We start from the raw sequence: 72,089 nt of genomic DNA, 5'->3' as shown, positions 1-72,089 counted from the left end.
CGTGGACACAGCCAAATGTTTGAAGGAAAACAGAGGTTTTTTTTGCAAAGTGCCTACCTGTAGATTTTGGCCTCTAGCTCAGGCGCCACCTAGGGAAACCTATCAAACCTGTGCATTTCTGAAAACTAGAGACATAGGGGAATCCAAGATGGGGTGATGTGTGTGGCTCGGACCAGGTTCTGTTACCCAGAATCCTTTGCAAACCTCAAAATTTGGCTAAAAAAACACATGTTCCTCACATTTCTGTGGCAGAAAGTTCTGGAATCTGAGAGGAGCCTCAAATTTCCTTCCACCCAGCGTTCCCCCACGTCTCCCGATAAAAATGATACCTCACTTGTGTGGGTAGGTCTAGCCCCCGCGACAGGAAACGCCCCAAAGCGCAACGTGGACACAGCCAAATGTTTGAAGGAAAACAGAGGTGTTTTTTGCAAAGTGCCTACCTGTAGATTTTGGCCTCTAGCTCAGCCGCCACCTAGGGAAACCTACCAAACCTGTGCATTTCTGAAAACTAGAGACCTAGGGGAATCCAAGATGGGGTGACTTGTGTGGCTCAGACCAGGTTCTGTTACCCAGAATCCTTTGCAAACCTCAAAATTTGGCTAAAAAAACACATGTTCCTCACATTTCTGTGGCAGAAAGTTTTGGAATCTGAGAGGAGCCACAAATTTCCTTCCACCCAGCGTTCCCCCACGTCTCCCGATAAAAATGATACCTCACTTGTGTGGGTAGGCCTAGCGCCCGCGACAGGAAACGCCCCAAAGGGCAACGTGGACACAGCCAAATTTTTGAAGGAAAACAGAGGTGTTTTTTGCAAAGTGCCTACCTGTAGATTTTGGCCTGTAGCTCAGCCGCCACCTAGGGAAACCTACCAAACCTGTGCATTGCTGAAAACTAGAGACCTAGGGGAATCCAAGATGGGGTGACTTGTGTGTCTCGGACCAGGTTCTGTTACCCAGAATCCTTTGCAAACCTCAAAATTTGGCTAAAAAAACACATGTTCCTCACATTTCTGTGGCAGAAAGTTCTGGAATCTGAGAGGAGCCATGAATTTCCTTCCACCCAGCGTTCCCCCCCCCGTCTCCCGATAAAAATGATACCTCACTTGTGTGGGTAGGCCTAGCGCTCGCGACAGGAAACGCCCCAAAGCGCAACGTGGACAGAGCCAAATTTTTGAAGGAAAACAGAGGTGTTTTTTGCAAAGTGCCTACCTGTAGATTTTGGCCTGTAAATCAGCCGCCACCTAGGGAAACCTACCAATCCTGTGCATTTCACGAAAACTAGAGACCTAGGGGAATCCAAGATCGGGTGACTTGTGTGGCTCGGACCAGGTTCTGTTACCCAGAATCCTTTGCAAACCTCAAAATTTGGCTAAAAAAACACATGTTCCTCACATTTCTGTGGCAGAAAGTTCTGGAATCTGAGAGGGGCCACAAATGTCCTTCCACCCAGCGTTCCCCGACGTCTCCCGATAAAAATGATACCTCACTTGTGTGGCTAGGCCTAGCGCCCGCGACAGGAAACGCCCCAAAGCGCAACGTGGACACAGCCACATTTTTGAAGGAAAACAGAGGTGTTTTTTGCAAAGTGCCTACCTGTAGATTTTGGCCTCTAGCTCAGCCGCCACCTAGGGAAACCTACCAAACCTGTGCATTTCTGAAAACTAGAGACCTAGGGGAATCGAAGATGGGGTGACTTGTGTGGCTCGGACCAGGTTCTGTTACCCAGAATCCTTTGCAAACCTCAAAATTTGGCTAAACAAAACACATGTTCCTCACATTTCTGTGGCAGAAAGTTCTGGAATCTGAGAGGAGCCTCAAATTTCCTTCCACCCAGCGTTCCCCCACGTCTCCCGATAAAAATGATACCTCACTTGTGTGGGTAGGTCTAGCCCCAGCGACAGGAAACGCCCCAAAGCACAACGTGGACACAGCCAAATTTTTTAAGGAAAACAGAGGTGTTTTTTGCAAAGTGCCAACCTGTAGATTTTGGCCTCTAGCTCAGCCGCCACCTAGGGAAACCTACCAAACCTGTGCATTTCTGAAAACTAGAGACCTAGGGGAATCCAAGATGGGGTGACTTGTGTGGCTCGGACCAGGTTCTGTTACCCAGAATCCTTTGCAAACCTCAAAATTTGGCTAAAAAAACAAATGTTCCTCACATTTCTGTGGCAGAAAGTTCTGGAATCTGAGAGGAGCCTCAAATTTCCTTCCACCCAGCGTTCCCCCACGTCTCCCGATAAAAATGATACCTCACTTGTGTGGGTAGGTCTAGCCCCCGCGACAGGAAATGCCCCAAAGCGCAACGTGGACACAGCCAAATTTTTGAAGGAAAACAGAGGTGTTTTTTGCAAAGTGCCTACCTGTAGATTTTGGCCTCTAGCTCAGCCGCCACCTAGGGAAACCTACCAAACCTGTGCATTTCTGAAAACTAGAGACCTAGGGGAATCCAAGATGGGGTGACTTGTGTGGCTCGGACCAGGTTCTGTTACCCAGAATCCTTTGCAAACCTCAAAATTTGGCTAAAAAAACACATGTTCCTCACATTTCTGTGGCAGAAAGTTCATGAATCTGAGAGGAGCCACAAATTTCCTTCCACCCAGCGTTCCCCCACGTCTCCCGATAAAAATGATACCTCACTTGTGTGGGTAGGCCTAGCGCCCGCGACAGGAAACGCCCCAAAGCGCAACGTGGACACAGCCAAATTTTTGAAGGAAAACAGAGGTGTTTTTTGCAAAGTGCCTACCTGTAGATTTTGGCCTGTAGCTCAGCCGCCACCTAGGGAAACCTACCAAACCTGTGCATTTCTGAAAACTAGAGACCTAGGGGAATCCAAGATGGGGTGACTTGTGTGTCTCGGACCAGGTTCTGTTACCCAGAATCCTTTGCAAAGCTCAAAATTTGGCTAAAAAAACACATGTTCCTCACATTTCTGTGGCAGAAAGTTCTGGAATCTGAGAGGAGCCATAAATTTCCTTCCACCCAGCGTTCCCCCACGTCTCCCGATAAAAATGATACCTCACTTGTGTGGGTAGGCCTAGCGCTCGCGACAGGAAACGCCCCAAAGCGCAACGTGGACACAGCCAAATTTTTGAAGGAAAACAGAGGTGTTTTTTGCAAAGTGCCTACCTGTAGATTTTGGCCTCTAGCTCAGCCGCCACCTAGGGAAACCTACCAAACCTGTGCATTTCTGAAAACTAGAGACCTAGGGGAATCCAAGATGGGGTGACTTGTGTGGCTCGGACCAGGTTCTGTTACCCAGAATCCTTTGCAAACCTCAAAATTTGGCTAAACAAAACACATGTTCCTCACATTTCTGTGGCAGAAAGTTCTGGAATCTGAGAGGAGCCTCAAATTTCCTTCCACCCAGCGTTCCCCCACGTCTCCCGATAAAAATGATACCTCACTTGTGTGGGTAGGCCTAGCGCCCGCAACAGGAAACGCCCCAAAGCGCAACGTGGACACAGCCAAATTTTTGAAGGAAAACAGAGGTGTTTTTTGCAAAGTGCCTACCTGTAGATTTTGGCCTCTAGCTCAGCCGCCACCTAGGGAAACCTACCAAACCTGTGCATTTCTGAAAACTAGAGACATAGGGGAATCCAAGATGGGGTGACTTGTGTGGCTCGGACCAGGTTCTGTTACCCAGAATCCTTTGCAAACCTCAAAATTTGGCTAAAAAAACACATGTTCCTCACATTTCTGTGGCAGAAAGTTTTGGAATCTGAGAGGAGCCACAAATTTCCTTCCACCCAGCGTTCCCCCACGTCTCCCGATAAAAATGATACCTCACTTGTGTGGGTAGGCCTAGCGCCCGCGACAGGAAACGCCCCAAAGCGCAACGTGGACACAGCCAAATTTTTGAAGGAAAACAGAGGTGTTTTTTGCAAAGTGCCTACCTGTAGATTTTGGCCTGTAGCTCAGCCGCCACCTAGGGAAACCTACCAAACCTGTGCATTTCTGAAAACTAGAGACCTAGGGGAATCCAAGATGGGGTGACTTGTGTGTCTCGGACCAGGTTCTGTTACCCAGAATCCTTTGCAAAGCTCAAAATTTGGCTAAAAAAACACATGTTCCTCACATTTCTGTGGCAGAAAGTTCTGGAATCTGAGAGGAGCCATAAATTTCCTTCCACCCAGCGTTCCCCCACGTCTCCCGATAAAAATGATACCTCACTTGTGTGGGTAGGCCTAGCGCTCGCGACAGGAAACGCCCCAAAGCGCAACGTGGACACAGCCAAATTTTTGAAGGAAAACAGAGGTGTTTTTTGCAAAGTGCCTACCTGTAGATTTTGGCCTCTAGCTCAGCCGCCACCTAGGGAAACCTACCAAACCTGTGCATTTCTGAAAACTAGAGACCTAGGGGAATTCAAGATGGGGTGACTTGTGTGGCTCGGACCAGGTTCTGTTACCCAGAATCCTTTGCAAACCTCAAAATTTGGCTAAACAAAACACATGTTCCTCACATTTCTGTGGCAGAAAGTTCTGGAATCTGAGAGGAGCCTCAAATTTCCTTCCACCCAGCGTTCCCCCACGTCTCCCGATAAAAATGATACCTCACTTGTGTGGCTAGGCCTAGCGCCCGCGACAGGAAACGCCCCAAAGCGCAACGTGGACACAGCCACATTTTTGAAGGAAAACAGAGGTGTTTTTTGCAAAGTGCCTACCTGTAGATTTTGGCCTCTAGCTCAGCCGCCACCTAGGGAAACCTACCAAACCTGTGCATTTCTGAAAACTAGAGACCTAGGGGAATCCAAGATGGGGTGACTTGTGTGGCTCGGACCAGGTTCTGTTACCCAGAATCCTTTGCAAACCTCAAAATTTGGCTAAAAAAACAAATGTTCCTCACATTTCTGTGGCAGAAAGTTCTGGAATCTGAGAGGAGCCTCAAATTTCCTTCCACCCAGCGTTCCCCCACGTCTCCCGATAAAAATGATACCTCACTTGTGTGGGTAGGTCTAGCCCCCGCGACAGGAAACGCCCCAAAGCGCAACGTGGACACAGCCAAATTTTTGAAGGAAAACAGAGGTGTTTTTTGCAAAGTGCCTACCTGTAGATTTTGGCCTCTAGCTCAGCCGCCACCTAGGGAAACCTACCAAACCTGTGCATTTCTGAAAACTAGAGACCTAGGGGAATCCAAGATGGGGTGACTTGTGTGGCTCGGACCAGGTTCTGTTACCCAGAATCCTTTGCAAACCTCAAAATTTGGCTAAAAAAACACATGTTCCTCACATTTCTGTGGCAGAAAGTTCTGGAATCTGAGAGGAGCCACAAATTTCCTTCCACCCAGCGTTCCCCCACGTCTCCCGATAAAAATGATACCTCACTTGTGTGGGTAGGCCTAGCACCCGCAACAGGAAACGCCCCAAAGCGCAACGTGGACACAGCCAAATTTTTGAAGGAAAACAGAGATGTTTGTTGCAAAGTGCCTACCTGTAGATTTTGGCCTCTAGCTCAGCCGCCACCTAGGGAAACCTACCAAACCTGTGCATTTCTGAAAACTAGAGACATAGGGGAATCCAAGATGGGGTGATGTGTGTGGCTCGGACCAGGTTCTGTTACCCAGAATCCTTTGCAAACCTCAAAATTTGGCTAAAAAAACACATGTTCCTCACATTTCTGTGGCAGAAAGTTCTGGAATCTGAGAGGAGCCTCAAATTTCCTTCCACCCAGCGTTCCCCCACGTCTCCCGATAAAAATGATACCTCACTTGTGTGGGTAGGTCTAGCCCCCGCGACAGGAAACGCCCCAAAGCGCAACGTGGACACAGCCAAATGTTTGAAGGAAAACAGAGGTTTTTTTTGCAAAGTGCCTACCTGTAGATTTTGGCCTCTAGCTCAGGCGCCACCTAGGGAAACCTACCAAACCTGTGCATTTCTGAAAACTAGAGACCTAGGGGAATCCAAGATGGGGTGACTTGTGTGGCTCGGACCAGGTTCTGTTACCCAGAATCCTTTGCAAACCTCAAAATTTGGCTAAAAAAACACATGTTCCTCACATTTCTGTGGCAGAAAGTTCTGGAATCTGAGAGGAGCCACAAATTTCATTCCACCCAGCGTTCCCCCACGTCTCCCGATAAAAATGATACCTCACTTGTGTGGGTAGGTCTAGCCCCCGCGACAGGAAACGCCCCAAAGCGCAACGTGGACACAGCCAAATGTTTGAAGGAAAACAGAGGTGTTTTTTGCAAAGTGCCTACCTGTAGATTTTGGCCTCTAGCTCAGCCGCCACCTAGGGAAACCTACCAAACCTGTGCATTTCTGAAAACTAGAGACCTAGGGGAATCCAAGATGGGGTGACTTGTGTGGCTCAGACCAGGTTCTGTTACCCAGAATCCTTTGCAAACCTCAAAATTTGGCTCAAAAAACACATGTTCCTCACATTTCTGTGGCAGAAAGTTTTGGAATCTGAGAGGAGCCACAAATTTCCTTCCACCCAGCGTTCCCCCACGTCTCCCGATAAAAATGATACCTCACTTGTGTGGGTAGGCCTAGCGCCCGCGACAGGAAACGCCCCAAAGGGCAACGTGGACACAGCCAAATTTTTGAAGGAAAACAGAGGTGTTTTTTGCAAAGTGCCTACCTGTAGATTTTGGCCTGTAGCTCAGCCGCCACCTAGGGAAACCTACCAAACCTGTGCATTGCTGAAAACTAGAGACCTAGGGGAATCCAAGATGGGGTGACTTGTGTGTCTCGGACCAGGTTCTGTTACCCAGAATCCTTTGCAAACCTCAAAATTTGGCTAAAAAAACACATGTTCCTCACATTTCTGTGGCAGAAAGTTCTGGAATCTAAGAGGAGCCACAAATTTCCTTCCACCCAGCGTTCCCCCACGTCTCCCGATAAAAATGATACCTCACTTGTGTGGCTACGCCTAGCGCCTGCGACAGGAAACGCCCCAAAGAGCAACGTGGACACAGCCAAATTTTTGAAGGAAAACAGAGGTGTTTTTTGCAAAGTGCCTACCTGTAGATTTTGGCCTCTAGCTCAGCCGCCACCTAGGGAAACCTACCAAACCTGTGCATTTCTGAAAACTAGAGACATAGGGGAATCCAAGATGGGGTGACTTGTGTGGCTCGGACCAGGTTCTGTTACCCAGAATCCTTTGCAAACCTCAAAATTTGGCTAAAAAAACACATGTTCCTCACATTTCTGTGGCAGAAAGTTTTGGAATCTGAGAGGAGCCACAAATTTCCTTCCACCCAGCGTTCCCCCACGTCTCCCGATAAAAATGATACCTCACTTGTGTGGGTAGGCCTAGCGCCCGCGACAGGAAACGCCCCAAAGCGCAACGTGGACACAGCCAAATTTTTGAAGGAAAACAGAGGTGTTTTTTGCAAAGTGCCTACCTGTAGATTTTGGCCTGTAGCTCAGCCGCCACCTAGGGAAACCTACCAAACCTGTGCATTTCTGAAAACTAGAGACCTAGGGGAATCCAAGATGGGGTGACTTGTGTGTCTCGGACCAGGTTCTGTTACCCAGAATCCTTTGCAAAGCTCAAAATTTGGCTAAAAAAACACATGTTCCTCACATTTCTGTGGCAGAAAGTTCTGGAATCTGAGAGGAGCCATAAATTTCCTTCCACCCAGCGTTCCCCCACGTCTCCCGATAAAAATGATACCTCACTTGTGTGGGTAGGCCTAGCGCTCGCGACAGGAAACGCCCCAAAGCGCAACGTGGACACAGCCAAATTTTTGAAGGAAAACAGAGGTGTTTTTTGCAAAGTGCCTACCTGTAGATTTTGGCCTCTAGCTCAGCCGCCACCTAGGGAAACCTACCAAACCTGTGCATTTCTGAAAACTAGAGACCTAGGGGAATCCAAGATGGGGTGACTTGTGTGGCTCGGACCAGGTTCTGTTACCCAGAATCCTTTGCAAACCTCAAAATTTGGCTAAACAAAACACATGTTCCTCACATTTCTGTGGCAGAAAGTTCTGGAATCTGAGAGGAGCCTCAAATTTCCTTCCACCCAGCGTTCCCCCACGTCTCCCGATAAAAATGATACCTCACTTGTGTGGGTAGGCCTAGCGCCCGCAACAGGAAACGCCCCAAAGCGCAACGTGGACACAGCCAAATTTTTGAAGGAAAACAGAGGTGTTTTTTGCAAAGTGCCTACCTGTAGATTTTGGCCTCTAGCTCAGCCGCCACCTAGGGAAACCTACCAAACCTGTGCATTTCTGAAAACTAGAGACATAGGGGAATCCAAGATGGGGTGACTTGTGTGGCTCGGACCAGGTTCTGTTACCCAGAATCCTTTGCAAACCTCAAAATTTGGCTAAAAAAACACATGTTCCTCACATTTCTGTGGCAGAAAGTTTTGGAATCTGAGAGGAGCCACAAATTTCCTTCCACCCAGCGTTCCCCCACGTCTCCCGATAAAAATGATACCTCACTTGTGTGGGTAGGCCTAGCGCCCGCGACAGGAAACGCCCCAAAGCGCAACGTGGACACAGCCAAATTTTTGAAGGAAAACAGAGGTGTTTTTTGCAAAGTGCCTACCTGTAGATTTTGGCCTGTAGCTCAGCCGCCACCTAGGGAAACCTACCAAACCTGTGCATTTCTGAAAACTAGAGACCTAGGGGAATCCAAGATGGGGTGACTTGTGTGTCTCGGACCAGGTTCTGTTACCCAGAATCCTTTGCAAAGCTCAAAATTTGGCTAAAAAAACACATGTTCCTCACATTTCTGTGGCAGAAAGTTCTGGAATCTGAGAGGAGCCATAAATTTCCTTCCACCCAGCGTTCCCCCACGTCTCCCGATAAAAATGATACCTCACTTGTGTGGGTAGGCCTAGCGCTCGCGACAGGAAACGCCCCAAAGCGCAACGTGGACACAGCCAAATTTTTGAAGGAAAACAGAGGTGTTTTTTGCAAAGTGCCTACCTGTAGATTTTGGCCTCTAGCTCAGCCGCCACCTAGGGAAACCTACCAAACCTGTGCATTTCTGAAAACTAGAGACCTAGGGGAATTCAAGATGGGGTGACTTGTGTGGCTCGGACCAGGTTCTGTTACCCAGAATCCTTTGCAAACCTCAAAATTTGGCTAAACAAAACACATGTTCCTCACATTTCTGTGGCAGAAAGTTCTGGAATCTGAGAGGAGCCTCAAATTTCCTTCCACCCAGCGTTCCCCCACGTCTCCCGATAAAAATGATACCTCACTTGTGTGGCTAGGCCTAGCGCCCGCGACAGGAAACGCCCCAAAGCGCAACGTGGACACAGCCACATTTTTGAAGGAAAACAGAGGTGTTTTTTGCAAAGTGCCTACCTGTAGATTTTGGCCTCTAGCTCAGCCGCCACCTAGGGAAACCTACCAAACCTGTGCATTTCTGAAAACTAGAGACCTAGGGGAATCCAAGATGGGGTGACTTGTGTGGCTCGGACCAGGTTCTGTTACCCAGAATCCTTTGCAAACCTCAAAATTTGGCTAAAAAAACAAATGTTCCTCACATTTCTGTGGCAGAAAGTTCTGGAATCTGAGAGGAGCCTCAAATTTCCTTCCACCCAGCGTTCCCCCACGTCTCCCGATAAAAATGATACCTCACTTGTGTGGGTAGGTCTAGCCCCCGCGACAGGAAACGCCCCAAAGCGCAACGTGGACACAGCCAAATTTTTGAAGGAAAACAGAGGTGTTTTTTGCAAAGTGCCTACCTGTAGATTTTGGCCTCTAGCTCAGCCGCCACCTAGGGAAACCTACCAAACCTGTGCATTTCTGAAAACTAGAGACCTAGGGGAATCCAAGATGGGGTGACTTGTGTGGCTCGGACCAGGTTCTGTTACCCAGAATCCTTTGCAAACCTCAAAATTTGGCTAAAAAAACACATGTTCCTCACATTTCTGTGGCAGAAAGTTCTGGAATCTGAGAGGAGCCACAAATTTCCTTCCACCCAGCGTTCCCCCACGTCTCCCGATAAAAATGATACCTCACTTGTGTGGGTAGGCCTAGCACCCGCAACAGGAAACGCCCCAAAGCGCAACGTGGACACAGCCAAATTTTTGAAGGAAAACAGAGATGTTTGTTGCAAAGTGCCTACCTGTAGATTTTGGCCTCTAGCTCAGCCGCCACCTAGGGAAACCTACCAAACCTGTGCATTTCTGAAAACTAGAGACATAGGGGAATCCAAGATGGGGTGATGTGTGTGGCTCGGACCAGGTTCTGTTACCCAGAATCCTTTGCAAACCTCAAAATTTGGCTAAAAAAACACATGTTCCTCACATTTCTGTGGCAGAAAGTTCTGGAATCTGAGAGGAGCCTCAAATTTCCTTCCACCCAGCGTTCCCCCACGTCTCCCGATAAAAATGATACCTCACTTGTGTGGGTAGGTCTAGCCCCCGCGACAGGAAACGCCCCAAAGCGCAACGTGGACACAGCCAAATGTTTGAAGGAAAACAGAGGTTTTTTTTGCAAAGTGCCTACCTGTAGATTTTGGCCTCTAGCTCAGGCGCCACCTAGGGAAAACTACCAAACCTGTGCATTTCTGAAAACTAGAGACCTAGGGGAATCCAAGATGGGGTGACTTGTGTGGCTCGGACCAGGTTCTGTTACCCAGAATCCTTTGCAAACCTCAAAATTTGGCTAAAAAAACACATGTTCCTCACATTTCTGTGGCAGAAAGTTCTGGAATCTGAGAGGAGCCACAAATTTCATTCCACCCAGCGTTCCCCCACGTCTCCCGATAAAAATGATACCTCACTTGTGTGGGTAGGTCTAGCCCCCGCGACAGGAAACGCCCCAAAGCGCAACGTGGACACAGCCAAATGTTTGAAGGAAAACAGAGGTGTTTTTTGCAAAGTGCCTACCTGTAGATTTTGGCCTCTAGCTCAGCCGCCACCTAGGGAAACCTACCAAACCTGTGCATTTCTGAAAACTAGAGACCTAGGGGAATCCAAGATGGGGTGACTTGTGTGGCTCAGACCAGGTTCTGTTACCCAGAATCCTTTGCAAACCTCAAAATTTGGCTCAAAAAACACATGTTCCTCACATTTCTGTGGCAGAAAGTTTTGGAATCTGAGAGGAGCCACAAATTTCCTTCCACCCAGCGTTCCCCCACGTCTCCCGATAAAAATGATACCTCACTTGTGTGGGTAGGCCTAGCGCCCGCGACAGGAAACGCCCCAAAGGGCAACGTGGACACAGCCAAATTTTTGAAGGAAAACAGAGGTGTTTTTTGCAAAGTGCCTACCTGTAGATTTTGGCCTGTAGCTCAGCCGCCACCTAGGGAAACCTACCAAACCTGTGCATTGCTGAAAACTAGAGACCTAGGGGAATCCAAGATGGGGTGACTTGTGTGTCTCGGACCAGGTTCTGTTACCCAGAATCCTTTGCAAACCTCAAAATTTGGCTAAAAAAACACATGTTCCTCACATTTCTGTGGCAGAAAGTTCTGGAATCTAAGAGGAGCCACAAATTTCCTTCCACCCAGCGTTCCCCTACGTCTCCCGATAAAAATGATACCTCACTTGTGTGGCTACGCCTAGCGCCTGCGACAGGAAACGCCCCAAAGAGCAACGTGGACACAGCCAAATTTTTGAAGGAAAACAGAGGTGTTTTTTGCAAAGTGCCTACCTGTAGATTTTGGCCTCTAGCTCAGCCGCCACCTAGGGAAACCTACCAAACCTGTGCATTTCTGAAAACTAGAGACATAGGGGAATCCAAGATGGGGTGACTTGTGTGGCTCGGACCAGGTTCTGTTACCCAGAATCCTTTGCAAACCTCAAAATTTGGCTAAAAAAACACATGTTCCTCACATTTCTGTGGCAGAAAGTTTTGGAATCTGAGAGGAGCCACAAATTTCCTTCCACCCAGCGTTCCCCCACGTCTCCCGATAAAAATGATACCTCACTTGTGTGGGTAGGCCTAGCGCCCGCGACAGGAAACGCCCCAAAGCGCAACGTGGACACAGCCAAATTTTTGAAGGAAAACAGAGGTGTTTTTTGCAAAGTGCCTACCTGTAGATTTTGGCCTGTAGCTCAGCCGCCACCTAGGGAAACCTACCAAACCTGTGCATTTCTGAAAACTAGAGACCTAGGGGAATCCAAGATGGGGTGACTTGTGTGTCTCGGACCAGGTTCTGTTACCCAGAATCCTTTGCAAAGCTCAAAATTTGGCTAAAAAAACACATGTTCCTCACATTTCTGTGGCAGAAAGTTCTGGAATCTGAGAGGAGCCATAAATTTCCTTCCACCCAGCGTTCCCCCACGTCTCCCGATAAAAATGATACCTCACTTGTGTGGGTAGGCCTAGCGCTCGCGACAGGAAACGCCCCAAAGCGCAACGTGGACACAGCCAAATTTTTGAAGGAAAACAGAGGTGTTTTTTGCAAAGTGCCTACCTGTAGATTTTGGCCTCTAGCTCAGCCGCCACCTAGGGAAACCTACCAAACCTGTGCATTTCTGAAAACTAGAGACCTAGGGGAATCCAAGATGGGGTGACTTGTGTGGCTCGGACCAGGTTCTGTTACCCAGAATCCTTTGCAAACCTCAAAATTTGGCTAAACAAAACACATGTTCCTCACATTTCTGTGGCAGAAAGTTCTGGAATCTGAGAGGAGCCTCAAATTTCCTTCCACCCAGCGTTCCCCCACGTCTCCCGATAAAAATGATACCTCACTTGTGTGGCTAGGCCTAGCGCCCGCGACAGGAAACGCCCCAAAGCGCAACGTGGACACAGCCACATTTTTGAAGGAAAACAGAGGTGTTTTTTGCAAAGTGCCTACCTGTAGATTTTGGCCTCTAGCTCAGCCGCCACCTAGGGAAACCTACCAAACCTGTGCATTTCTGAAAACTAGAGACCTAGGGGAATCCAAGATGGGGTGACTTGTGTGGCTCGGACCAGGTTCTGTTACCCAGAATCCTTTGCAAACCTCAAAATTTGGCTAAAAAAACAAATGTTCCTCACATTTCTGTGGCAGAAAGTTCTGGAATCTGAGAGGAGCCTCAAATTTCCTTCCACCCAGCGTTCCCCCACGTCTCCCGATAAAAATGATACCTCACTTGTGTGGGTAGGTCTAGCCCCCGCGACAGGAAACGCCCCAAAGCGCAACGTGGACACAGCCAAATTTTTGAAGGAAAACAGAGGTGTTTTTTGCAAAGTGCCTACCTGTAGATTTTGGCCTCTAGCTCAGCCGCCACCTAGGGAAACCTACCAAACCTGTGCATTTCTGAAAACTAGAGACCTAGGGGAATCCAAGATGGGGTGACTTGTGTGGCTCGGACCAGGTTCTGTTACCCAGAATCCTTTGCAAACCTCAAAATTTGGCTAAAAAAACACATGTTCCTCACATTTCTGTGGCAGAAAGTTCTGGAATCTGAGAGGAGCCACAAATTTCCTTCCACCCAGCGTTCCCCCACGTCTCCCGATAAAAATGATACCTCACTTGTGTGGGTAGGCCTAGCGCCCGCAACAGGAAACGCCCCAAAGCGCAACGTGGACACAGCCAAATTTTTGAAGGAAAACAGAGATGTTTTTTGCAAAGTGCCTACCTGTAGATTTTGGCCTCTAGCTCAGCCGCCACCTAGGGAAACCTACCAAACCTGTGCATTTCTGAAAACTAGAGACATAGGGGAATCCAAGATGGGGTGATGTGTGTGGCTCGGACCAGGTTCTGTTACCCAGAATCCTTTGCAAACCTCAAAATTTGGCTAAAAAAACACATGTTCCTCACATTTCTGTGGCAGAAAGTTCTGGAATCTGAGAGGAGCCTCAAATTTCCTTCCACCCAGCGTTCCCCCACGTCTCCCGATAAAAATGATACCTCACTTGTGTGGGTAGGTCTAGCCCCCGCGACAGGAAACGCCCCAAAGCGCAACGTGGACACAGCCAAATGTTTGAAGGAAAACAGAGGTTTTTTTTGCAAAGTGCCTACCTGTAGATTTTGGCCTCTAGCTCAGGCGCCACCTAGGGAAACCTACCAAACCTGTGCATTTCTGAAAACTAGAGACCTAGGGGAATCCAAGATGGGGTGACTTGTGTGGCTCGGACCAGGTTCTGTTACCCAGAATCCTTTGCAAACCTCAAAATTTGGCTAAAAAAACACATGTTCCTCACATTTCTGTGGCAGAAAGTTCTGGAATCTGAGAGGAGCCACAAATTTCATTCCACCCAGCGTTCCCTCACGTCTCCCGATAAAAATGATACCTCACTTGTGTGGGTAGGTCTAGCCCCCGCGACAGGAAACGCCCCAAAGCGCAACGTGGACACAGCCAAATGTTTGAAGGAAAACAGAGGTGTTTTTTGCAAAGTGCCTACCTGTAGATTTTGGCCTCTAGCTCAGCCGCCACCTAGGGAAACCTACCAAACCTGTGCATTTCTGAAAACTAGAGACCTAGGGGAATCCAAGATGGGGTGACTTGTGTGGCTCAGACCAGGTTCTGTTACCCAGAATCCTTTGCAAACCTCAAAATTTGGCTAAAAAAACACATGTTCCTCACATTTCTGTGGCAGAAAGTTTTGGAATCTGAGAGGAGCCACAAATTTCCTTCCACCCAGCGTTCCCCCACGTCTCCCGATAAAAATGATACCTCACTTGTGTGGGTAGGCCTAGCGCCCGCGACAGGAAACGCCCCAAAGGGCAACGTGGACACAGCCAAATTTTTGAAGGAAAACAGAGGTGTTTTTTGCAAAGTGCCTACCTGTAGATTTTGGCCTGTAGCTCAGCCGCCACCTAGGGAAACCTACCAAACCTGTGCATTGCTGAAAACTAGAGACCTAGGGGAATCCAAGATGGGGTGACTTGTGTGTCTCGGACCAGGTTCTGTTACCCAGAATCCTTTGCAAACCTCAAAATTTGGCTAAAAAAACACATGTTCCTCACATTTCTGTGGCAGAAAGTTCTGGAATCTGAGAGGAGCCATGAATTTCCTTCCACCCAGCGTTCCCCCCCGTCTCCCGATAAAAATGATACCTCACTTGTGTGGGTAGGCCTAGCGCTCGCGACAGGAAACGCCCCAAAGCGCAACGTGGACAGAGCCAAATTTTTGAAGGAAAACAGAGGTGTTTTTTGCAAAGTGCCTACCTGTAGATTTTGGCCTGTAAATCAGCCGCCACCTAGGGAAACCTACCAATCCTGTGCATTTCACGAAAACTAGAGACCTAGGGGAATCCAAGATCGGGTGACTTGTGTGGCTCGGACCAGGTTCTGTTACCCAGAATCCTTTGCAAACCTCAAAATTTGGCTAAAAAAACACATGTTCCTCACATTTCTGTGGCAGAAAGTTCTGGAATCTGAGAGGGGCCACAAATGTCCTTCCACCCAGCGTTCCCCGACGTCTCCCGATAAAAATGATACCTCACTTGTGTGGCTAGGCCTAGCGCCCGCGACAGGAAACGCCCCAAAGCGCAACGTGGACACAGCCACATTTTTGAAGGAAAACAGAGGTGTTTTTTGCAAAGTGCCTACCTGTAGATTTTGGCCTCTAGCTCAGCCGCCACCTAGGGAAACCTACCAAACCTGTGCATTTCTGAAAACTAGAGACCTAGGGGAATCCAAGATGGGGTGACTTGTGTGGCTCGGACCAGGTTCTGTTACCCAGAATCCTTTGCAAACCTCAAAATTTGGCTAAACAAAACACATGTTCCTCACATTTCTGTGGCAGAAAGTTCTGGAATCTGAGAGGAGCCTCAAATTTCCTTCCACCCAGCGTTCCCCCACGTCTCCCGATAAAAATGATACCTCACTTGTGTGGGTAGGCCTAGCGCTCGCGACAGGAAACGCCCCAAAGCGCAACGTGGACACAGCCAAATTTTTGAAGGAAAACAGAGGTGTTTTTTGCAAAGTGCCTACCTGTAGATTTTGGCCTGTAGCTCAGCCGCCACCTAGGGAAACCTACCAAACCTGTGCATTGCTGAAAACTAGAGACCTAGGGGAATCCAAGATGGGGTGACTTGTGTGTCTCGGACCAGGTTCTGTTACCCAGAATCCTTTGCAAACCTCAAAATTTGGCTAAAAAAACACATGTTCCTCACATTTCTGTGGCAGAAAGTTCTGGAATCTGAGAGGAGCCATGAATTTCCTTCCACCCAGCGTTCCCCCCCCGTCTCCCGATAAAAATGAAACCTCACTTGTGTGGGTAGGCCTAGCGCTCGCGACAGGAAACGCCCCAAAGCGCAACGTGGACAGAGCCAAATTTTTGAAGGAAAACAGAGGTGTTTTTTGCAAAGTGCCTACCTGTAGATTTTGGCCTGTAGCTCAGGCGCCACCTAGGGAAACCTACCAAACCTGTGCATTTCTGAAAACTAGAGACCTAGGGGAATCCAAGATGGGGTGACTTGTGTGGCTCAGACCAGGTTCTGTTACCCAGAATCCTTTGCAAATCTCAAAATTTGGCTAAAAAAACACATGTTCCTCACATTTCTGTGGCAGAAAGTTATGGAATCTGAGAGGAGCCTCAAATTTCCTTCCACCCAGCGTTCCCCCACGTCTCCCGATAAAAATGATACCTCACTTGTGTGGGTAGGTCTAGCCCCCGCGACAGGAAACGCCCCAAAGCGCAACGTGGACACAGCCAAATGTTTGAAGGAAAACAGAGGTTTTTTTTGCAAAGTGCCTACCTGTAGATTTTGGCCTCTAGCTCAGGCGCCACCTAGGGAAACCTACCAAACCTGTGCATTTCTGAAAACTAGAGACCTAGGGGAATCCAAGATGGGGTGACTTGTGTGGCTCGGACCAGGTTCTGTTACCCAGAATCCTTTGCAAACCTCAAAATTTGGCTAAAAAAACACATGTTCCTCACATTTCTGTGGCAGAAAGTTCTGGAATCTGAGAGGAGCCACAAATTTCATTCCACCCAGCGTTCCCCCACGTCTCCCGATAAAAATGATACCTCACTTGTGTGGGTAGGCCTAGCGCCCGCAACAGGAAACGCCCCAAAGCGCAACGTGGACACAGCCAAATTTTTGAAGGAAAACAGAGGTGTTTTTTGCAAAGTGCCTACCTGTAGATTTTGGCCTGTAGCTCAGCCGCCACCTAGGGAAACCTACCAAACCTGTGCATTGCTGAAAACTAGAGACCTAGGGGAATCCAAGATGGGGTGACTTGTGTGTCTCGGACCAGGTTCTGTTACCCAGAATCCTTTGCAAACCTCAAAATTTGGCTAAAAAAACACATGTTCCTCACATTTCTGTGGCAGAAAGTTCTGGAATCTGAGAGGAGCCATGAATTTCCTTCCACCCAGCGTTCCCCCCCCGTCTCCCGATAAAAATGAAACCTCACTTGTGTGGGTAGGCCTAGCGCTCGCGACAGGAAACGCCCCAAAGCGCAACGTGGACAGAGCCAAATTTTTGAAGGAAAACAGAGGTGTTTTTTGCAAAGTGCCTACCTGTAGATTTTGGCCTGTAGCTCAGGCGCCACCTAGGGAAACCTACCAAACCTGTGCATTTCTGAAAACTAGAGACCTAGGGGAATCCAAGATGGGGTGACTTGTGTGGCTCAGACCAGGTTCTGTTACCCAGAATCCTTTGCAAATCTCAAAATTTGGCTAAAAAAACACATGTTCCTCACATTTCTGTGGCAGAAAGTTATGGAATCTGAGAGGAGCCTCAAATTTCCTTCCACCCAGCGTTCCCCCACGTCTCCCGATAAAAATGATACCTCACTTGTGTGGGTAGGTCTAGCCCCCGCGACAGGAAACGCCCCAAAGCGCAACGTGGACACAGCCAAATGTTTGAAGGAAAACAGAGGTTTTTTTTGCAAAGTGCCTACCTGTAGATTTTGGCCTCTAGCTCAGGCGCCACCTAGGGAAACCTACCAAACCTGTGCATTTCTGAAAACTAGAGACCTAGGGGAATCCAAGATGGGGTGACTTGTGTGGCTCGGACCAGGTTCTGTTACCCAGAATCCTTTGCAAACCTCAAAATTTGGCTAAAAAAACACATGTTCCTCACATTTCTGTGGCAGAAAGTTCTGGAATCTGAGAGGAGCCACAAATTTCATTCCACCCAGCGTTCCCCCACGTCTCCCAATAAAAATGATACCTCACTTGTGTGGGTAGGCCTAGCGACCGCGACAGGAAACGCCCCAAAGCGCAACGTGGACACAGCCAAATTTTTGAAGGAAAACAGAGGTGTTTTTTGCAAAGTGCCTACCTGTAGATTTTGGCCTCTAGCTCAGCCGCCACCTAGGGAAACCTACCAAACCTGTGCATTTCTGAAAACTAGAGACCTAGGGGAATCCAAGATGGGGTGACTTGTGTGGCTCAGACCAGGTTCTGTTACCCAGAATCCTTTGCAAACCTCAAAATTTGGCTAAAAAAACACATGTTCCTCACATTTCTGTGGCAGAAAGTTTTGGAATCTGAGAGGAGCCACAAATTTCCTTCCACCCAGCGTTCCCCCACGTCTCCCGATAAAAATGATACCTCACTTGTGTGGGTAGGCCTAGCGCCCGCGACAGGAAACGCCCCAAAGGGCAACGTGGACACAGCCAAATTTTTGAAGGAAAACAGAGGTGTTTTTTGCAAAGTGCCTACCTGTAGATTTTGGCCTGTAGCTCAGCCGCCACCTAGGGAAACCTACCAAACCTGTGCATTGCTGAAAACTAGAGACCTAGGGGAATCCAAGATGGGGTGACTTGTGTGTCTCGGACCAGGTTCTGTTACCCAGAATCCTTTGCAAACCTCAAAATTTGGCTAAAAAAACACATGTTCCTCACATTTCTGTGGCAGAAAGTTCTGGAATCTGAGAGGAGCCATGAATTTCCTTCCACCCAGCGTTCCCCCCCCGTCTCCCGATAAAAATGATACCTCACTTGTGTGGGTAGGCCTAGCGCTCGCGACAGGAAACGCCCCAAAGCGCAACGTGGACAGAGCCAAATTTTTGAAGGAAAACAGAGGTGTTTTTTGCAAAGTGCCTACCTGTAGATTTTGGCCTGTAAATCAGCCGCCACCTAGGGAAACCTACCAATCCTGTGCATTTCATGAAAACTAGAGACCTAGGGGAATCCAAGATCGGGTGACTTGTGTGGCTCGGACCAGGTTCTGTTACCCAGAATCCTTTGCAAACCTCAAAATTTGGCTAAAAAAACACATGTTCCTCACATTTCTGTGGCAGAAAGTTCTGGAATCTGAGAGGGGCCACAAATGTCCTTCCACCCAGCGTTCCCCGACGTCTCCCGATAAAAATGATACCTCAGTTGTGTGGCTAGGCCTAGCGCCCGCGACAGGAAACGCCCCAAAGCGCAACGTGGACACAGCCACATTTTTGAAGGAAAACAGAGGTGTTTTTTGCAAAGTGCCTACCTGTAGATTTTGGCCTCTAGCTCAGCCGCCACCTAGGGAAACCTACCAAACCTGTGCATTTCTGAAAACTAGAGACCTAGGGGAATCCAAGATGGGGTGACTTGTGTGGCTCGGACCAGGTTCTGTTACCCAGAATCCTTTGCAAACCTCAAAATTTGGCTAAACAAAACACATGTTCCTCACATTTCTGTGGCAGAAAGTTCTGGAATCTGAGAGGAGCCTCAAATTTCCTTCCACCCAGCGTTCCCCCACGTCTCCCGATAAAAATGATACCTCACTTGTGTGGGTAGGTCTAGCCCCCGCGACAGGAAACGCCCCAAAGCGCAACGTGGACACAGCCAAATTTTTTAAGGAAAACAGAGGTGTTTTTTGCAAAGTGCCTACCTGTAGATTTTGGCCTCTAGCTCAGCCGCCACCTAGGGAAACCTACCAAACCTGTGCATTTCTGAAAACTAGAGACCTAGGGGAATCCAAGATGGGGTGACTTGTGTGGCTCGGACCAGGTTCTGTTACCCAGAATCCTTTGCAAACCTCAAAATTTGGCTAAAAAAACACATGTTCCTCACATTTCTGTGGCAGAAAGTTCTGGAATCTGAGAGGAGCCACAAATTTCCTTCCACCCAGCGTTCCCCCACGTCTCCCGATAAAAATGATACCTCACTTGTGTGGGTAGGCCTAGCGCCCGCAACAGGAAACGCCCCAAAGCGCAACGTGGACACAACCAAATTTTTGAAGGAAAACAGAGGTGTTTTTTGCAAAGTGCCTACCTGTAGATTTTGGCCTCTAGCTCAGCCGCCACCTAGGGAAACCTACCAAACCTGTGCATTTCTGAAAACTAGAGACATAGGGGAATCCAAGATGGGGTGACTTGTGTGGCTCGGACCAGGTTCTGTTACCCAGAATCCTTTGCAAACCTCAAAATTTGGCTAAAAAAACACATGTTCCTCACATTTCTGTGGCAGAAAGTTTTGGAATCTGAGAGGAGCCACAAATTTCCTTCCACCCAGCGTTCCCCCACGTCTCCCGATAAAAATGATACCTCACTTGTGTGGGTAGGCCTAGCGCCCGCGACAGGAAACGCCCCAAAGCGCAACGTGGACACAGCCAAATTTTTGAAGGAAAACAGAGGTGTTTTTTGCAAAGTGCCTACCTGTAGATTTTGGCCTGTAGCTCAGCCGCCACCTAGGGAAACCTACCAAACCTGTGCATTTCTGAAAACTAGAGACCTAGGGGAATCCAAGATGGGGTGACTTGTGTGTCTCGGACCAGGTTCTGTTACCCAGAATCCTTTGCAAAGCTCAAAATTTGGCTAAAAAAACACATGTTCCTCACATTTCTGTGGCAGAAAGTTCTGGAATCTGAGAGGAGCCTCAAATTTCCTTCCACCCAGCGTTCCCCCACGTCTCCCGATAAAAATGATACCTCACTTGTGTGGGTAGGTCTAGCCCCCGCGACAGGAAACGCCCCAAAGCGCAACGTGGACACAGCCAAATTTTTGAAGGAAAACAGAGGTGTTTTTTGCAAAGTGCCTACCTGTAGATTTTGGCCTCTAGCTCAGCCGCCACCTAGGGAAACCTACCAAACCTGTGCATTTCTGAAAACTAGAGACCTAGGGGAATCCAAGATGGGGTGACTTGTGTGGCTCGGACCAGGTTCTGTTACCCAGAATCCTTTGCAAACCTCAAAATTTGGCTAAAAAAACACATGTTCCTCACATTTCTGTGGCAGAAAGTTCTGGAATCTGAGAGGAGCCACAAATTTCCTTCCACCCAGCGTTCCCCCACGTCTCCCGATAAAAATGATACCTCACTTGTGTGGGTAGGCCTAGCGCCCGCAACAGGAAACGCCCCAAAGCGCAACGTGGACACAGCCAAATTTTTGAAGGAAAACAGAGGTGTTTTTTGCAAAGTGCCTACCTGTAGATTTTGGCCTCTAGCTCAGCCGCCACCTAGGGAAACCTACCAAACCTGTGCATTTCTGAAAACTAGAGACCTAGGGGAATCCAAGATGGGGTGACTTGTGTGGCTCGGACCAGGTTCTGTTACCCAGAATCCTTTGCAAACCTCAAAATTTGGCTAAAAAAACAAATGTTCCTCACATTTCTGTGGCAGAAAGTTCTGGAATCTGAGAGGAGCCTCAAATTTCCTTCCACCCAGCGTTCCCCCACGTCTCCCGATAAAAATGATACCTCACTTGTGTGGGTAGGTCTAGCCCCCGCGACAGGAAACGCCCCAAAGCGCAACGTGGACACAGCCAAATTTTTGAAGGAAAACAGAGGTGTTTTTTGCAAAGTGCCTACCTGTAGATTTTGGCCTCTAGCTCAGCCGCCACCTAGGGAAACCTACCAAACCTGTGCATTTCTGAAAACTAGAGACCTAGGGGAATCCAAGATGGGGTGACTTGTGTGGCTCGGACCAGGTTCTGTTACCCAGAATCCTTTGCAAACCTCAAAATTTGGCTAAAAAAACACATGTTCCTCACATTTCTGTGGCAGAAAGTTCTGGAATCTGAGAGGAGCCACAAATTTCCTTCCACCCAGCGTTCCCCCACGTCTCCCGATAAAAATGATACCTCACTTGTGTGGGTAGGCCTAGCGCCCGCAACAGGAAACGCCCCAAAGCGCAACGTGGACACAGCCAAATTTTTGAAGGAAAACAGAGGTGTTTTTTGCAAAGTGCCTACCTGTAGATTTTGGCCTCTAGCTCAGCCGCCACCTAGGGAAACCTACCAAACCTGTGCATTTCTGAAAACTAGAGACATAGGGGAATCCAAGATGGGGTGATGTGTGTGGCTCGGACCAGGTTCTGTTACCCAGAATCCTTTGCAAATCTAAAAATTTGGCTAAAAAAACACATGTTCCTCACATTTCTGTGGCAGAAAGTTCTGGAATCTGAGAGGAGCCTCAAATTTCCTTCCACCCAGCGTTCCCCCACGTCTCCCAATAAAAATGATACCTCACTTGTGTGGGTAGGTCTAGCCCCCGCGACAGGAAACGCCCCAAAGCGCAACGTGGACACAGCCAAATGTTTGAAGGAAAACAGAGGTTTTTTTTGCAAAGTGCCTACCTGTAGATTTTGGCCTCTAGCTCAGGCGCCACCTAGGGAAACCTACCAAACCTGTGCATTTCTGAAAACTAGAGACCTAGGGGAATCCAAGATGGGGTGACTTGTGTGGCTCGGACCAGGTTCTGTTACCCAGAATCCTTTGCAAACCTCAAAATTTGGCTAAAAAAACACATGTTCCTCACATTTCTGTGGCAGAAAGTTTTGGAATCTGAGAGGAGCCACAAATTTCCTTCCACCCAGCGTTCCCCCACGTCTCCCGATAAAAATGATACCTCACTTGTGTGGGTAGGCCTAGCGCCCGCGACAGGAAACGCCCCAAAGGGCAACATGGACACAGCCAAATTTTTTAAGGAAAACAGAGGTGTTTTTTGCAAAGTGCCTACCTGTAGATTTTGGCCTGTAGCTCAGCCGCCACCTAGGGAAACCTACCAAACCTGTGCATTGCTGAAAACTAGAGACCTAGGGGAATCCAAGATGGGGTGACTTGTGTGTCTCGGACCAGGTTCTGTTACCCAGAATCCTTTGCAAACCTCAAAATTTGGCTAAAAAAACACATGTTCCTCACATTTCTGTGGCAGAAAGTTCTGGAATCTGAGAGGAGCCATGAATTTCCTTCCACCCAGCGTTCCCCCCCCGTCTCCCGATAAAAATGATACCTCACTTGTGTGGGTAGGCCTAGCGCTCGCGACAGGAAACGCCCCAAAGCGCAACGTGGACAGAGCCAAATTTTTGAAGGAAAACAGAGGTGTTTTTTGCAAAGTGCCTACCTGTAGATTTTGGCCTGTAAATCAGCCGCCACCTAGGGAAACCTACCAATCCTGTGCATTTCACGAAAACTAGAGACCTAGGGGAATCCAAGATCGGGTGACTTGTGTGGCTCGGACCAGGTTCTGTTACCCAGAATCCTTTGCAAACCTCAAAATTAGGCTAAAAAAACACATGTTCCTCACATTTCTGTGGCAGAAAGTTCTGGAATCTGAGAGGGGCCACAAATGTCCTTCCACCCAGCGTTCCCCGACGTCTCCCGATAAAAATGATACCTCACTTGTGTGGCTAGGCCTAGCGCCCGCGACAGGAAACGCCCCAAAGCGCAACGTGGACACAGCCACATTTTTGAAGGAAAACAGAGGTGTTTTTTGCAAAGTGCCTACCTGTAGATTTTGGCCTCTAGCTCAGCCGCCACCTAGGGAAACCTACCAAACCTGTGCATTTCGGAAAACTAGAGACCTAGGGGAATCCAAGATGGGGTGACTTGTGTGGCTCGGACCAGGTTCTGTTACCCAGAATCCTTTGCAAACCTCAAAATTTGGCTAAACAAAACACATGTTCCTCACATTTCTGTGGCAGAAAGTTCTGGAATCTGAGAGGAGCCTCAAATTTCCTTCCACCCAGCGTTCACCCACGTCTCCCGATAAAAATGATACCTCACTTGTGTGGGTAGGTCTAGCCCCCGCGACAGGAAACGCCCCAAAGCACAACGTGGACACAGCCAAATTTTTTAAGGAAAACAGAGGTGTTTTTTGCAAAGTGCCAACCTGTAGATTTTGGCCTCTAGCTCAGCCGCCACCTAGGGAAACCTACCAAACCTGTGCATTTCTGAAAACTAGAGACCTAGGGGAATCCAAGATGGGGTGACTTGTGTGGCTCGGACCAGGTTCTGTTACCCAGAATCCTTTGCAAACCTCAAAATTTGGCTAAAAAAACAAATGTTCCTCACATTTCTGTGGCAGAAAGTTCTGGAATCTGAGAGGAGCCTCAAATTTCCTTCCACCCAGCGTTCCCCCACGTCTCCCGATAAAAATGATACCTCACTTGTGTGGGTAGGTCTAGCCCCCGCGTCAGGAAACGCCCCAAAGCGCAACGTGGACACAGCCAAATTTTTGAAGGAAAACAGAGGTGTTTTTTGCAAAGTGCCTACCTGTAGATTTTGGCCTCTAGCTCAGCCGCCACCTAGGGAAACCTACCAAACCTGTGCATTTCTGAAAACTAGAGACCTAGGGGAATCCAAGATGGGGTGACTTGTGTGGCTCGGACCAGGTTCTGTTACCCAGAATCCTTTGCAAACCTCAAAATTTGGCTAAAAAAACACATGTTCCTCACATTTCTGTGGCAGAAAGTTCTGGAATCTGAGAGGAGCCACAAATTTCCTTCCACCCAGCGTTCCCCCACGTCTCCCGATAAAAATGATACCTCACTTGTGTGGGTAGGCCTAGCGCCCGCAACAGGAAACGCCCCAAAGCGCAACGTGGACACAGCCAAATTTTTGAAGGAAAACAGAGGTGTTTTTTGCAAAGTGCCTACCTGTAGATTTTGGCCTCTAGCTCAGCCGCCACCTAGGGAAACCTACCAAACCTGTGCATTTCTGAAAACTAGAGACATAGGGGAATCCAAGATGGGGTGATGTGTGTGGCTCGGACCAGGTTCTGTTACCCAGAATCCTTTGCAAACCTCAAAATTTGGCTAAAAAAACACATGTTCCTCACATTTCTGTGGCAGAAAGTTCTGGAATCTGAGAGGAGCCTCAAATTTCCTTCCACCCAGCGTTCCCCCACGTCTCCCGATAAAAATGATACCTCACTTGTGTGGGTAGGTCTAGCCCCCGCGACAGGAAACGCCCCAAAGCGCAACGTGGACACAGCCAAATGTTTGAAGGAAAACAGAGGTTTTTTTTGCAAAGTGCCTACCTGTAGATTTTGGCCTCTAGCTCAGGCGCCACCTAGGGAAACCTACCAAACCTGTGCATTTCTGAAAACTAGAGACCTAGGGGAATCCAAGATGGGGTGACTTGTGTGGCTCGGACCAGGTTCTGTTACCCAGAATCCTTTGCAAACCTCAAAATTTGGCTAAAAAAACACATGTTCCTCACATTTCTGTGGCAGAAAGTTCTGGAATCTGAGAGGAGCCACAAATTTCATTCCACCCAGCGTTCCCCCACGTCTCCCAATAAAAGTGATACCTCACTTGTGTGGGTAGGCCTAGCGACCGCGACAGGAAACGCCCCAAAGCGCAACGTGGACACAGCCAAATTTTTGAAGGAAAACAGAGGTGTTTTTTGCAAAGTGCCTACCTGTAGATTTTGGCCTCTAGCTCAGCCGCCACCTAGGGAAACCTACCAAACCTGTGCATTTCTGAAAACTAGAGACCTAGGGGAATCCAAGATGGGGTGACTTGTGTGGCTCAGACCAGGTTCTGTTACCCAGAATCCTTTGCAAACCTCAAAATTTGGCTAAAAAAACACATGTTCCTCACATTTCTGTGGCAGAAAGTTTTGGAATCTGAGAGGAGCCACAAATTTCCTTCCACCCAGCGTTCCCCCACGTCTCCCGATAAAAATGATACCTCACTTGTGTGGGTAGGCCTAGCGCCCGCGACAGGAAACGCCCCAAAGGGCAACGTGGACACAGCCAAATTTTTGAAGGAAAACAGAGGTGTTTTTTGCAAAGTGCCTACCTGTAGATTTTGGCCTGTAGCTCAGCCGCCACCTAGGGAAACCTACCAAACCTGTGCATTGCTGAAAACTAGAGACCTAGGGGAATCCAAGATGGGGTGACTTGTGTGTCTCGGACCAGGTTCTGTTACCCAGAATCCTTTGCAAACCTCAAAATTTGGCTAAAAAAACACATGTTCCTCACATTTCTGTGGCAGAAAGTTCTGGAATCTGAGAGGAGCCATGAATTTCCTTCCACCCAGCGTTCCCCCCCCGTCTCCCGATAAAAATGATACCTCACTTGTGTGGGTAGGCCTAGCGCTCGCGACAGGAAACGCCCCAAAGCGCAACGTGGACAGAGCCAAATTTTTGAAGGAAAACAGAGGTGTTTTTTGCAAAGTGCCTACCTGTAGATTTTGGCCTGTAAATCAGCCGCCACCTAGGGAAACCTACCAATCCTGTGCATTTCACGAAAACTAGAGACCTAGGGGAATCCAAGATCGGGTGACTTGTGTGGCTCGGACCAGGTTCTGTTACCCAGAATCCTTTGCAAACCTCAAAATTTGGCTAAAAAAACACATGTTCCTCACATTTCTGTGGCAGAAAGTTCTGGAATCTGAGAGGGGCCACAAATGTCCTTCCACCCAGCGTTCCCCGACGTCTCCCGATAAAAATGATACCTCACTTGTGTGGCTAGGCCTAGCGCCCGCGACAGGAAACGCCCCAAAGCGCAACGTGGACACAGCCACATTTTTGAAGGAAAACAGAGGTGTTTTTTGCAAAGTGCCTACCTGTAGATTTTGGCCTCTAGCTCAGCCGCCACCTAGGGAAACCTACCAAACCTGTGCATTTCTGAAAACTAGAGACCTAGGGGAATCCAAGATGGGGTGACTTGTGTGGCTCGGACCAGGTTCTGTTACCCAGAATCCTTTGCAAACCTCAAAATTTGGCTAAACAAAACACATGTTCCTCACATTTCTGTGGCAGAAAGTTCTGGAATCTGAGAGGAGCCTCAAATTTCCTTCCACCCAGCGTTCCCCCACGTCTCCCGATAATAATGATACCTCACTTGTGTGGGTAGGTCTAGCCCCCGCGACAGGAAACGCCCCAAAGCACAACGTGGACACAGCCAAATTTTTTAAGGAAAACAGAGGTGTTTTTTGCAAAGTGCCAACCTGTAGATTTTGGCCTCTAGCTCAGCCGCCACCTAGGGAAACCTACCAAACCTGTGCATTTCTGAAAACTAGAGACCTAGGGGAATCCAAGATGGGGTGACTTGTGTGGCTCGGACCAGGTTCTGTTACCCAGAATCCTTTGCAAACCTCAAAATTTGGCTAAAAAAACACATGTTCCTCACATTTCTGTGGCAGAAAGTTCATGAATCTGAGAGGAGCCACAAATTTCCTTCCACCCAGCGTTCCCCCACGTCTCCCGATAAAAATGATACCTCACTTGTGTGGGTAGGCCTAGCGCCCGCGACAGGAAACGCCCCAAAGCGCAACGTGGACACAGCCAAATTTTTGAAGGAAAACAGAGGTGTTTTTTGCAAAGTGCCTACCTGTAGATTTTGGCCTGTAGCTCAGCCGCCACCTAGGGAAACCTACCAAACCTGTGCATTTCTGAAAACTAGAGACCTAGGGGAATCCAAGATGGGTTGACTTGTGTGGCTCGGACCAGGTTCTGTTACCCAGAATCCTTTGCAAACCTCAAAATTTGGCTAAAAAAACACATGCTCCTCACATTTCTATGGCAGAAAGTTCTGGAATCTGAGAGGAGCCACAAATTTCCCTCCACCCAGCGTTCCCCCACGTCTCCCGCTAAAAATGATACCTCACTTGTGTGGGTAGGCCTAGCGCCCGCGACAGGAAACGCCCCAAAGCGCAACGTGGACACAGCCAAATTTTTGAAGGAAAACAGAGGTGTTTTTTGCAAAGTGCCTACCTGTAGATTTTGACTGTAGCTCAGCCGCCACCTAGGGAAACCTACCAAACCTGTGCATTTCTGAAAACTAGAGACCTAGGGGAATCCAAGATGGGGTGACTTGTGTGGCTCGGACCAGGTTCTGTTACCCAGAATCCTTTGCAAACCTCAAAATTTGGCTAAAAAAACACATGTTCCTCACATTTCTGTGGCAGAAAGTTCTGGAATCTGAGAGGAGCCACAAATTTCCTTCCACCCAGCGTTCCCCCACGTCTCCCGATAAAAATGATACCTCACTTGTGTGGGTAGGTCTAGCCCCCGCGACAGGAAACGCCCCAAAGCGTAACGTGGACAAAGCCACATTTTTGAAGGAAAACAGAGATGTTTTTTGCAAAGTGCCTACCTGTAGATTTTGGCCTGTAGCTCAGCCGCCACCTAGGGAAACCTACCAAACCTGTGCATTTCTGAAAACTAGAGACCTAGGGGAATCCAAGATGGGGTGACTTGTGTGGCTCGGACCAGGTTCTGTTACCCAGAATCCTTTGCAAACCTCAAAATTTGGCTAAAAAAACACATGTTCCTCACATTTCTGTGGCAGAAAGTTCTGGAATCTGAGAGGAGCCACAAATTTCCTTCCACCCAGCGTTCCCCCACGTCTCCCGATAAAAATGATACCTCACTTGTGTGGGTAGGCCTAGCGCCCGCGACAGGAAACGCCCCAAAGCGCAACGTGGACACAGCCAACTTTTTGAAGGAAAACAGAGGTGTTTTTTGCAAAGTGCCTACCTGTAGATTTTGGCCTGTAGCTCAGCCGCCACCTAGGGAAACCTACCAAACCTGTGCATTTCTGAAAACTAGAGACCTAGGGGAATCCAAGATGGGTTGACTTGTGTGGCTCGGACCAGGTTCTGTTACCCAGAATCCTTTGCAAACCTCAAAATTTGGCTAAAAAAACACATGCTCCTCACATTTCTGTGGCAGAAATTTCTGGAATCTGAGAGGAGCCACAAATTTCCCTCCACCCAGCGTTCCCCCACGTCTCCCGCTAAAAATGATACCTCACTTGTGTGGGTAGGCCTAGCGCCCGCGACAGGAAACGCCCCAAAGCGCAACGTGGACACAGCCAACTTTTTGAAGGAAAACAGAGGTGTTTTTTGCAAAGTGCCTACCTGTAGATTTTGACTGTAGCTCAGCCGCCACCTAGGGAAACCTACCAAACCTGTGCATTTCTGAAAACTAGAGACCTAGGGGAATCCAAGATGGGGTGACTTGTGTGGCTCGGACCAGGTTCTGTTACCCAGAATCCTTTGCAAACCTCAAAATTTGGCTAAAAAAACACATGTTCCTCACATTTCCGTGGCAGAAAGTTCTGGAATCTGAGAGGAGCCACAAATTTCCTTCCACCCAGCGTTCCCCCACGTCTCCCGATAAAAATGATACCTCACTTGTGTGGGTAGGTCTAGCCCCCGCGACAGGAAACGCCCCAAAGCGTAACGTGGACAAAGCCACATTTTTGAAGGAAAACAGAGATGTTTTTTGCAAAGTGCCTACCTGTAGATTTTGGCCTGTAGCTCAGCCGCCACCTAGGGAAACCTACCAAACCTTTGCATTTCTGAAAACTAGAGACCTAGGGTAATCCATGATGGGGTGACTTGTGTGGCTCGGACCAGGTTCTGTTACCCAGAATCCTTTGCAAACCTCAAAATTTGGCTAAAAAATCACATGTTCCTCACATTTCTGTGGCAGAAAGTTCTGGAATCTGAGAGGAGCCACAAATTTCCTTCCACCCAGCGTTCCCCCACGTCTCCCGATAAAAATGATACCTCACTTGTGTGGCTACGCCTAGCGCCTGCGACAGGAAACGCCCCAAAGCGCAACGTGGACACAGCCAAATTTTTGAAGGAAAACAGAGGTGTTTTTTGCAAAGTGCCTACCTGTAGATTTTGGCCTCTAGCTCAGCCGCCACCTAGGGAAACCTACCAAACCTGTGCATTTCTGAAAACTAGAGACCTAGGGGAATCCAAGATGGGGTGACTTGTGTGGCTCGGACCAGGTTCTGTTACCCAGAATCCTTTGCAAACCTCAAAATTTGGCTAAACAAAACACATGTTCCTCACATTTCTGTGGCAGAAAGTTCTGGAATCTGAGAGGAGCCTCAAATTTCCTTCCACCCAGCGTTCCCCCACGTCTCCCGATAAAAATGATACCTCACTTGTGTGGGTAGGTCTAGCCCCCGCGACAGGAAACGCCCCAATGCGCAACGTGGACACAGCCAAATTTTTGAAGGAAAACAGAGGTGTTTTTTGCAAAGTGCCTACCTGTAGATTTTGGCCTCTAGCTCAGCCGCCACCTAGGGAAACCTACCAAACCTGTGCATTTCTGAAAACTAGAGACCTAGAGGAATCCAAGATGGGGTGACTTGTGTGGCTCGGACCAGGTTCTGTTACCCAGAATCCTTTGCAAACCTGAAAATTTGGCTAAACAAAACACATGTTCCTCACATTTCTGTGGCAGAAAGTTCTGGAATCTGAGAGGAGCCTCAAAATTCCTTCCACCCAGCGTTCCCCCACGTCTCCCGATAAAAATGATACCTCACTTGTGTGGGTAGGTCTAGCCCCCGCGACAGGAAACGCCCCAAAGCGCAACGTGGACACAGCCAAATTTTTGAAGGAAAACAGAGGTGTTTTTTGCAAAGTGCCAACCTGTAGATTTTGGCCTCTAGCTCAGCCGCCACCTAGGGAAACCTACCAAACCTGTGCATTTCTGAAAACTAGAGACCTAGGGGAATCCAAGATGGGGTGACTTGTGTGGCTCGGACCAGGTTCTGTTACCCAGAATCCTTTGCAAACCTCAAAATTTGGCTAAAAAAACACATGTTCCTCACATTTCTGTGGCAGAAAGTTCTGGAATCTGAGAGGAGACACAAATTTCCTTCCACCCAGCGTTCCCCGACGTCTCCCGATAAAAATGATACCTCACTTGTGTGGCTAGGCCTAGCGCCCGCGACAGGAAACGCCCCAAAGCGCAACGTGGACACAGCCAAATTTTTGAAGGAAAACAGAGGTGTTTTTTGCAAAGTGCCTACCTGTAGATTTTGGCCTCTAGCTCAGCCGCCACCTAGGGACACCTACCAAACCTGTGCATTTCTGAAAACTAGAGATCTAGGGGAATCCAAGATGGGGTGACTTGTGTGGCTCGGACACGGTTCTGTTACCCAGAATCCTTTGCAAACCTCAAAATTTGGCTAAACAAAACACATGTTCCTCACATTTGTGTGGCAGAAAGTTCTGGAATCTGAGAGGAGCCACAAATGTCCTTCCACCCAGCGTTCCCCGACGTCTCCCGATAAAAATGATACCTCACTTGTGTGGCTAGGCCTAGCGCCCGCGACAGGAAACGCCCCAAAGCGCAACGTGGACACAGCCAAATTTTTGAAGGAAAACAGAGGTGTTTTTTGCAAAGTGCCAACCTGTAGATTTTGGCCTCTAGCTCAGCCGCCACCTAGGGAAACCTACCAAACCTGTGCATTTCTGAAGACTAGAGACCTAGGGGAATCCAAGATGGGGTGACTTGTGTGGCTCGGACCAGGTTCTGTTACCCAGAATCCTTTGCAAACCTCAAAATTTGGCTAAAAAAACACATGTTCCTCATATTTCTGTGGCAGAAAGTTCTGGAATCTGAGAGGAGCCACAAATTCTCTTCCACCCAGCGTTCCCCCACGTCTCCCGATAAAAATGATACCTCACTTGTGTGGGTAGGCCTAGCGCCCGCGACAGGAAACGCCCCAAAGCGCAACGTGGACACAGCCAAATTTTTGAAGGAAAACAGAGGTGTTTTTTGCAAAGTGCCTACCTGTAGATTTTGGCCTCTAGCTCAGCCGCCACCTAGGGAAACCTACCAAACCTGTGCATTTCTGAAAACTAGAGACCTAGGGGAATCCAAGATGGGGTGACTTCTGTGGCTCAGACCAGGTTCTGTTATCCAGAATCCTTTGCAAACCTCAAAATTTGGCTAAAAAAACACATGTTCCTCACATTTCTGTGGCAGAAAGTTTTGGAATCTGAGAGGAGCCACAAATTTCCTTCCACCCAGCGTTCCCCCACGTCTCCCGATAAAAATGATACCTCACTTGTGTGGGTAGGCCTAGCGCCCGCGACAGGAAACGCCCCAAAGCGCAACGTGGACACAGCCAAATTTTTGAAGGAAAACAGAGGTGTTTTTTGCAAAGTGCCTACCTGTAGACTTTGGCCTGTAGCTCAGCCGCCACCTAGGGAAACCTACCAAACCTGTGCATTTCTGAAAACTAGAGACCTAGGGGAATCCAAGATGGGGTGACTTGTGTGTCTCGGACCAGGTTCTGTTTCCCAGAATCCTTTGCAAACCTCAAAATTTGGCTAAAAAAACACATGTTCCTCACATTTCTGTGGCAGAAAGTTCTGGAATCTGAGAGGAGCCATAAATTTCCTTCCACCCAGCGTTCCCCCACGTCTCCCGATAAAAATGATACCTCACTTGTGTGGGTAGGTCTAGCCCCCGCGACAGGAAACGCCCCAAAGCGCAACGTGGACACAGCCAAATGTTTGAAGGAAAACAGAGGTGTTTTTTGCAAAGTGCCTACCTGTAGATTTTGGCCTCTAGCTCAGGCGCCACCTAGGGAAACCTACCAAACCTGTGCATTTCTGAAAACTAGAGACCTAGGGGAATCCAAGATGGGGTGACTTGTGTGGCTCGGACCAGGTTCTGTTACCCAGAATCCTTTGCAAACCTCAAAATTTGGCTAAAAAAACACATGTTCCTCACATTTCTGTGGCAGAAAGTTCTGGAATCTGAGAGGAGCCACAAATTTCATTCCACCCAGCGTTCCCCCACGTCTCCCAATAAAAATGATACCTCACTTGTGTGGGTAGGCCTAGCGACCGCGACAGGAAAAGCCCCAAAGCGCAACGTGGACACAGCCAAATTTTTGAAGGAAAACAGAGGTGTTTTTTGCAAAGTGCCTACCTGTAGATTTTGGCCTCTAGCTCAGCCGTCACCTAGGGAAACCTACCAAACCTGTGCATTTCTGAAAACTAGAGACCTAGGGGAATCCAAGATGGGGTGACTTGTGTGGCTCAGACCAGGTTCTGTTACCCAGAATCCTTTGCAAACCTCAAAATTTGGCTAAAAAAACACATGTTCCTCACATTTCTGTGGCAGAAAGTTTGGGAATCTGAGAGGAGCCACAAATTTCCTTCCACCCAGCGTTCCCCCACGTCTCCCGATAAAAATGATACCTCACTTGTGTGGGTAGGCCTAGCGCCCGCGACAGGAAACGCCCCAAAGGGCAACGTGGACACAGCCAAATTTTTGAAGGAAAACAGAGGTGTTTTTAGCAAAGTGCCTACCTGTAGATTTTGGCCTGTAGCTCAGCCGCCACCTAGGGAAACCTACCAAACCTGTGCATTTCTGAAAACTAGAGACCTAGGGGAATCCAAGATGGGGTGACTTGTGTGTCTCGGACCAGGTTCTGTTACCCAGAATCCTTTGCAAACCTCAAAATTTGGCTAAAAAAACACATGTTCCTCACATTTCTGTGGCAGAAAGTTCTGGAATCTGAGAGGAGCCATGAATTTCCTTCCACCCAGCGTTCCCCCCCCGTCTCCCGATAAAAATGATACCTCACTTGTGTGGGTAGGCCTAGTGCTCGCGACAGGAAACGCCCCAAAGCGCAACGTGGACAGAGCCAAATTTTTGAAGGAAAACAGAGGTGTTTTTTGCAAAGTGCCTACCTGTAGATTTTGGCCTGTAAATCAGCCGCCACCTAGGGAAACCTACCAATCCTGTGCATTTCACGAAAACTAGAGACCTAGGGGAATCCAAGATCGGGTGACTTGTGTGGCTCGGACCAGGTTCTGTTACCCAGAATCCTTTGCAAACCTCAAAATTTGGCTAAAAAAACACATGTTCCTCACATTTCTGTGGCAGAAAGTTCTGGAATCTGAGAGGGGCCACAAATGTCCTTCCACCCAGCGTTCCCCGACGTCTCCCGATAAAAATGATACCTCACTTGTGTGGCTAGGCCTAGCGCCCGCGACAGGAAACGCCCCAAAGCGCAACGTGGACACAGCCACATTTTTGAAGGAAAACAGAGGTGTTTTTTGCAAAGTGCCTACCTGTAGATTTTGGCCTCTAGCTCAGCCGCCACCTAGGGAAACCTACCAAACCTGTGCATTTCTGAAAACTAGAGACCTAGGGGAATCCAAGATGGGGTGACTTGTGTGGCTCGGACCAGGTTCTGTTACCCAGAATCCTTTGCAAACCTCAAAATTTGGCTAAACAAAACACATGTTCCTCACATTTCTGTGGCAGAAAGTTCTGGAATCTGAGAGGAGCCTCAAATTTCCTTCCACCCAGCGTTCCCCCACGTCTCCCGATAAAAATGATACCTCACTTGTGTGGGTAGGTCTAGCCCCCGCGACAGGAAACGCCCCAAAGCACAACGTGGACACAGCCAAATTTTTTAAGGAAAACAGAGGTGTTTTTTGCAAAGTGCCAACCTGTAGATTTTGGCCTCTAGCTCAGCCGCCACCTAGGGAAACCTACCAAACCTGTGCATTTCTGAAAACTAGAGACATAGGGGAATCCAAGATGGGGTGACTTGTGTGGCTCGGACCAGGTTCTGTTACCCAGAATCCTTTGCAAACCTCAAAATTTGGCTAAAAAAACACATGTTCCTCACATTTCTGTGGCAGAAAGTTCATGAACCTGAGAGGAGCCACAAATTTCCTTCCACCCAGCGTTCCCCCACGTCTCCCGATAAAAATGATACCTCACTTGTGTGGGTAGGCCTAGCGCCCGCGACAGGAAACGCCCCAAAGCGCAACGTGGACACAGCCAAATTTTTGAAGGAAACAGAGGTGTTTTTTGCAAAGTGCCTACCTGTAGATTTTGGCCTGTAGCTCAGCCGCCACCTAGGGAAACCTACCAAACCTGTGCATTTCTGAAAACTAGAGACCTAGGGGAATCCAAGATGGGTTGACTTGTGTGGCTCGGACCAGGTTCTGTTACCCAGAATCCTTTGCAAACCTCAAAATTTGGCTAAAAAAACACATGCTCCTCACATTTCTGTGGCAGAAAGTTCTGGAATCTGAGAGGAGCCACAAATTTCCCTCCACCCAGCGTTCCCCCACGTCTCCCGCTAAAAATGATACCTCACTTGTGTGGGTAGGCCTAGCGCCCGCGACAGGAAACGCCCCAAAGCGCAACGTGGACACAGCCAAATTTTTGAAGGAAAACAGAGGTGTTTTTTGCAAAGTGCCTACCTGTAGATTTTGACTGTAGCTCAGCCGCCACCTAGGGAAACCTACCAAACCTGTGCATTTCTGAAAACTAGAGACCTAGGGGAATCCAAGATGGGGTGACTTGTGTGGCTCGGACCAGGTTCTGTTACCCAGAATCCTTTGCAAACCTCAAAATTTGGCTAAAAAAACACATGTTCCTCACATTTCTGTGGCAGAAAGTTCTAGAATCTGAGAGGAGCCACAAATTTCCTTCCACCCAGCGTTCCCCCATGTCTCCCGATAAAAATGATACCTCACTTGTGTGGGTAGGTCTAGCCCCCACGACAGGAAACGCCCCAAAGCGTAACGTGGACAAAGCCACATTTTTGAAGGAAAACAGAGATGTTTTTTGCAAAGTGCCTACCTGTAGATTTTGGCCTGTAGCTCAGCCGCCACCTAGGGAAACCTACCAAACCTGTGCATTTCTGAAAACTAGAGACCTAGGGGAATCCAAGATGGGTTGACTTGTGTGGCTCGGACCAGGTTCTGTTACCCAGAATCCTTTGCAAACCTCAAAATTTGGCTAAAAAAACACATGCTCCTCACATTTCTGTGGCAGAAAGTTCTGGAATCTGAGAGGAGCCACAAATTTCCCTCCACCCAGCGTTCCCCCACGTCTCCCGCTAAAAATTATACCTCACTTGTGTGGGTAGGCCTAGCGCCCGCGACAGGAAACGCCCCAAAGCGCAACGTGGACACAGCCAAATTTTTGAAGGAAAACAGAGGTGTTTTTTGCAAAGTGCCTACCTGTAGATTTTGACTGTAGCTCAGCCGCCACCTAGGGAAACCTACCAAACCTGTGCATTTCTGAAAACTAGAGACCTAGGGGAATCCAAGATGGGGTGACTTGTGTGGCTCGGACCAGGTTCTGTTACCCAGAATCCTTTGCAAACCTCAAAATTTGGCTAAAAAAACACATGTTCCTCACATTTCCGTGGCAGAAAGTTCTGGAATCTGAGAGGAGCCACAAATTTCCTTCCACCCTGCATTCCCCCACGTCTCCCGATAAAAATGATACCTCACTTATGTGGGTAGGTCTAGCCCCCGCGACAGGAAACGCCCCAAAGCGTAACGTGGACAAAGCCACATTTTTGAAGGAAAACAGAGATGTTTTTTGCAAAGTGCCTACCTGTAGATTTTGGCCTGTAGCTCAGCCGCCACCTAGGGAAACCTACCAAACCTGTGCATTTCTGAAAACTAGATACCTAGGGGAATCCAAGATGGGGTGACTTGTGTGGCTCGGACCAGGTTCTGTTACCCAGAATCCTTTGCAAACCTCAAAATTTGGCTAAAAAAACACATGTTCCTCACATTTCTGTGGCAGAAAGTTCTGGAATCTGAGAGGAGCCACAAATTTCCTTCCACCCAGCGTTCCCCCACGTCTCCCGATAAAAATGATACCTCACTTGTGTGGCTACGCCTAGCGCCTGCGACAGGAAACGCCCCAAAGCGCAACGTGGACACAGCCAAATTTTTGAAGGAAAACAGAGGTGTTTTTTGCAAAGTGCCTACCTGTAGATTTTGGCCTCTAGCTCAGCCGCCACCTAGGGAAACCTACCAAACCTGTGCATTTCTGAAAACTAGAGACCTAGAGGAATCCAAGATGGGGTGACTTGTGTGGCTCGGACCAGGTTCTGTTACCCAGAATCCTTTGCAAACCTGAAAATTTGGCTAAACAAAACACATGTTCCTCACATTTCTGTGGCAGAAAGTTCTGGAATCTGAGAGGAGCCTCAAATTTCCTTCCACCCAGCGTTCCCCCACGTCTCCCGATAAAAATGATACCTCACTTGTGTGGGTAGGTCTAGCCCCCGCGACAGGAAACGCCCCAAAGCGCAACGTGGACACAGCCAAATTTTTTAAGGAAAACAGAGGTGTTTTTTGCAAAGTGCCAACCTGTAGATTTTGGCCTCTAGCTCAGCCGCCACCTAGGGAAACCTACCAAACCTGTGCATTTCTGAAAACTAGAGACCTAGGGGAATCCAAGATGGGGTGACTTGTGTGGCTCGGACCAGGTTCTGTTACCCAGAATCCTTTGCAAACCTCAAAATTTGGCTAAAAAAACACATGTTCCTCACATTTCTGTGGCAGAAAGTTCTGGAATCTGAGAGGAGACAGAAATTTCCTTCCACCCAGCGTTCCCCGACGTCTCCCGATAAAAATGATACCTCACTTGTGTGGCTAGGCCTAGCGCCCGCGACAGGAAACGCCCCAAAGCGCAACGTGGACACAGCCAAATTTTTGAAGGAAAACAGAGGTGTTTTTTGCAAAGTGCCTACCTGTAGATTTTGGCCTCTAGCTCAGCCGCCACCTAGGGACACCTACCAAACCTGTGCATTTCTGAAAACTAGAGACATAGGGGAATCCAAGATGGGGTGACTTGTGTGGCTCGGACACGGTTCTGTTACCCAGAATCCTTTGCAAACCTCAAAATTTGGCTAAACAAAACACATGTTCCTCACATTTGTGTGGCAGAAAGTTCTGGAATCTGAGAGGAGCCACAAATGTCCTTCCACCCAGCGTTCCCCCACGTCTCCCGATAAAAATGATACCTCACTTGTGTGGGTAGGTCTAGCCCCCGCGACAGGAAACGCCCCAAAGCGTAACGTGGACAAAGCCACATTTTTGAAGGAAAACAGAGATGTTTTTTGCAAACTGCCTACCTGTAGATTTTGGCCTGTAGCTCAGCCGCCACCTAGGGAAACCTACCAAACCTGTGCATTTCTGAAAACTAGAGACCTAGGGGAATCCAAGATGGGGTGACTTGTGTGGCTCGGACCAGGTTCTGTTACCCAGAATCCTTTGCAAACCTCAAAATTTGGCTAAAAAAACACATGTTCCTCACATTTCTGTGGCAGAAAGTTCTGGAATCTGAGAGGAGCCACAAATTTCCTTCCACCCAGCGTTCCCCCACGTCTCCCGATAAAAATGATACCTCACTTGTGTGGCTACGCCTAGCGCCTGCGACAGGAAACGCCCCAAAGCGCAACGTGGACACAGCCAAATTTTTGAAGGAAAACAGAGGTGTTTTTTGCAAAGTGCCTACCTGTAGATTTTGGCCTCTAGCTCAGCCGCCACCTAGGGAAACCTACCAAACCTGTGCATTTCTGAAAACTAGAGACCTAGGGGAATCCAAGATGGGGTGACTTGTGTGGCTCGGACCAGGTTCTGTTACCCAGAATCCTTTGCAAACCTCAAAATTTGGCTAAACAAAACACATGTTCCTCACATTTCTGTGGCAGAAAGTTCTGGAATCTGAGAGGAGCCTCAAATTTCCTTCCACACAGCGTTCCCCCACGTCTCCCGATAAAAATGATACCTCACTTGTGTGGGTAGGTCTAGCCCCCGCGACAGGAAACGCCCCAATGCGCAACGTGGACACAGCCAAATTTTTGAAGGAAAACAGAGGTGTTTTTTGCAAAGTGCCTACCTGTAGATTTTGGCCTCTAGCTCAGCCGCCACCTAGGGAAACCTACCAAACCTGTGCATTTCTGAAAACTAGAGACCTAGAGGAATCCAAGATGGGGTGACTTGTGTGGCTCGGACCAGGTTCTGTTACCCAGAATCCTTTGCAAACCTGAAAATTTGGCTAAACAAAACACATGTTCCTCACATTTCTGTGGCAGAAAGTTCTGGAATCTGAGAGGAGCCTCAAATTTCCTTCCACCCAGCGTTCCCCCACGTCTCCCGATAAAAATGATACCTCACTTGTGTGGGTAGGTCTAGCCCCCGCGACAGGAAACGCCCCAAAGCGCAACGTGGACACAGCCAAATTTTTGAAGGAAAACAGAGGTGTTTTTTGCAAAGTGCCAACCTGTAGATTTTGGCCTCTAGCTCAGCCGCCACCTAGGGAAACCTACCAAACCTGTGCATTTCTGAAAACTAGAGACCTAGGGGAATCCAAGATGGGGTGACTTGTGTGGCTCGGACCAGGTTCTGTTACCCAGAATCCTTTGCAAACCTCAAAATTTGGCTAAAAAAACACATGTTCCTCACATTTCTGTGGCAGAAAGTTCTGGAATCTGAGAGGAGACAGAAATTTCCTTCCACCCAGCGTTCCCCGACGTCTCCCGATAAAAATGATACCTCACTTGTGTGGCTAGGCCTAGCGCCCGCGACAGGAAACGCCCCAAAGCGCAACGTGGACACAGCCAAATTTTTGAAGGAAAACAGAGGTGTTTTTTGCAAAGTGCCTACCTGTAGATTTTGGCCTCTAGCTCAGCCGCCACCTAGGGACACCTACCAAACCTGTGCATTTCTGAAAACTAGAGATCTAGGGGAATCCAAGATGGGGTGACTTGTGTGGCTCGGACACGGTTCTGTTACCCAGAATCCTTTGCAAACCTCAAAATTTGGCTAAACAAAACACATGTTCCTCACATTTGTGTGGCAGAAAGTTCTGGAATCTGAGAGGAGCCACAAATGTCCTTCCACCCAGCGTTCCCCGACGTCTCCCGATAAAAATGACACCTCACTTGTGTGGCTAGGCCTAGCGCCCGCGACAGGAAACGCCCCAAAGCGCAACGTGGACACAGCCAAATTTTTGAAGGAAAACAGAGGTGTTTTTTGCAAAGTGCCAACCTGTAGATTTTGGCCTCTAGCTCAGCCGCCACCTAGGGAAACCTACCAAACCTGTGCATTTCTGAAGACTAGAGACCTAGGGGAATCCAAGATGGGGTGACTTGTGTGGCTCGGACCAGGTTCTGTTACCCAGAATCCTTTGCAAACCTCAAAATTTGGCTAAAAAAACACATGTTCCTCACATTTCTGTGGCAGAAAGTTCTGGAATCTGAGAGGAGCCACAAATTCTCTTCCACCCAGCGTTCCCCCACGTCTCCCGATAAAAATGATACCTCACTTGTGTGGGTAGGCCTAGCGCCCGCGACAGGAAACGCCCCAAAGCGCAAAGTGGACACAGACAAATTTTTGAAGGAAAACAGAGGTGTTTTTTGCAAAGTGCCTACCTGTACATTTTGGCCTCTAGCTCAGCCGCCACCTAGGGAAACCTACCAAACCTGTGCATTTCTGAAAACTAGAGACCTAGGGGAATCCAAGATGGGGTGACTTGTGTGGCTCAGACCAGGTTCTGTTATCCAGAATCCTTTGCAAACCTCAAAATTTGGCTAAAAAAACACATGTTCCTCACATTTCTGTGGCAGAAAGTTTTGGAATCTGAGAGGAGCCACAAATTTCCTTCCACCCAGCGTTCCCCCACGTCTCCCGATAAAAATGATACCTCACTTGTGTGGGTAGGCCTAGCGCCCGCGACAGGAAACGCCCCAAAGCGCAACGTGGACACAGCCAAATTTTTGAAGGAAAACAGAGGTGTTTTTTGCAAAGTGCCTACCTGTAGATTTTGGCCTGTAGCTCAGCCGCCACCTAGGGAAACCTACCAAACCTGTGCATTTCTGAAAACTAGAGACCTAGGGGAATCCAAGATGGGGTGACTTGTGTGTCTCGGACCAGGTTCTGTTACCCAGAATCCTTTGCAAACCTCAAAATTTGGCTAAAAAAACACATGTTCCTCACATTTCTGTGGCAGAAAGTTCTGGAATCTGAGAGGAGCCATAAATTTCCTTCCACCCAGCGTTCCCCCACGTCTCCCGATAAAAATGATACCTCACTTGTGTGGGTAGGCCTAGCGCTCGCGACAGGAAACGCCCCAAAGCGCAACGTGGACACAGCCAAATTTTTGAAGGAAAACAGAGGTGTTTTTTGCAAAGTGCCTACCTGTAGATTTTGGCCTCTAGCTCAGCCGCCACCTATGGAAACCTACCAAACCTGTGCATTTCTGAAAACTAGAGACCTAGGGGAATCCAAGATGGGGTGACTTGTGTGGCTCGGACCAGGTTCTGTTACCCAGAATCCTTTGCAAACCTCAAAATTTGGCTAAACAAAACACATGTTCCTCACATTTCTGTGGCAGAAAGTTCTGGAATCTGAGAGGAGCCTCAAATTTCCTTCCACCCAGCGTTCCCCCACGTCTCCCGATAAAAATAATACCTCACTTGTGTGGGTAGGTCTAGCCCCCGCGACAGGAAACGCCCCAAAGCACAACGTGGACACAGCCAAATTTTTTAAGGAAAACAGAGGTGTTTTTTGCAAAGTGCCAACCTGTAGATTTTGGCCTCTAGCTCAGCCGCCACCTAGGGAAACCTACCAAACCTGTGCATTTCTGAAAACTAGAGACCTAGGGGAATCCAAGATGGGGTGACTTGTGTGGCTCGGACCAGGTTCTGTTACCCAGAATCCTTTGCAAACCTCAAAATTTGGCTAAAAAAACACATGTTCCTCACATTTCTGTGGCAGAAAGTTCATGAATCTGAGAGGAGCCACAAATTTCCTTCCACCCAGCGTTCCCCCACGTCTCCCGATAAAAATGATACCTCACTTGTGTGGGTAGGCCTAGCGCCCGCGACAGGAAACGCCCCAAAGCGCAACGTGGACACAGCCAAATTTTTGAAGGAAAACAGAGGTGTTTTTTGCAAAGTGCCAACCTGTAGATTTTGGCCTCTAGCTCAGCCGCCACCTAGGGAAACCTACCAAACCTGTGCATTTCTGAAGACTAGAGACCTAGGGGAATCCAAGATGGGGTGACTTGTGTGGCTCGGACCAGGTTCTGTTACCCAGAATCCTTTGCAAACCTCAAAATTTGGCTAAAAAAACACATGTTCCTCACATTTCTGTGGCAGAAAGTTCTGGAATCTGAGAGGAGCCACAAATTCTCTTCCACCCAGCGTTCCCCCACGTCTCCCGATAAAAATGATACCTCACTTGTGTGGGTAGGCCTAGCGCCCGCGACAGGAAACGCCCCAAAGCGCAACGTGGACACAGACAAATTTTTGAAGGAAAACAGAGGTGTTTTTTGCAAAGTGCCTACCTGTACATTTTGGCCTCTAGCTCAGCCGCCACCTAGGGAAACCTACCAAACCTGTGCATTTCTGAAAACTAGAGACCTAGGGGAATCCAAGATGGGGTGACTTGTGTGGCTCAGACCAGGTTCTGTTATCCAGAATCCTTTGCAAACCTCAAAATTTGGCTAAAAAAACACATGTTCCTCACATTTCTGTGGCAGAAAGTTTTGGAATCTGAGAGGAGCCACAAATTTCCTTCCACCCAGCGTTCCCCCACGTCTCCCGATAAAAATGATACCTCACTTGTGTGGGTAGGCCTAGCGCCCGCGACAGGAAACGCCCCAAAGCGCAACGTGGACACAGCCAAATTTTTGAAGGAAAACAGAGGTGTTTTTTGCAAAGTGCCTACCTGTAGATTTTGGCCTGTAGCTCAGCCGCCACCTAGGGAAACCTACCAAACCTGTGCATTTCTGAAAACTAGAGACCTAGGGGAATCCAAGATGGGGTGACTTGTGTGTCTCGGACCAGGTTCTGTTACCCAGAATCCTTTGCAAACCTCAAAATTTGGCTAAAAAAACACATGTTCCTCACATTTCTGTGGCAGAAAGTTCTGGAATCTGAGAGGAGCCATAAATTTCCTTCCACCCAGCGTTCCCCCACGTCTCCCGATAAAAATGATACCTCACTTGTGTGGGTAGGCCTAGCGCTCGCGACAGGAAACGCCCCAAAGCGCAACGTGGACACAGCCAAATTTTTGAAGGAAAACAGAGGTGTTTTTTGCAAAGTGCCTACCTGTAGATTTTGGCCTCTAGCTCAGCCGCCACCTAGGGAAACCTACCAAACCTGTGCATTTCTGAAAACTAGAGACCTAGGGGAATCCAAGATGGGGTGACTTGTGTGGCTCGGACCAGGTTCTGTTACCCAGAATCCTTTGCAAACCTCAAAATTTGGCTAAACAAAACACATGTTCCTCACATTTCTGTGGCAGAAAGTTCTGGAATCTGAGAGGAGCCTCAAATTTCCTTCCACCCAGCGTTCCCCCACGTCTCCCGATAAAAATGATACCTCACTTGTGTGGGTAGGTCTAGCCCCCGCGACAGGAAACGCCCCAAAGCACAACGTGGACACAGCCAAATTTTTTAAGGAAAACAGAGGTGTTTTTTGCAAAGTGCCAACCTGTAGATTTTGGCCTCTAGCTCAGCCGCCACCTAGGGAAACCTACCAAACCTGTGCATTTCTGAAAACTAGAGACCTAGGGGAATCCAAGATGGGGTGACTTGTGTGGCTCGGACCAGGTTCTGTTACCCAGAATCCTTTGCAAACCTCAAAATTTGGCTAAAAAAACACATGTTCCTCACATTTCTGTGGCAGAAAGTTCTGGAATCTGAGAGGAGACAGAAATTTCCTTCCACCCAGCGTTCCCCGACGTCTCCCGATAAAAATGATACCTCACTTGTGTGGCTAGGCCTAGCGCCCGCGACAGGAAACGCCCCAAAGCGCAACGTGGACACAGCCAAATTTTTGAAGGAAAACAGAGGTGTTTTTTGCAAAGTGCCTACCTGTAGATTTTGGCCTCTAGCTCAGCCGCCACCTAGGGAAACCTACCAAACCTGTGCATTTCTGAAAACTAGAGACCTAGGGGAATCCAAGATGGGGTGACTTGTGTGGCTCGGACCAGGTTCTGTTACCCAGAATCCTTTGCAAACCTCAAAATTTGGCTAAACAAAACACATGTTCCTCACATTTCTGTGGCATAAAGTTCTGGAATCTGAGAGGAGCCTCAAATTTCCTTCCACCCAGCGTTCCCCCACGTCTCCCGATAAAAATGATACCTCACTTGTGTGGGTAGGTCTAGCCCCCGCGACAGGAAACGCCCCAATGCGCAACGTGGACACAGCCAAATTTTTGAAGGAAAACAGAGGTGTTTTTTGCAAAGTGCCTACCTGTAGATTTTGGCCTCTAGCTCAGCCGCCACCTAGGGAAACCTACCAAACCTGTGCATTTCTGAAAACTAGAGACCTAGAGGAATCCAAGATGGGGTGACTTGTGTGGCTCGGACCAGGTTCTGTTACCCAGAATCCTTTGCAAACCTGAAAATTTGGCTAAACAAAACACATGTTCCTCACATTTCTGTGGCAGAAAGTTCTGGAATCTGAGAGGAGCCTCAAATTTCCTTCCACCCAGCGTTCCCCCACGTCTCCCGATAAAAATGATACCTCACTTGTGTGGGTAGGTCTAGCCCCCGCGACAGGAAACGCCCCAAAGCGCAACGTGGACACAGCCAAATTTTTTAAGGAAAACAGAGGTGTTTTTTGCAAAGTGCCAACCTGTAGATTTTGGCCTCTAGCTCAGCCGCCACCTAGGGAAACCTACCAAACCTGTGCATTTCTGAAAACTAGAGACCTAGGGGAATCCAAGATGGGGTGACTTGTGTGGCTCGGACCAGGTTCTGTTACCCAGAATCCTTTGCAAACCTCAAAATTTGGCTAAAAAAACACATGTTCCTCACATTTCTGTGGCAGAAAGTTCTGGAATCTGAGAGGAGACAGAAATTTCCTTCCACCCAGCGTTCCCCGACGTCTCCCGATAAAAATGATACCTCACTTGTGTGGCTAGGCCTAGCGCCCGCGACAGGAAACGCCCCAAAGCGCAACGTGGACACAGCCAAATTTTTGAAGGAAAACAGAGGTGTTTTTTGCAAAGTGCCTACCTGTAGATTTTGGCCTCTAGCTCAGCCGCCACCTAGGGACACCTACCAAACCTGTGCATTTCTGAAAACTAGAGACATAGGGGAATCCAAGATGGGGTGACTTGTGTGGCTCGGACACGGTTCTGTTACCCAGAATCCTTTGCAAACCTCAAAATTTGGCTAAACAAAACACATGTTCCTCACATTTGTGTGGCAGAAAGTTCTGGAATCTGAGAGGAGCCACAAATGTCCTTCCACCCAGCGTTCCCCCACGTCTCCCGATAAAAATGATACCTCACTTGTGTGGGTAGGTCTAGCCCCCGCGACAGGAAACGCCCCAAAGCGTAACGTGGACAAAGCCACATTTTTGAAGGAAAACAGAGATGTTTTTTGCAAACTGCCTACCTGTAGATTTTGGCCTGTAGCTCAGCCGCCACCTAGGGAAACCTACCAAACCTGTGCATTTCTGAAAACTAGAGACCTAGGGGAATCCAAGATGGGGTGACTTGTGTGGCTCGGACCAGGTTCTGTTACCCAGAATCCTTTGCAAACCTCAAAATTTGGCTAAAAAAACACATGTTCCTCACATTTCTGTGGCAGAAAGTTCTGGAATCTGAGAGGAGCCACAAATTTCCTTCCACCCAGCGTTCCCCCACGTCTCCCGATAAAAATGATACCTCACTTGTGTGGCTACGCCTAGCGCCTGCGACAGGAAACGCCCCAAAGCGCAACGTGGACACAGCCAAATTTTTGAAGGAAAACAGAGGTGTTTTTTGCAAAGTGCCTACCTGTAGATTTTGGCCTCTAGCTCAGCCGCCACCTAGGGAAACCTACCAAACCTGTGCATTTCTGAAAACTAGAGACCTAGGGGAATCCAAGATGGGGTGACTTGTGTGGCTCGGACCAGGTTCTGTTACCCAGAATCCTTTGCAAACCTCAAAATTTGGCTAAACAAAACACATGTTCCTCACATTTCTGTGGCAGAAAGTTCTGGAATCTGAGAGGAGCCTCAAATTTCCTTCCACCCAGCGTTCCCCCACGTCTCCCGATAAAAATGATACCTCACTTGTGTGGGTAGGTCTAGCCCCCGCGACAGGAAACGCCCCAATGCGCAACGTGGACACAGCCAAATTTTTGAAGGAAAACAGAGGTGTTTTTTGCAAAGTGCCTACCTGTAGATTTTGGCCTCTAGCTCAGCCGCCACCTAGGGAAACCTACCAAACCTGTGCATTTCTGAAAACTAGAGACCTAGAGGAATCCAAGATGGGGTGACTTGTGTTGCTCGGACCAGGTTCTGTTACCCAGAATCCTTTGCAAACCTGAAAATTTGGCTAAACAAAACACATGTTCCTCACATTTCTGTGGCAGAAAGTTCTGGAATCTGAGAGGAGCCTCAAATTTCCTTCCACCCAGCGTTCCCCCACGTCTCCCGATAAAAATGATACCTCACTTGTGTGGGTAGGTCTAGCCCCCGCGACAGGAAACGCCCCAAAGCGCAACGTGGACACAGCCAAATTTTTGAAGGAAAACAGAGGTGTTTTTTGCAAAGTGCCAACCTGTAGATTTTGGCCTCTAGCTCAGCCGCCACCTAGGGAAACCTACCAAACCTGTGCATTTCTGAAAACTAGAGACCTAGGGGAATCCAAGATGGGGTGACTTGTGTGGCTCGGACCAGGTTCTGTTACCCAGAATCCTTTGCAAACCTCAAAATTTGGCTAAAAAAACACATGTTCCTCACATTTCTGTGGCAGAAAGTTCTGGAATCTGAGAGGAGACAGAAATTTCCTTCCACCCAGCGTTCCCCGACGTCTCCCGATAAAAATGATACCTCACTTGTGTGGCTAGGCCTAGCGCCCGCGACAGGAAACGCCCCAAAGCGCAACGTGGACACAGCCAAATTTTTGAAGGAAAACAGAGGTGTTTTTTGCAAAGTGCCTACCTGTAGATTTTGGCCTCTAGCTCAGCCGCCACCTAGGGACACCTACCAAACCTGTGCATTTCTGAAAACTAGAGATCTAGGGGAATCCAAGATGGGGTGACTTGTGTGGCTCGGACACGGTTCTGTTACCCAGAATCCTTTGCAAACCTCAAAATTTGGCTAAACAAAACACATGTTCCTCACATTTGTGTGGCAGAAAGTTCTGGAATCTGAGAGGAGCCACAAATGTCCTTCCACCCAGCGTTCCCCGACGTCTCCCGATAAAAATGACACCTCACTTGTGTGGCTAGGCCTAGCGCCCGCGACAGGAAACGCCCCAAAGCGCAACGTGGACACAGCCAAATTTTTGAAGGAAAACAGAGGTGTTTTTTGCAAAGTGCCAACCTGTAGATTTTGGCCTCTAGCTCAGCCGCCACCTAGGGAAACCTACCAAACCTGTGCATTTCTGAAGACTAGAGACCTAGGGGAATCCAAGATGGGGTGACTTGTGTGGCTCGGACCAGGTTCTGTTACCCAGAATCCTTTGCAAACCTCAAAATTTGGCTAAAAAAACACATGTTCCTCACATTTCTGTGGCAGAAAGTTCTGGAATCTGAGAGGAGCCACAAATTCTCTTCCACCCAGCGTTCCCCCACGTCTCCCGATAAAAATGATACCTCACTTGTGTGGGTAGGCCTAGCGCCCGCGACAGGAAACGCCCCAAAGCGCAAAGTGGACACAGACAAATTTTTGAAGGAAAACAGAGGTGTTTTTTGCAAAGTGCCTACCTGTACATTTTGGCCTCTAGCTCAGCCGCCACCTAGGGAAACCTACCAAACCTGTGCATTTCTGAAAACTAGAGACCTAGGGGAATCCAAGATGGGGTGACTTGTGTGGCTCAGACCAGGTTCTGTTATCCAGAATCCTTTGCAAACCTCAAAATTTGGCTAAAAAAACACATGTTCCTCACATTTCTGTGGCAGAAAGTTTTGGAATCTGAGAGGAGCCACAAATTTCCTTCCACCCAGCGTTCCCCCACGTCTCCCGATAAAAATGATACCTCACTTGTGTGGGTAGGCCTAGCGCCCGCGACAGGAAACGCCCCAAAGCGCAACGTGGACACAGCCAAATTTTTGAAGGAAAACAGAGGTGTTTTTTGCAAAGTGCCTACCTGTAGATTTTGCCCTGTAGCTCAGCCGCCACCTAGGGAAACCTACCAAACCTGTGCATTTCTGAAAACTAGAGACCTAGGGGAATCCAAGATGGGGTGACTTGTGTGTCTCGGACCAGGTTCTGTTACCCAGAATCCTTTGCAAACCTCAAAATTTGGCTAAAAAAACACATGTTCCTCACATTTCTGTGGCAGAAAGTTCTGGAATCTGAGAGGAGCCATAAATTTCCTTCCACCCAGCGTTCCCCCACGTCTCCCGATAAAAATGATACCTCACTTGTGTGGGTAGGCCTAGCGCTCGCGACAGGAAACGCCCCAAAGCGCAACGTGGACACAGCCAAATTTTTGAAGGAAAACAGAGGTGTTTTTTGCAAAGTGCCTACCTGTAGATTTTGGCCTCTAGCTCAGCCGCCACCTATGGAAACCTACCAAACCTGTGCATTTCTGAAAACTAGAGACCTAGGGGAATCCAAGATGGGGTGACTTGTGTGGCTCGGACCAGGTTCTGTTACCCAGAATCCTTTGCAAACCTCAAAATTTGGCTAAACAAAACACATGTTCCTCACATTTCTGTGGCAGAAAGTTCTGGAATCTGAGAGGAGCCTCAAATTTCCTTCCACCCAGCGTTCCCCCACGTCTCCCGATAAAAATGATACCTCACTTGTGTGGGTAGGTCTAGCCCCCGCGACAGGAAACGCCCCAAAGCACAACGTGGACACAGCCAAATTTTTTAAGGAAAACAGAGGTGTTTTTTGCAAAGTGCCAACCTGTAGATTTTGGCCTCTAGCTCAGCCGCCACCTAGGGAAACCTACCAAACCTGTGCATTTCTGAAAACTAGAGACCTAGGGGAATCCAAGATGGGGTGACTTGTGTGGCTCGGACCAGGTTCTGTTACCCAGAATCCTTTGCAAACCTCAAAATTTGGCTAAAAAAACACATGTTCCTCACATTTCTGTGGCAGAAAGTTCATGAATCTGAGAGGAGCCACAAATTTCCTTCCACCCAGCGTTCCCCCACGTCTCCCGATAAAAATGATACCTCACTTGTGTGGGTAGGCCTAGCGCCCGCGACAGGAAACGCCCCAAAGCGCAACGTGGACACAGCCAAATTTTTGAAGGAAAACAGAGGTGTTTTTTGCAAAGTGCCAACCTGTAGATTTTGGCCTCTAGCTCAGCCGCCACCTAGGGAAACCTACCAAACCTGTGCATTTCTGAAGACTAGAGACCTAGGGGAATCCAAGATGGGGTGACTTGTGTGGCTCGGACCAGGTTCTGTTACCCAGAATCCTTTGCAAACCTCAAAATTTGGCTAAAAAAACACATGTTCCTCACATTTCTGTGGCAGAAAGTTCTGGAATCTGAGAGGAGCCACAAATTCTCTTCCACCCAGCGTTCCCCCACGTCTCCCGATAAAAATGATACCTCACTTGTGTGGGTAGGCCTAGCGCCCGCGACAGGAAACGCCCCAAAGCGCAACGTGGACACAGACAAATTTTTGAAGGAAAACAGAGGTGTTTTTTGCAAAGTGCCTACCTGTACATTTTGGCCTCTAGCTCAGCCGCCACCTAGGGAAACCTACCAAACCTGTGCATTTCTGAAAACTAGAGACCTAGGGGAATCCAAGATGGGGTGACTTGTGTGGCTCAGACCAGGTTCTGTTATCCAGAATCCTTTGCAAACCTCAAAATTTGGCTAAAAAAACACATGTTCCTCACATTTCTGTGGCAGAAAGTTTTGGAATCTGAGAGGAGCCACAAATTTCCTTCCACCCAGCGTTCCCCCACGTCTCCCGATAAAAATGATACCTCACTTGTGTGGGTAGGCCTAGCGCCCGCGACAGGAAACGCCCCAAAGCGCAACGTGGACACAGCCAAATTTTTGAAGGAAAACAGAGGTGTTTTTTGCAAAGTGCCTACCTGTAGATTTTGGCCTGTAGCTCAGCCGCCACCTAGGGAAACCTACCAAACCTGTGCATTTCTGAAAACTAGAGACCTAGGGGAATCCAAGATGGGGTGACTTGTGTGTCTCGGACCAGGTTCTGTTACCCAGAATCCTTTGCAAACCTCAAAATTTGGCTAAAAAAACACATGTTCCTCACATTTCTGTGGCAGAAAGTTCTGGAATCTGAGAGGAGCCATAAATTTCCTTCCACCCAGCGTTCCCCCACGTCTCCCGATAAAAATTATACCTCACTTGTGTGGGTAGGCCTAGCGCTCGCGACAGGAAACGCCCCAAAGCGCAACGTGGACACAGCCAAATTTTTGAAGGAAAACAGAGGTGTTTTTTGCAAAGTGCCTACCTGTAGATTTTGGCCTCTAGCTCAGCCGCCACCTAGGGAAACCTACCAAACCTGTGCATTTCTGAAAACTAGAGACCTAGGGGAATCCAAGATGGGGTGACTTGTGTGGCTCGGACCAGGTTCTGTTACCCAGAATCCTTTGCAAACCTCAAAATTTGGCTAAACAAAACACATGTTCCTCACATTTCTGTGGCAGAAAGTTCTGGAATCTGAGAGGAGCCTCAAATTTCCTTCCACCCAGCGTTCCCCCACGTCTCCCGATAAAAATGATACCTCACTTGTGTGGGTAGGTCTAGCCCCCGCGACAGGAAACGCCCCAAAGCACAACGTGGACACAGCCAAATTTTTTAAGGAAAACAGAGGTGTTTTTTGCAAAGTGCCAACCTGTAGATTTTGGCCTCTAGCTCAGCCGCCACCTAGGGAAACCTACCAAACCTGTGCATTTCTGAAAACTAGAGACCTAGGGGAATCCAAGATGGGGTGACTTGTGTGGCTCGGACCAGGTTCTGTTACCCAGAATCCTTTGCAAACCTCAAAATTTGGCTAAAAAAACACATGTTCCTCACATTTCTGTGGCAGAAAGTTCATGAATCTGAGAGGAGCCACAAATTTCCTTCCACCCAGCGTTCCCCCACGTCTCCCGATAAAAATGATACCTCACTTGTGTGGGTAGGCCTAGCGCCCGCGACAGGAAACGCCCCAAAGCGCAACGTGGACACAGCCAAATTTTTGAAGGAAAACAGAGGTGTTTTTTGCAAAGTGCCTACCTGTAGATTTTGGCCTCTAGCTCAGCCGCCACCTAGGGAAACCTACCAAACCTGTGCATTTCTGAAAACTAGAGACCTAGGGGAATCCAAGATGGGTTGACTTGTGTGGCTCGGACCAGGTTCTGTTACCCAGAATCCTTTGCAAACCTCAAAATTTGGCTAAAAAAACACATGCTCCTTACATTTCTGTGGCAGAAAGTTCTGGAATCTGAGAGGAGCCACAAATTTCCCTCCACCCAGCGTTCCCCCACGTCTCCCGATAAAAATGATACCTCACTTGTGTGGGTAGGCCTAGCGCCCGCGACAGGAAACGCCCCAAAGCGCAACGTGGACACAGCCACATTTTTTATGGAAAACAGAGGTGTTTTTTGCAAAGTGCCAACCTGTAGATTTTGGCCTCTAGCTCAGCCGCCACCTAGGGAAACCTACCAAACCTGTGCATTTCTGAAAACTAGAGACCTAGGGGAATCCAAGATGGGGTGACTTGTGTGGCTCAGACCAGGTTCTGTTACCCAGAATCCTTTGCAAACCTCAAAATTTGGCTAAAAAAACACATGTTCCTCACATTTCTGTGGCAGAAAGTTCTGGAATCTGAGAGGAGCCACAAATTTCCTTCCACCCAGCGTTCCCCCACGTCTCCCGATAAAAATGATACCTCACTTGTGTGGGTAGGTCTAGCCCCTGCGACAGGAAACGCCCCAAAGCGTAACGTGGACAAAGCCACATTTTTGAAGGAAAACAGAGATGTTTTTTGCAAAGTGCCTACCTGTAGATTTTTGGCCTGTAGCTCAGCCGCCACCTAGGGAAACCTACCAAACCTGTGCATTTCTGAAAACTAGAGACCTAGGGGAATCCAAGATGGGGTGACTTGTGTGGCTCGGACCAGGTTCTGTTACCCAGAATCCTTTGCAAACCTCAAAATTTGGCTAAAAAAACACATGTTCCTCACATTTCTCTGGCAGAAAGTTCTGGAATCTGAGAGGAGCCACAAATTTCCTTCCACCCAGCGTTCCCCCACGTCTCCCGATAAAAATGATACCTCACTTGTGTGGCTACGCCTAGCGCCTGCGACAGGAAACGGCCCAAAGCGCAACGTGGACACAGCCAAATTTTTGAAGGAAAACAGAGGTGTTTTTTGCAAAGTGCCTACCTGTAGATTTTGGCCTCTAGCTCAGCCGCCACCTAGGGAAACCTACCAAACCTGTGCATTTCTGAAAACTAGAGACCTAGGGGAATCCAATATGGGGTGACTTGTGTGGCTCGGACCAGGTTCTGTTACCCAGAATCCTTTGCAAACCTCAAAATTTGGCTAAACAAAACACATGTTCCTCACATTTCTGTGGCAGAAAGTTCTGGAATCTGAGAGGAGCCTCAAATTTCCTTCCACCCAGCGTTCCCCCACGTCTCCCGATAAAAATGATACCTCACTTGTGTGGGTAGGTCTGGCCCCCGCGACAGGAAACGCCCCAATGCGCAACGTGGACACAGCCAAATTTTTTAAGGAAAACAGAGGTGTTTTTTGCAAAGTGCCTACCTGTAGATTTTGGCCTCTAGCTCAGCCGCCACCTAGGGAAACCTACCAAACCTGTGCATTTCTGAAAACTAGAGACCTAGAGGAATCCAAGATGGGGTGACTTGTGTGGCTCGGACCAGGTTCTATTACCCAGAATCCTTTGCAAACCTCAAAATTTGGCTAAAAAAACACATGTTCCTCACATTTCTGTGGCAGAAAGTTCTGGAATCTGAGAGGAGCCACAAATTTCCTTCCACCCAGCGTTCCCCGACGTCTCCCGATAAAAATGATACCTCACTTGTGTGGCTAGGCCTAGCGCCTGCGACAGGAAACGCCCCAAAGCGCAACGTGGACACAGCCAAATTTTTGAAGGAAAACAGAGGTGTTTTTTGCAAAGTGCCTACCTGTAGATTTTGGCCTCTAGCTCAGCCGCCACCTAGGGACACCTACCAAACCTGTGCATTTCTGAAAACTAGAGATCTAGGGGAATCCAAGATGGGGTGACTTGTGTGGCTCAGACACGGTTCTGTTACCCAGAATCCTTTGCAAACTTCAAAATTTGGCTAAACAAAACACATGTTCCTCACATTTGTGTGGCAGAAAGTTCTGGAATCTGAGAGGAGCCACAAATGTCCTTCCACCCAGCGTTCCCCGACGTCTCCCGATAAAAATGATACCTCACTTGTGTGGCTAGGCCTAGCGCCCGCAACAGGAAACGCCCCAAAGCGCAACGTGGACACAGCCAAATTTTTGAAGGAAAACAGAGGTGTTTTTTGCAAAGTGCCAACCTGTAGATTTTGGCCTCTAGCTCAGCCGCCACCTAGGGAAACCTACCAAACCTGTGCATTTCTGAAAACTAGAGACCTAGGGGAATCCAAGATGGGGTGACTTGCTTGGCTCGGACCAGGTTCTGTTACCCAGAATCCTTTGCAAACCTCAAAATTTGGCTAAAAAAACACATGTTCCTCACATTTCTGTGGCAGAAAGTTCTGGAATCTGAGAGGAGCCACAAATTCTCTTCCACCCAGCGTTCCCCCACGTCTCCCGATAAAAATGATACCTCACTTGTGTGGGTAGGCCTAGCGCCCGCGACAGGAAACGCCCCAAAGCGCAACATGGACACAGCCAAATTTTTGAAGGAAAACAGAGGTGTTTTTTGCAAAGTGCCTACCTGTAGATTTTGCCCTGTAGCTCAGCCGCCACCTAGGGAAACCTACCATACCTGTGCATTTCTGAAAACTAGAGACCAAGGGGAATCCAAGATGGGGTGACTTGTGTGGCTCGGACCAGGTTCTATTACCCAGAATCCTTTGCAAACCTCAAAATTTGGCTAAAAAAACACATGTTCCTCACATTTCTGTGGCAGAAAGTTTTGGAATCTGAGAGGAGCCACAAATTTCCTTCCACCCAGCGTTCCCCCACGTCTTCCGATAAAAATGATACCTCACTTGTGTGGGTAGGCCTAGCGCCCGCGACAGGAAACGCCCCAAAGTCCAACGTGGACACAGCCAAATTTTTGAAGGAAAACAGAGGTTTTTTTTGCAAAGTGCCTACCTGTAGATTTTGGCCTGTAGCTCAGCCGCCACCTAGGGAAACCTACCAAACCTGTGCATTTCTGAAAACTAGAGACCTAGGGGAATCCAAGATGGGGTGACTTGTGTAGCTCGGACCAGGTTCTGTTACCCAGAATCCTTTGCAAACCTCAAAATTTGGCTAAAAAAACACATGTTCCTCACATTTCTGTGGCAGAAAGTTCTGGAATCTGAGAGGAGCCACAAATTTCCTTCCACCCAGCGTTCCCCCACGTCTCCCGATAAAAATGATACCTCACTTGTGTGGGTAGGCCTAGCGCCCGCGACAGGAAACGCCCCAAAGCACAACGTGGACACAGCCAAATTTTTGAAGGAAAACAGAGGTGTTTTTTGCAAAGTGCCTACCTGTAGATTTTGGCCTGTAGCTCAGCCGCCACCTACGGAAACCTACCAAACCTGTGCATTTCTGAAAACTAGAGACCTAGTGGAATCCAAGATGGGGTGACTTGTGTTTCTCGGACCAGGTTCTGTTACCCAGAATCCTTTGCAAACCTCAAAATTTGGCTAAAAAAACACATGTTCCTCACATTTCTGTGGCAGAAAGTTTTGGAATCTGAGAGGAGCCACAAATTTCCTTCCACCCAGCGTTCCCCCACGTCTCCCGATAAAAATGATACCTCACTTGTGTGGGTAGGCCTAGCGCCCGCGACAGGAAACGCCCCAAAGCGCAACGTGGACACAGCCAAATTTTTGAAGGAAAACAGAGGTGTTTTTTGCAAAGTGCCTACCTGTAGATTTTGACTGTAGCTCAGCCACCACCTAGGGAAACCTACCAAACCTGTGCATTTCTGAAAACTAGAGACCTAGGGGAATCCAAGATGGGGTGACTTGTGTGGCTCGGACCAGGTTCTGTTACCCAGAATCCTTTGCAAACCTCAAAATTTGGCTAAAAAAACACATGTTCCTCACATTTCTGTGGCAGAAAGTTCTGGAATCTGAGAGGAGCCACAAATTTCCTTCCACCCAGCGTTCCCCCACGTCTCCCGATAAAAATGATACCTCACTTGTGTGGGTAGGTCTAGCCCCCGCGACAGGAAACGCCCCAAAGCGTAACGTGGACAAAGCCACATTTTTGAAGGAAAACAGAGATGTTTTTTGCAAAGTGCCTACCTGTAGAGTTTGGCCTGTAGCTCAGCCGCCACCTAGGGAAACCTACCAAACCTGTGCATTTCTGAAAACTAGAGACCTAGGGGAATCCAAGATGGGGTGACTTGTGTGGCTCGGACCAGGTTCTGTTACCCAGAATCCTTTGCAAACCTCAAAATTTGGCTGAACAAAACACATGTTCCTCACATTTCTGTGGCAGAAAGTTCTGGAATCTGAGAGGAGCCTCAAATTTCCTTCCACCCAGCGTTCCCCCACGTCTCCCGATAAAAATGATACCTCCCTTGTGTGGGTAGGTCTAGCCCCCGCAACAGGAAACGCCCCAAAGCACAACGTGGACACAGCCAAATTTTTTAAGGAAAACAGAGGTGTTTTTTGCAAAGTTGCAACCTGTAGATTTTGGCCTCTAGCTCAGCCGCCACCTAGGGAAACCTACCAAACCTGTGCATTTCTGAAAACTAGAGACCTAGGGGAATCCAAGATGGGGTGACTTGTGTGGCTCGGACCAGGTTCTGTTACCCAGAATCCTTTGCAAACCTCAAAATTTGGCTAAAAAAACACATGTTCCTCACATTTCTGTGGCAGAAAGTTCATGAATCTGAGAGGAGCCACAAATTTCCTTCCACCCAGCGTTCCCCCACGTCTCCCGATAAAAATGATACCTCACTTGTGTGGGTAGGCCTAGCGCCCGCGACAGGAAACGCCCCAAAGCGCAACGTGGACACAGCCAAATTTTTGAAGGAAAACAGAGGTGTTTTTTGCAAAGTGCCTACCTGTAGATTTTGACTGTAGCTCAGCCGCCACCTAGGGAAACCTACCAAACCTGTGCATTTCTGAAAACTAGAGACCTAGGGGAATCCAAGATGGGGTGACTTGTGTGGCTCGGACCAGCTTCTGTTACCCAGAATCCTTTGCAAACCTCAAAATTTGGCTAAAAAAACACATGTTCCTCACATTTCTGTGGCAGAAAGTTCTGGAATCTGAGAGGAGCCACAAATTTCCTTCCACCCAGCGTTCCCCCACGTCTCCCGATAAAAATGATACCTCACTTGTGTGGGTAGGTCTAGCCCCCGCGACAGGAAACGCCCCAAAGCGAAACGTGGAGAAAGCCACATTTTTGAAGGAAAACAGAGATGTTTTTTGCAAAGTGCCTACCTGTAGATTTTGGCCTGTAGCTCAGCCGCCACCTAGGGAAACCTACCAAACCTGTGCATTTCTGAAAACTAGAGACCTAGGGGAATCCAAGATGGGTGACTTGTGTGGCTCGGACCAGGTTCTGTTACCCAGAATCCTTTGCAAACCTCAAAATTTGGCTAAAAAAACACATGTTCCTCACATTTCTGTGGCAGAAAGTTCTGGAATCTGAGAGGAGCCACAAATTTCCTTCCACCCAGCGTTCCCCCACGTCTCCCGATAAAAATGATACCTCACTTGTGTGGCTACGCCTAGCGCCTGCGACAGGAAACGCCCCAAAGCGCAACGTGGACACAGCCAAATTTTTGAAGATAAACAGAGGTGTTTTTTGCAAAGTGCCTAAATGTAGATTTTGGCCTCTAGCTCAGCCGCCACCTAGGGAAACCTACCAAACCTGTGCATTTCTGAAAACTAGAGACCTAGGGGAATCCAAGATGGGGTGACTTGTGTGGCTCGGACCAGGTTCTGTTACCCAGAATCCTTTGCAAACCTCAAAATTTGGCTAAACAAAACACATGTTCCTCACATTTCTGTGGCAGAAAGTTCATGAATCTGAGAGGAGCCTCAAATTTCCTTCCACCCAGCGTTCCCCCACGTCTCCCGATAAAAATGATACCTCACTTGTGTGGGTAGGTCTAGCCCCCGCGACAGGAAACGCCCCAATGCGCAACGTGGACACAGCCAAATTTTTTAAGGAAAACAGAGGTGTTTTTTGCAAAGTGCCTACCTGTAGATTTTGGCCTCTAGCTCAGCCGCCACCTAGGGAAACCTACCAAACCTGTGCATTTCTGAAAACTAGAGACCTAGAGGAATCCAAGATGGGGTGACTTGTGTGGCTCGGACCAGGTTCTGTTACCCAGAATCCTTTGCAAACCTCAAAATTTGGCTAAAAAAACACATGTTCCTCACATTTCTGTGGCAGAAAGTTCTGGAATCTGAGAGGAGCCACAAATTTCCTTCCACCCAGCGTTCCCCGACGTCTCCCGATAAAAATGATACCTCACTTGTGTGGGTAGGCCTAGCGCCCGCGACAGGAAACGCCCCAAAGCGCAACGTGGACACAGCCAAATTTTTGAAGGAAAACAGAGGTTTTTTTTGCAAAGTGCCTACCTGTAGATTTTGGTCTGTAGCTCAGCCGCCACCTAGGGAAACCTACCAAACCTGTGCATTTCTGAAAACTAGAGACCTAGGGGAATCCAAGATGGGGTGACTTGTGTGGCTCGGACCAGGTTCTGTTACCCAGAATCCTTTGCAAACCTCAAAATTTGGCTAAAAAAACACATGTTCCTCACATTTCTGTGGCAGAAAGTTCTGGAATCTGAGAGGAGCCACAAATTTCCTTCCACCCAGCGTTCCCCCACGTCTCCCGATAAAAATGATACCTCACTTGTGTGGGTAGGTCTAGCCCCCGCGACAGGAAACGCCCCAAAGCGTAACGTGGACAAAGCCACATTTTTGAAGGAAAACAGAGATGTTTTTTGCAAAGTGCCTACCTGTAGATTTTGGCCTGTAGCTCAGCCGCCACCTAGGGAAACCTACCAAACCTGTGCATTTCTGAAAACTAGAGACCTAGGGGAATCCAAGATGGGGTGACTTGTGTGGCTCATACCAGGTTCTGTTACCCAGAATCCTTTGCAAACCTCAAAATTTGGCTAAAAAAACACATGTTCCTCACATTTCTGTGGCAGAAAGTTCTGGAATCTGAGAGGAGCCACAAATTTCCTTCCACCCAGCGTTCCCCCACGTCTCCCGATAAAAATGATACCTCACTTGTGTGGCTACGCCTAGCGCCTGCGACAGGAAATGCCCCAAAGCCAACGTGGACACAGCCAAATTTTTGAAGGAAAACAGAGGTGTTTTTTGCAAAGTGCCTACCTGTAGATTTTGGCCTCTAGCCCAGCCGCCACCTAGGGAAACCTACCAAACCTGTGCATTTCTGAAAACTAGAGACCTAGGGGAATCCAAGATGGGGTGACTTGTGTGGCTCGGACCAGGTTCTGTTACCCAGAATCCTTTGCAAACCTCAAAATTTGGCTAAACAAAACACATGTTCCTCACATTTCTGTGGCAGAAAGTTCTGGAATCTGAGAGGAGCCTCAAATTTCCTTCCACCCAGCGTTCCCCCACGTCTCCCGATAAAAATGATACCTCACTTGTGTGGGTAGGTCTAGCCCCCGCGACAGGAAACGCCCCAATGCGCAACGTGGACACAGCCAAATTTTTGAAGGAAAACAGAGGTGTTTTTTGCAAAGTGCCTACCTGTAGATTTTGGCCTCTAGCTCAGCCGCCACCTAGGGAAACCTACCAAACCTGTGCATTTCTGAAAACTAGAGACCTAGAGGAATCCAAGATGGGGTGACTTGTGTGGCTCGGACCAGGTTCTGTTACCCAGAATCCTTTGCAAACCTCAAAATTTGGCTAAAAAAACACATGTTCCTCACATTTCTGTGGCAGAAAGTTCTGGAATCTGAGAGGAGCCACAAATTTCCTTCCACCCAGCGTTCCCCCACGTCTCCCGATAAAAATGATACCTCACTTGTGTGGCTACGCCTAGCGCCTGCGACAGGAAATGCCCCAAATCCAACGTGGACACAGCCAAATTTTTGAAGGAAAACAGAGGTGTTTTTTGCAAAGTGCCTACCTGTAGATTTTGGCCTCTAGCTCAGCCGCCACCTAGGGAAACCTACCAAACCTGTGCATTTCTGAAAACTAGAGACCTAGGGGAATCCAAGATGGGGTGACTTGTGTGGCTCGGACCAGGTTCTGTTACCCAGAATCCTTTGCAAACCTCAAAATTTGGCTAAACAAAACACATGTTCCTCACATTTCTGTGGCAGAAAGTTCTGGAATCTGAGAGGAGCCTCAAATTTCCTTCCACCCAGCGTTCCCCCACGTCTCCCGATAAAAATGATACCTCACTTGTGTGGGTAGGTCTAGCCCCCGTGACAGGAAACGCCCCAATGCGCAACGTGGACACAGCCAAATTTTTGAAGGAAAACAGAGGTGTTTTTTGCAAAGTGCCTACCTGTAGATTTTGGCCTCTAGCTCAGCCGCCACCTAGGGAAACCTACCAAACCTGTGCATTTCTGAAAACTAGAGACCTAGAGGAATCCAAGATGGGGTGACTTGTGTGGCTCGGACCAGGTTCTGTTACCCAGAATCCTTTGCAAACCTCAAAATTTGGCTAAAAAAACACATGTTCCTCACATTTCTGTGGCAGAAAGTTCTGGAATCTGAGAGGAGCCACAAATTTCCTTCCACCCAGCGTTCCCCGACGTCTCCCGATAAAAATGATACCTCACTTGTGTGGCTAGGCCTAGCGCCCGCAACAGGAAATGCCCCAAAGCGCAACGTGGACACAGCCAAATTTTTGAAGGAAAACAGAGGTGTTTTTTGCAAAGTGCCTACCTGTAGATTTTGGCCTCTAGCTCAGCCGCCACCTAGGGACACCTACCAAACCTGTGCATTTCTGAAAACTAGAGATCTAGGGGAATCCAAGATGGGGTGACTTGTGTGGCTCGGACACGGTTCTGTTACCCAGAATCCTTTGCAAACTTCAAAATTTGGCTAAACAAAACACATGTTCCTCACATTTGTGTGGCAGAAAGTTCTGGAATCTGAGAGGAGCCACAAATGTCCTTCCACCCAGCGTTCCCCGACGTCTCCCGATAAAAATGATACCTCACTTGTGTGGCTAGGCTTAGCGCCCGCGACAGGAAACGCCCCAAAGCGCAACGTGGACACAGCCAAATTTTTGAAGGAAAACAGAGGTGTTTTTTGCAAAGTGCCAACCTGTAGATTTTGGCCTCTAGCTCACCCGCCACCTAGGGAAACCTACCAAACCTGTGCATTTCTGAAAACTAGAGAACTAGGGGAATCCAAGATGGGGTGACTTGTGTGGCTCGGACCAGGTTCTGTTACCCAGAATCCTTTGCAAACCTCAAAATTTGGCTAAACAAAACACATGTTCCTCACATTTCTGTGGCAGAAAGTTCTGGAATCTGAGAGGAACCACAAATTCTCTTCCACCCAGCGTTTCCCCACGTCTCCCGATAAAAATGATACCTCACTTGTGTGGGTAGGCCTAGCGCCCGCGACAGGAAACGCCCCAAAGCGCAACATGGACACAGCCAAATTTTTGAAGGAAAACAGAGGTGTTTTTTGCAAAGTGCCTACCTGTAGATTTTGCCCTGTAGCTCAGCCGCCACCTAGGGAAACCTACCATACCTGTGCATTTCTGAAAACTAGAGACCAAGGGGAATCCAAGATGGGGTGACTTGTGTGGCTCGGACCAGGTTCTATTACCCAGAATCCTTTGCAAACCTCAAAATTTGGCTAAAAAAACACATGTTCCTCACATTTCTGTGGCAGAAAGTTTTGGAATCTGAGAGGAGCCACAAATTTCCTTCCACCCAGCGTTCCCCCACGTCTCCCGATAAAAATGATACCTCACTTGTGTGGGTAGGCCTAGCGCCCGCGACAGGAAACGCCCCAAAGCGCAACGTGGACACAGCCAAATTTTTGAAGGAAAACAGAGGTGTTTTTTGCAAAGTGCCTACCTGTAGATTTTGGCCTCTAGCTCAGCCGCCACCTAGGGAAACCCACCAAACCTGTGCATTTCTGAAAACTAGAGACCTAGGGGAATCCAAGATGGGGTGACTTGTGTGGCTCAGACCAGGTTCTGTTACCCAGAATCCTTTGCAAACCTCAAAATTTGGCTAAAAAAACACATGTTCCTCACATTTCTGTGGCAGAAAGTTTTGGAATCTGAGAGGAGCCACAAATTTCCTTCCACCCAGCGTTCCCCCACGTCTCCCGATAAAAATGATACCTCACTTGTGTGGGTAGGCCTAGCGCCCGCGACAGGAAACGCCCCAAAGCGCAACGTGGACACAGCCAAATTTTTGAAGGAAAACAGAGGTGTTTTTTGCAAAGTGCCTCCCTGTAGATTTTGGCCTGTAGCTCAGCCGCCACCTAGGGAAACCTACCAAACCTGTGCATTTCTGAAAACTAGAGACCTAGGGGAATCCAAGATGGGGTGACTTGTGTGTCTCGGACCAGGTTCTGTTACCCAGAATCCTTTGCAAACCTCAAAATTTGGCTAAAAAAACACATGTTCCTCACATTTCTGTGGCAGAAAGTTCTGGAATCTGAGAGGAGCCATAAATTTCCTTCCACCCAGCGTTCCCCCACGTCTCCCGATAAAAATGATACCTCACTTGTGTGGGTAGGCCTAGCGCCCGCGACAGGAAACGCCCCAAAGCGCAACGTGGACACAGCCAAATTTTTGAAGGAAAACAGAGGTGTTTTTTGCAAAGTGCCTACCTGTAGATTTTGACTGTAGCTCAGCCGCCACCTAGGGAAACCTACCAAACCTGTGCATTTCTGAAAACTAGAGACCTAGGGGAATCCAAGATGGGGTGACTTGTGTGGCTCGGACCAGGTTCTGTTACCCAGAATCCTTTGCAAACCTCAAAATTTGGCTAAAAAAACACATGTTCCTCACATTTCTGTGGCAGAAAGTTCTGGAATCTGAGAGGAGCCACAAATTTCCTTCCACCCAGCGTTCCCCCACGTCTCCCGATAAAAATGATACCTCACTTGTGTGGGTAGGTCTAGCCCCCGCGACAGGAAACGCCCCAAAGCGTAACGTGGACAAAGCCACATTTTTGAAGGAAAACAGAGATGTTTTTTGCAAAGTGCCTACCTGTAGATTTTGGCCTGTAGCTCAGCCGCCACCTAGGGAAACCTACCAAACCTGTGCATTTCTGAAAACTAGAGACCTAGGGGAATCCAAGATGGGGTGACTTGTGTGGCTCGGACCAGGTTCTGTTACCCAGAATCCTTTGCAAACCTCAAAATTTGGCTGAACAAAACACATGTTCCTCACATTTCTGTGGCAGAAAGTTCTGGAATCTGAGAGGAGCCTCAAATTTCCTTCCACTCAGCGTTCCCCCACGTCTCCCGATAAAAATGATACCTCACTTGTGTGGGTAGGTCTAGCCCCCGCGACAGGAAACGCCCCAAAGCACAACGTGGACACAGCCAAATTTTTTAAGGAAAACAGAGGTGTTTTTTGCAAAGTGCCAACCTGTAGATTTTGGCCTCTAGCTCAGCCGCCACCTAGGGAAACCTACCAAACCTGTGCATTTCTGAAAACTAGAGACCTAGGGGAATCCAAGATGGGGTGACTTGTGTGGCTCGGACCAGGTTCTGTTACCCAGAATCCTTTGCAAACATCAAAATTTGGCTAAAAAAACAGATGTTCCTCACATTTCTGTGGCAGAAAGTTCATGAATCTGAGAGGAGCCACAAATTTCCTTCCACCCAGCGTTCCCCCACGTCTCCCGATAAAAATGATACCTCACTTGTGTGGGTAGGCCTAGCGCCCGCGACAGGAAACGCCCCAAAGCGCAACGTGGACACAGCCAAATTTTTGAAGGAAAACAGAGGTGTTTTTTGCAAAGTGCCTACCTGTAGATTTTGGCCTGTAGCTCAGCCGCCACCTAGAGAAACCTACCAAACCTGTGCATTTCTGAAAACTAGAGACCTAGAGGAATCCAAGATGGGTTGACTTGTGTGGCTCGGACCAGGTTCTGTTACCCAGAATCCTTTGCAAACCTCAAAATTTGGCTAAAAAAACACATGCTCCTCACATTTCTGTGGCAGAAAGTTCTGGAATCTGAGAGGAGCCACAAATTTCCCTCCACCGAGCGTTCCCCCACGTCTACCGATAAAAATGATACCTCACTTGTGTGGGTAGGCCTAGCGCCCGCGACAGGAAACGCCCCAAAGCGCAACGTGGACACAGCCAAATTTTTGAAGGAAAACAGAGGTGTTTTTTGCAAAGTGCCTACCTGTAGATTTTGGCCTGTAGCTCAGCCGCCACCTAGGGAAACCTACCAAACCTGTGCATTTCTGAAAACTAGAGACCTAGGGGAATCCAAGATGGGGTGACTTGTGTGGCTCATACCAGGTTCTGTTACCCAGAATCCTTTGCAAACCTCAAAATTTGGCTAAAAAAACACATGTTCCTCTCATTTCTGTGGCAGAAAGTTCTGGAATCTGAGAGGAGCCACAAATTTCCTTCCACCCAGCGTTCCCCCACGTCTCCCGATAAAAATGATACCTCACTTGTGTGGCTACGCCTAGCGCCTGCGACAGGAAACGGCCCAAAGCGCAACGTGGACACAGCCAAATTTTTGAAGGAAAACAGAGGTGTTTTTTGCAAAGTGCCTACCTGTAGATTTTGGCCTCTAGCTCAGCCGCCACCTAGGGAAACCTACCAAACCTGTGCATTTCTGAAAACTAGAGACCTAGGGGAATCCAAGATGGGGTGACTTGTGTGGCTCGGACCAGGTTCTGTTACCCAGAATCCTTTGCAAACCTCAAAATTTGGCTAAACAAAACACATGTTCCTCACATTTCTGTGGCAGAAAGTTCTGGAATCTGAGAGGAGCCTCAAATTTCCTTCCACCCAGCGTTCCCCCACGTCTCCCGATAAAAATGATACCTCACTTGTGTGGGTAGGTCTAGCCCCCGCGACAGGAAACGCCCCAAAGCGCAACATGGACACAGCCAAATTTTTGAAGGAAAACAGAGGTTTTCTTTGCAAAGTGCCTACCTGTAGATTTTGCCCTGTAGCTCAGCCGCCACCTAGGGAAACCTACCATACCTGTGCATTTCTGAAAACTAGAGACCAAGGGGAATCCAAGATGGGGTGACTTGTGTGGCTCGGACCAGGTTCTATTACCCAGAATCCTTTGCAAACCTCAAAATTTGGCTAAAAAACACATGTTCCTCACATTTCTGTGGCAGAAAGTTTTGGAATCTGAGAGGAGCCACAAATTTCCTTCCACCCAGCGTTCCCCCACGTCTCCCGATAAAAATGATACCTCACTTGTGTGGGTAGGCCTAGCGCCCGCGACAGTAAACGCCCCAAAGCGCAACGTGGACACAGCCAAATTTTTGAAGGAAAACAGAGGTGTTTTTTGCAAAGTGCCTACCTGTAGATTTTGGCCTGTAGCTCAGCCGCCACCTAGGGAAACCTATCAAACCTGTGCATTTCTGAAAACTAGAGACCTAGGGGAATCCAAGATGGGGTGACTTGTGTGGCTCGGACCAGGTTCTGTTACCCAGAATCCTTTGCAAACCTCAAAATTTGGCTAAAAAAACACATGTTCCTCACATTTCTGTGGCAGAAAGTTCTGGAATCTGAGAGGAGCCACAAATTTCCTTCCACCCAGCGTTCCCCGACGTCTCCCGATAAAAATGATACCTCACTTGTGTGGCTAGGCCTAGCGCCCGCGACAGGAAACGCCCCAAAGCGCAACGTGGACACAGCCAAATTTTTGAAGGAAAACAGAGGTGTTTTTTGCAAAGTGCCTACCTGTAGATTTTGGCCTCTAGCTCAGCCGCCACCTAGGGACACCTACCAAACCTGTGCATTTCTGAAAACTAGAGATCTAGGGGAATCCAAGATGGGGTGACTTGTGTGGCTCAGACACGGTTCTGTTACCCAGAATCCTTTGCAAACTTCAAAATTTGGCTAAACAAAACACATGTTCCTCACATTTGTGTGGCAGAAAGTTCTGGAATCTGAGAGGAGCCACAAATGTCCTTCCACCCAGCGTTCCCCGACGTCTCCCGATAAAAATGATACCTCACTTGTGTGGCTAGGCCTAGCGCCCGCGACAGGAAACGCCCCAAAGCGCAACGTGGACACAGCCAAATTTTTGAAGGAAAACAGAGGTGTTTTTTGCAAAGTGCCAACCTGTAGATTTTGGCCTCTAGCTCAGCCGCCACCTAGGGAAACCTACCAAACCTGTGCATTTCTGAAAACTAGAGACCTAGGGGAATCCAAGATGGGGTGACTTGCTTGGCTCGGACCAGGTTCTGTTACCCAGAATCCTTTGCAAACCTCAAAATTTGGCTAAAAAAACACATGTTCCTCACATTTCTGTGGCAGAAAGTTCTGGAATCTGAGAGGAGCCACAAATTCTCTTCCACCCAGGGTTCCCCCACGTCTCCCGATAAAAATGATACCTCACTTGTGTGGGTAGGCCTAGCGCCCGCGACAGGAAACGCCCCAAAGCGCAACATGGACACAGCCAAATTTTTGAAGGAAAACAGAGGTTTTTTTTGCAAAGTGCCTACCTGTAGATTTTGCCCTGTAGCTCAGCCGCCACCTAGGGAAACCTACCATACCTGTGCATTTCTGAAAACTAGAGACCAAGGGGAATCCAAGATGGGGTGACTTGTGTGGCTCGGACCAGGTTCTATTACCCAGAATCCTTTGCAAACCTCAAAATTTGGCTAAAAAACACATGTTCCTCACATTTCTGTGGCAGAAAGTTTTGGAATCTGAGAGGAGCCACAAATTTCCTTCCACCCAGCGTTCCCCCACGTCTCCCGATAAAAATGATACCTCACTTGTGTGGGTAGGCCTAGCGCCCGCGACAGTAAACGCCCCAAAGCGCAACGTGGACACAGCCAAATTTTTGAAGGAAAACAGAGGTGTTTTTTGCAAAGTGCCTACCTGTAGATTTTGGCCTGTAGCTCAGCCGCCACCTAGGGAAACCTACCAAACCTGTGCATTTCTGAAAACTAGAGACCTAGGGGAATCCAAGATGGGGTGACTTGTGTGGCTCGGACCAGGTTCTGTTACCCAGAATCCTTTGCAAACCTCAAAATTTGGCTGAACAAAACACATGTTCCTCACATTTCTGTGGCAGAAAGTTCTGGAATCTGATAGGAGCCTCAAATTTCCTTCCACCCAGCGTTCCCCCACGTCTCCCGATAAAAATGATACCTCACTTGTGTGGGTAGGTCTAGCCCCCGCAACAGGAAACGCACCAAAGCACAACGTGGACACAGCCAAATTTATTAAGGAAAACAGAGATGTTTTTTGCAAAGTGCCAACCTGTAGATTTTGGCCTCTAGCTCAGCCGCCACCTAGGGAAACCTACCAAACCTGTGCATTTCTGAAAACTAGAGACCTAGGGGAATCCAAGATGGGGTGACTTGTGTGGCTCGGACCAGGTTCTGTTACCCAGAATCCTTTGCAAACCTCAAAATTTGGCTAAAAAAACACATGTTCCTCACATTTCTGTGGCAGAAAGTTCTGGAATCTGAGAGGAGCCTCAAATTTCCTTCCACCCAGCGTTCCCCCACGTCTCCCGATAAAAATGATACCTCACTTGTGTGGGTAGGCCTAGCGCCCGCGACAGGAAACGCCCCAAAGCGCAACGTGGACACAGCCAAATTTTTGAAGGAAAACAGAGGTGTTTTTTGCAAAGTGCCTACCTGTAGATTTTGGCCTGTAGCTCAGCCGCCACCTACGGAAACCTATCAAACCTGTGCATTTCTGAAAACTAGAGACCTAGGGGAATCCAAGATGGGGTGACTTGTGTGGCTCGGACCAGGTTCTGTTACCCAGAATCCTTTGCAAACCTCAAAATTTGGCTAAAAAAACACATGTTCCTCACATTTCTGTGACAGAAAGTTCTGGAATCTGAGAGGAGCCACAAATTTCCTTCCACCCAGCGTTCCCCCACGTCTCCCGATAAAAATGATACCTCACTTGTGTGGGTAGGCCTAGCGCCCGCGACAGGAAACGCCCCAAAGCGCAACGTGGACACAGCCAAATTTTTGAAGGAAAACAGAGGTGTTTTTTGCAAAGTGCCTACCTGTAGATTTTGGCCTGTAGCTCAGCCGCCACCTACGGAAACCTACCAAACCTGTGCATTTCTGAAAACTAGAGACCAAGGGGAATCCAAGATGGGGTGACTTGTGTGGCTCGGACCAGGTTCTGTTACCCAGAATCCTTTGCAAACCTCAAAATTTGGCTAAAAAAACACATGTTCCTCACATTTCTGTGGCAGAAAGTTTTGGAATCTGAGAGGAGCCACAAATTTCCTTCCACCCAGCGTTCCCCCACGTCTCCCGATAAAAATGATACCCCACTTGTGTGGGTAGGCCTAGCGCCCGCGACAGGAAACGCCCCAAAGTGCAACGTGGACACAGCCAAATTTTTTAAGGAAAACAGAGGTGTTTTTTGCAAAGTGCCTACCTGTAGATTTTGGCCTGTAGCTCAGCCGCCACCTAGGGAAACCTACCAAACCTGTGCATTTCTGAAAACTAGAGACCTAGGGGAATCCAAGATGGGGTGACTTGTGTGGCTCGGACCAGCTTCTGTTACCCAGAATCCTTTGCAAACTTCAAAATTTGGCTAAAAAAACCCATGTTCCTCACATTTCTGTGGCAGAAAGTTCTGGAATCTGAGAGGAGCCACAAATTTCCTTCCACCCAGCGTTCCCCCACGTCTCCCGATAAAAATGATACCTCACTTGTGTGGGTAGACCTAGCGCCCGCGACAGGAAACGCCCCAAAGCGCAACGTGGACACAGCCAAATTTTTGAAGGAAAACAGAGGTTTTTTTTGCAAAGTGCCTACCTGTAGATTTTGGCCTGTAGCTCAGCCGCCACCTAGGGAAACCTACCAAACCTGTGCATTTCTGAAAACTAGAGACCTAGGGGAATCCAAGATGGGGTGACTTGTGTGGCTCGGACCAGGTTCTGTTACCCAGAATCCTTTGCAAACCTCAAAATTTGGCTAAAAAAACACATGTTCCTCACATTTCTGTGGCAGAAAGTTCTGGAATCTGAGAGGAGCCACAAATTTCCTTCCACCCAGCGTTCCCCAACATCTCCCGATAAAAATGATACCTCACTTGTGTGGGTAGGCCTAGCGCCCGCGACAGGAAACGCCCCAAAGCGCAACGTGGACACAGCCAAATTTTTGAAGGAAAACAGAGGTGTTTTTTGCAAAGTGCCTACCTGTAGATTTTGGCCTGTAGCTCAGCCGCCACCTACGGAAACCTACCAAACCTGTGCATTTCTGAAAACTAGAGACCTAGGGGAATCCAAGATGGGGTGACTTGTGTGGCTCGGACCAGGTTCTGTTACCCAGAATCCTTTGCAAACCTCAAAATTTGGCTAAAAAAACACATGTTCCTCACATTTCTGTGGCAGAAAGTTTTGGAATCTGAGAGGAGCCACAAATTTCCTTCCACCCAGCGTTCCCCCACGTCTCCCGATAAAAATGATACCTCACTTGTGTGGGTAGGCCTAGCGCCCGCGACAGGAAACGCCCCAAAGCGCAACGTGGACACAGCCAAATTTTTGAAGGAAAACAGAGGTGTTTTTTGCAAAGTGCCTACCTGTAGATTTTGACTGTAGCTCAGCCGCCACCTAGGGAAACCTACCAAACCTGTGCATTTCTGAAAACTAGAGACCTAGGGGAATACAAGATGGGGTGACTTGTGTGGCTCGGACCAGGTTCTGTTACCCAGAATCCTTTGCAAACCTCAAAATTTGGCTAAAAAAACACATGTTCCTCACATTTCTGTGGCAGAAAGTTCTGGAATCTGAGAGGAGCCACAAATTTCCTTCCACCCAGCGTTCCCCGACGTCTCCCGATAAAAATGATACCTCACTTGTGTGGCTAGGCCTAGCGCCCGCGACAGGAAACGCCCCAAAGCGCAACGTGGACACAGCCAAATTTTTGAAGGAAAACAGAGGTGTTTTTTGCAAAGTGCCTACCTGTAGATTTTGGCCTCTAGCTCAGCCGCCACCTAGGGACACCTACCAAACCTGTGCATTTCTGAAAACTAGAGATCTAGGGGAATCCAAGATGGGGTGACTTGTGTGGCTCAGACACGGTTCTGTTACCCAGAATCCTTTGCAAACTTCAAAATTTGGCTAAACAAAACACATGTTCCTCACATTTGTGTGGCAGAAAGTTCTGGAATCTGAGAGGAGCCACAAATGTCCTTCCACCCAGCGTTCCCCGACGTCTCCCGATAAAAATGATACCTCACTTGTGTGGCTAGGCCTAGCGGCCGCGACAGGAAACGTCCCAAAGCGCAACGTGGACACAGCCAAATTTTTGAAGGAAAACAGAGGTGTTTTTTGCAAAGTGCCAACCTGTAGATTTTGGCCTCTAGCTCAGCCGCCACCTAGGGAACCCTACCAAACCTGTGCATTTCTGAAAACTAGAGACCTAGGGGAATCCAAGATGGGGTGACTTGCTTGGCTGGGACCAGGTTCTGTTACCCAGAATCCTTTGCAAACCTCAAAATGTGGCTAAAAAAACACATGTTCCTCACATTTCTGTGGCAGAAAGTTCTGGAATCTGAGAGGAGCCACAAATTCTCTTCCACCCAGCGTTCCCCCACGTCTCCCGATAAAAATGATACCTCACTTGTGTGGGTAGGCCTAGCGCCCGCGACAGGAAACGCCCCAAAGCGCAACATGGACACAGCCAAATTTTTGAAGGAAAACAGAGGTGTTTTTTGCAAAGTGCCTACCTGTAGATTTTGCCCTGTAGCTCAGCCGCCACCTAGGGAAACCTACCATACCTGTGCATTTCTGAAAACTAGAGACCAAGGGGAATCCAAGATGGGGTGACTTGTGTGGCTCGGACCAGGTTCTATTACCCAGAATCCTTTGCAAACCTCAAAATTTGGCTAAAAAAACACATGTTCCTCACATTTCTGTGGCAGAAAGTTTTGGAATCTGAGAGGAGCCACAAATTTCCTTCCACCCAGCGTTCCCCCACGTCTCCCGATAAAAATGATACCTCACTTGTGTGGGTAGGATTAGCGCCCGCGACAGGAAACGCCCCAAAGCGCAACGTGGACACAGCCAAATTTTTGAAGGAAAACAGAGGTGTTTTTTGCAAAGTGCCTACCTGTAGATTTTGGCCTGTAGCTCAGCCGCCACCTAGGGAAACCTATCAAACCTGTGCATTTCTGAAAACTAGAGACCTAGGGGAATCCAAGATGGGGTGACTTGTGTGGCTCGGACCAGGTTCTGTTACCCAGAATCCTTTGCAAACCTCAAAATTTGGCTAAAAAAACACATGTTCCTCACATTTCTGTGACAGAAAGTTCTGGAATCTGAGAGGAGCCACAAATTTCCTTCCACCCAGCGTTTCCCCACGTCTCCCGATAAAAATGATACCTCACTTGTGTGGGTAGGCCTAGCGCCTGCGACAGGAAACGCCCCAAAGCGCAACGTGGACACAGCCAAATTTTTGAAGGAAAACAGAGGTGTTTTTTGCAAAGTGCCTACCTGTAGATTTTGGCCTGTAGCTCAGCCGCCACCTACGGAAATCTACCAAACCTGTGCATTTCTGAAAACTAGAGACCAAGGGGAATCCAAGATGGGGTGACTTGTGTGGCTCGGACCAGGTTCTGTTACCCAGAATCCTTTGCAAACCTCAAAATTTGGCTAAAAAAACACATGTTCCTCACATTTCTGTGGCAGAAAGTTTTGGAATCTGAGAGGAGCCACAAATTTCCTTCCACCCAGCGTTCCCCCACGTCTCCCGATAAAAATGATACCTCACTTGTGTGGGTAGGCCTAGTGCCCGCGACAGGAAACGCCCCAAAGCGCAACGTGGACACAGCCAAATTTTTTAAGGAAAACAGAGGTGTTTTTTGCAAAGTGCCTACCTGTAGATTTTGGCCTGTAGCTCAGCCGCCACCTAGGGAAACCTACCAAACCTGTGCATTTCTGAAAACTAGAGACCTAGGGGAATCCAAGATGGGGTGACTTGTGTGGCTCGGACCAGGTTCTGTTACCCAGAATCCTTTGCAAACCTCAAAATTTGGCTAAAAAAACACATGTTCCTCACATTTCTGTGGCAGAAAGTTCTGGAATCTGAGAGGAGCCACAAATTTCCTTCCACCCAGCGTTCCCCCACGTCTCCCGATAAAAATGATACCTCACTTGTGTGGGTAGGCCTAGCGCCCGCGACAGGAAACGCCCCAAAGCGCAACGTGGACACAGCCAAATTTTTGAAGGAAAACAGAGGTTTTTTTTGCAAAGTGCCTACCTGTAGATTTTGGCCTGTAGCTCAGCCGCCACCTAGGGAAACCTACCAAACCTGTGCATTTCTGAAAACTAGAGACCTAGGGGAATCCAAGATGGCGTGACTTTTGTGGCTCGGACCAGGTTCTGTTACCCAGAATCCTTTGCAAACCTCAAAATTTGGCTAAAAAAACACATGTTCCTCACATTTCTGTGGCAGAAAGTTCTGGAATCTGAGAGGAGCCACAAATTTCCTTCCACCCAGCGTTCCCCCACGTCTCCCGATAAAAATGATACCTCACTTGTGTGGGTAGGCCTAGCGCCCGCGACAGGAAACGCCCCAAAGCGCAACGTGGACACAGCCAAATTTTTGAAGGAAAACAGAGATGTTTTTTGCAAAGTGCCTACCTGTAGATTTTGGCCTGTAGCTCAGCCGCCACCTACGGAAACCTACCAAACCTGTGCATTTCTGAAAACTAGAGACCTAGTGGAATCCAAGATGGGGTGACTTGTGTGGCTCGGACCAGGTTCTGTTACCCAGAATCCTTTGCAAACTCAAAATTTGGCCAAAAAAACACATGTTCCTCACATTTCTGTGGCAGAAAGTTCTGGAATCTGAGAGGAGCCACAAATTTCCTTCCACCCAGCGTTCCCCCACTTCTCCCGATAAAAATGATACCTCACTTGTGTGGGTAGGCCTAGCGCCCGCGACAGGAAACACCCCAAAGCGCAACTTGGACACAGCCAAATTTTTGAAGGAAAACAGAGGTGTTTTTTGCAAAGTGCCTACCTGTAGATTTTGGCCTGTAGCTCAGCCGCCACCTAGGGAAACCTACCAAACCTTTGCATTTCTGAAAACTAGAGACCTAGGGGAATCCAAGATGGGGTGACTTGTGTGGCTCGGACCAGGTTCTGTTACCCAGAATCCTTTGCAAACCTCAAAATTGGGCTAAAAAAACACATGTTCCTCACATTTCTGTGGCAGAAAGTTCTGGAATCTGAGAGGAGCCACAAATTTCCTTCCACCCAGCGTTCCCCCACGTCTCCCGATAAAAATGATACCTCACTTGTGTGGGTAGGCCTAGCGCCCGCGACAGGAAACGACCCAAAGCGCAACGTGGACACAGCCAAATTTTTGAAGGAAAACAGAGGTGTTTTT

The sequence above is a fragment of the Pleurodeles waltl genome, chromosome 7, assembly GCF_031143425.1.
Source record: "Pleurodeles waltl isolate 20211129_DDA chromosome 7, aPleWal1.hap1.20221129, whole genome shotgun sequence".
Lineage (NCBI taxonomy): Eukaryota > Metazoa > Chordata > Amphibia > Caudata > Salamandridae > Pleurodeles > Pleurodeles waltl.
This window is presented reverse-complemented; position numbering follows the sequence as displayed.